Source organism: Hoplias malabaricus, chromosome 6, assembly GCF_029633855.1.
Source record: "Hoplias malabaricus isolate fHopMal1 chromosome 6, fHopMal1.hap1, whole genome shotgun sequence".
NCBI classification, from domain to species: Eukaryota; Metazoa; Chordata; class Actinopteri; order Characiformes; family Erythrinidae; genus Hoplias; species Hoplias malabaricus.
Window position 1 is genome coordinate 3063249 of NC_089805.1, and position 72089 is coordinate 3135337.

The 72089-nt window shown below is 38.5% G+C and overlaps 2 protein-coding genes across 3 annotated transcripts in view; both read left to right on the forward strand.

The window, feature by feature from the left end:
* slc25a17 (solute carrier family 25 member 17) overlaps window positions 1-3352 on the forward strand; it is an 8293-nt gene extending 4941 nt beyond the window's left edge. For both annotated transcript variants that reach the window (XM_066675179.1, XM_066675180.1), the window contains exon 9: window positions 1570-3352. In XM_066675179.1, the coding sequence (XP_066531276.1) occupies window positions 1570-1720 (151 nt within the window). In that variant the 3' untranslated portion in view covers window positions 1721-3352. The remainder of the gene's footprint in view (window positions 1-1569) is intronic.
* Window positions 3353-17198: 13846 nt separating this feature from the next.
* On the forward strand, window positions 17199-48634 carry mrtfaa (myocardin related transcription factor Aa). The gene is made up of 18 exons (XM_066674569.1): window positions 17199-17310; window positions 17739-17804; window positions 28845-28900; window positions 29080-29155; window positions 32756-32917; window positions 33702-33856; window positions 33973-34083; window positions 35805-36037; window positions 36856-37015; window positions 37492-37938; window positions 41286-41807; window positions 43775-43972; window positions 44071-44178; window positions 45147-45254; window positions 45771-45857; window positions 46602-46688; window positions 47405-47462; window positions 47544-48634. The coding sequence occupies exons 2-18, from the start codon at window positions 17798-17800 to the stop codon at window positions 48092-48094; spliced, it is 3126 nt and encodes a 1041-aa protein (XP_066530666.1). The 5' UTR covers window positions 17199-17310; window positions 17739-17797; the 3' UTR covers window positions 48095-48634.
* Window positions 48635-72089: the final 23455 nt, after the last annotated feature.

Here is a 72089-nt window from a genome sequence, read left to right on the forward strand (position 1 = left end):
GGGATGGGAAGAACCGTCAGCCTTCAGTAAGAACCTTCAGACATTCCTGCTAGAAATGGCATTGACTGTAATTTTTTAATTTAAGAGTCGACGATAAATTATCAAAAGTAGCATTCATTGTAATCCAAATGTAACGATCTCATATTTCAGTCTGTGGGCCAAATATGACTTTTTTTATTGCCCATTCAAAAGCAAAAGCTGAAGCAAATAGGAACTATCCATCCATTCATTATCTGTAACCCTTATCCAATTCAGGGTCGCGGTGGGTCCAGAGCCTACCTGGAATCACTGGGCGCAAGGCGGGAATACACCCTGGAGGGGGCGCCAGTCCTTCACAGGGCAACACAGACACACACACATTCACTCACACCTATGGTCGCCAATCCACCTACCAACGTGTGTTTTTGGACTGTGGGAGGAAACCGGAGCACCCGGAGGAAACCCACGCGGACACGGGGAGAACACACCCAAATAGGAACTAACAGACAATATTTTAGTTCTAGCACATGTTCCACCTGAATAAAGGATTAAACTCTAAATTTACAGACTCGTAAATTTACACAGAATTTTAATCCATTTGAACTGTCCAAACATGAAACTTGAAAAATTTCTAAAAACTCCACATTCAAGGACGCCAACTGTACAGCTTAATTTACCAGTTTCCATGGTCATAAATCACTTAATGACCACGCTGACAGTAAAGTAAATAAATGAAAAGAGGATTTCTGACTACTGTACATTAGAGTTGTAGCTACAGTCCAAAATGGAGGATCCATGTACTTTGTACTGTAAACATATCTTAAGGAAGGTAGGGACGTAAGGACATAAGGAAGATTAGGCCATATCTAACTCAACTTGCAACACAGCTCCTTGTTCAGACGTTAGTAAACTCCTGTCTAGACTATTGCAACGCCCTCCTGACAGGTCTTCCGGCCTGTGCTGTGAGACCGCTACAGATGATCCAGAATGCTGCAGCACGCCTGGTTTTCAACCAGCCTAAAAGAGCACATGTCACACCCCTATTAGTTGAGCTGCATTGGCTACCGTTAGCTGCTTGTATCAGATTTAAATCACTAATGATGGCCTTCAGAGTATTCACTGGTTCTGACTCTTAAAACCATGTTAGCGCCCGCCCTCTCCGTTCCTCAAAGGAGCGCCAACTAACACGACCAACCCCCTGTACAGGTCAGTCGAGGCTATTCTCATCTCTGGTACCACGCTGGTGGAACGAGCTTCCAAGCACCATCAGAGCAACAGAAACCCTCTCCGCATTCAAGAAATCATTGAAAACCCAGCTCTTCCGAGAGTATCTTTTGCACTGAATGTCTTTCTTTAATGCACTTATTACTTCCTGCATATTGCACTCAATGTAAGGTACTTTGTATAAATTGTGCTGTAGTTCGAATGTTAGATCCTCTTTTGTAAGTCGCTTTGGATAAAAGCATTTGCCAAATGCATAAATGTAATGTAAATCTTAACTGATCTAAATTTAGGTAAGAGGACAGTGGTATAAATGTGATTTTTTTATTATTATTAATAACATTCATTATTAAAATATGTGTATTACAGGAGGTCAGGTGTTTTGGGGCTGTTTAAAGGGCTAGAGGCTAAACTCCTTCAAACCGTCCTCACTGCTGCGCTCATGTTTCTGCTGTACGAGAAGATCGCTGCTGCCACCTTCAGGATAATGGGGGTCACACAGCCTGTGACAGCCCGCTGACCTCATAGACACAAGTTCACATGACGACGGCCTAGGCTGTGAACAAAATGGATCCTTTTCCGTATTTACTGCGTATACGTATACGTTTTAAAATGTGAACAAGAAACAGTGCACTATTTACTACCTCTTAACACCTCCCATTGTTAAAAAAAGTGACAAACAAACATTCTTGATAGCTGCTGAACATCTTACATCAAAACAAATTACTGAATGAAAAAAGACCGTAAAAATAGTTATAAAAACAGTTAAAAACAAATAACGTAATCTTTTTACTGCCTACTGCTCATCAGATAACAAATAATAAACTGAATGTAGACCACAATCATGGACCAAGAATTAAAGGTTTAAACTAGACATACTTGGGTGTGTTTTCCTGATCTTTCTAAGTTTTAAAAAGGTTATGTCAATGTTTTTGGGTCCAAATAAGTAGAATTAACACAGACATTAATACAGACATACAGACATTAATACACAGACATTAATATTTAATTGTATTATTATTTTTTTTTTACTCCTGGTTAATTCTCACTGAAGAATGTCTGAATTAATTTGTTTAATTTATTAATACATGTGTGTTGAACAATATTTACTAAGTTGCATAGTGCACATTACTAAGTAGAGAGTAAGGATCCATCGCCGTCACAGCCCTGTGTTGTAGCTTTTTGTTTTTAGTGTGATTTAAGCAAAATAATTGTATTTTTTAAAATAATTTCAGTTTAAAAAAAAAACGACTTTACAAATATAAACTCTGCAGGACAGAGTCGCATAAAACTGGTACAGAATATTCTCAGAAGGATGACATTTGTTTAGACACTGCTTCCTTTAATGGTAAATTTAAGTGATGTCACAGAAATATAGACTGACATCAGTGTGTTTATTTACCAGTGAAACTATCATTGACTGATAGATTGACTGTCATTTTTGTGTCAGTGCTGTTCCACACTGATCACAACGGTTTAGTGCATTCCTTTGTTTATTAAAATGTTACTAATAATGCTAAAACAGAATTACAATAGAGATCAAACATTTGCAATCATGCCACACTTTCTTTTATCCTATACTAAAAACCTCACACTCTAGGGAACGTTCAATCCAGTCCAAAACCATAAGAATTAATATAGTGTTCAGTGCTCCTTAGTCCTGTGGTGGGCTGCTTTACACTACTGATTTTATACCTGTGTGCATCTGCTCACTATGGAAATCTGTTTAATGCAGATCCAGATACACTGGTCCTGTGCTGATATACTTCCACTGCAGCCACACTTACCACAGACATGTGTTGCTCTTATTCTCCTGCTATAGGTGCAGAATATTTTGGATTAATTTTTCTCTCAAACAAAGCACAGATGATTTACTGTTTCTTCACAGCTACAGTATGAACACTGGATGTATGTGGGTTCATTTTCTGTGGACATCATGTGGCATTATTTTCCTGTAAGAAATTCACTGTGATATGAGATAAGGATTCCAACTTGAACTTGTAGCACTGTGTTTTTCCACTACTGTAGAACTGGGTGGAAGTGACTTTGTTGACCTTTATTAGGGGATCTTCATTGAAAATGTAGTAATGTCATTGTAATCCTATATTTAAAATCACATGTGCACTTTTGATCTTGAAATAAAAATAAAAATTCAAACATTCAGTCTGCATTTGACAAACTATTATTGAATGTTCACTTGCCTCCTGAAAACCTACTGTAGGCACGTAATTAAAAATTAACAAAATTGTCCATAGGTGTGAGTGTGTCACCCTACAATGGACTGGCGCCCCCTCCAGATTGTTCTCCTGTCCAGCACCCAGCAATTCCAGATAAACTCCAGACCCACCACAACCCTGAACTGAATTTGCTGTTACAGACAATGGATGAATGTAAAAAGCCTAAATAATCACTTATAGACATTAGCACTGGGGGAAGTGGTCTGTATATAACACAAAAAAACTATATACTATAGGAATATTAAATGTTATATTATAAATTCTTTTTTGGACTAAGAGATATCCGGATACACTTTGGGATTATAAACAATACCAATAAACAATCTTATATATACAGAATATAAGAACCACAAACACTTCAATAAACAATAATGATATTAAACCATAAACATTGTCTGCTTATCCAGTTCAGGGTCGCTGTGGGTCTGGAGCCTACCTGGAATTACTGGGCGCAAGACAGGAACACACCCTGGAGGGGGCACCAGTCCTTCACAGAGCAACACACACTCACACATTCACTCACCCCTATGGACACTTTTGAGTTGCCAGTCCACCTACCAGCGTGTGTTTTTGGACTGTGGGAGGAAGCCGGAACACCTGGAGGAAACCCATGCAGACACAGGGAGAACACACACACTCCTCACAGACAGTCACCCGGAGGAAACCCACGCAGACACAGGGAGAACACACACACTCCTCACAGACAGTCACCCGGAGGAAACCCACGCAGACACAGGGAGAACACACCACACACCACACTCCTCACAGACAGTCACCCAGAGCGGGAATCAAACCCACAACCTCCAGGTCCCTGGAGCTGTGTGACTGCGACACTACCTGCTGCGCCACCGAGCCGCCAATCATTTATATTTATTTATGTCCTGGTCAAAGGGTGTAACAAGACTTTAAGTTATTGGGTTTAATTCAAAACAGCATTGAGTGTACTCTCTATTTTTTTTTTTTAAACAAATTTCCACCCAGGGCTTTATTACTTCAGTGCTGTCTTTCTTGACTTAATCAAATGGTTACAAATTAAACAAGATAGCTATCTGTCCTATTATTATTATTATTGCTATGAATATAAAATATCCTTTGTTAAATTTTAAATATTGTTTTGAAATAATATATTATGAGCAGAAAAAATAAATTAAAATCATAAGTTAAAAATCAAGGCAGTTCATCATCGGACAAAATATAAAGATTCAGGAAATCTGGAGAAATGTGTGCAGGACAACGCCAGAGACCACTGTTGTGTGTGTGACCTTCAAGCTCTCAGAATACATCATGCATCTGTGATGAATATAGCCACAGGGCTCAGGACTGTATTACACAAGGAGAAAGGCTTACATCAATCCTATGCAGAAACACTACTGAGTTCCCTGGAATCAAGGTCATCTCAGAGTGTTTAAATGACTGTAGTCAGACTGTGGTCACACGAGTCCTTGTTTCAGCTTTTTTTCTGAAGAAACTTCACTGACGTGCCAGTGAGTCCAGATTACCCTCCTATGGTGCATCATTAAAAGAAGTTGAAGAGAAAATGGTAACTATAGATTTGAAAAATTCTGAAGTTATGTATCAAGCAAGAATGGGTAAAAATTCCACTAACAAAACTTCAACAATTAGTATCCTCGGTTCCCAAATGATTAAAAATTGTAATTGAATGGAAAGATGATATAGCATAGTAGAAACATGTCTTGGTCCTTATTGTTTTCTTTAGTTCTATGTTAGTCAAATTATTAATGGTCCAAGAGAATAAAAAAAATCACTGTGCAAATTTACAAAACTCCTCAACATATTATTTGCGTTATGTTAAATTATTAAACCTACACGTTGTGTAAAGTTACAAAGTTGATTTTATACTTAAATACAGCATGGGACTGAAGATAATTTACTGAGTTAAATACAGTTAAATGCATTTTGGATTTAATGAAATGCTAAACAGCTAAGGTGTGTGTGTGTGTGTATATAGTGCGACTGTGATGTAAGAAAGATGTTCTGTGTGTGTGTGTGTGGGTGGGTGTTTGTGTGTGAAACTGTAGATGCTGGAGGTATGATACTGTATTTAGTTCTACAGGCGAGCTGGAGCTGTTATTTAAAACTGTGTACACAGTACGAAGCCCAAACTTATTTTTATTTTATGTGTTTGAAAGAACATTTAACCAAATACAAATATGTTTATACATTTTTTACACTAACAAAACATAAAATAGTTGTTTTCTATTCTCTCTCTTATTTGAGAGACTCAGAGAGAGATTTTCTGTTTGTCTTGGAAATCAGTCAAGATATTTTTACACTTCCAAATTTCAGGCCTAATAGTTGGTTGCATTATCTGCTTCTCAAGCCAAGTAACGCCTACCACATTCAATAAAGTTAAACTCAAGGGTTCACAGTAATTTGTTCTATGATCATTCGCCGCATTTTTGTTATAATTTATTATTTATTTTTATGCAATTTTTTCTATTGGTTCTTTTCCTTTTCTCAGCTTCTTGAGAGTTTTACATCGTCTTCCCACAGATGAAGGATGGACAGAAGCATTCATTTATTCATTCATTGTCTGCGAGCTCTTATTAAGACCCCCAGGCAGGGTCCAGAGCCCACCTGGAATCACTAGACACAAAGCAGGAACACACCCTGGACAGGGCTGGCCAGAAACACCTGTGGATTTTCCACCCTCTATTTCAAGGATGAAATTTTTGTCCTTTTTTCTGGTGGCAGAAGTTTGCCACATTTTAGTGGTCACACAGCTCCAGGGACCTGGAGATTATGGGTTCGATTACTGCTCCGGGTGACTGTCTGTGAGGAGTGTGGTGTGTTCTCCCTGTGTCTGCATGGGTTTCCTCCGGGTGACTGTCTGTGAGGAGTGTGGTGTGTTCTCCCTGTGTCTGCGTGGGTTTCCTCCAGGTGACTGTCTGTGAGGAGTGTGGTGTGTTCTCCCTGTGTCTGCGTGGGCTTCGTCCGGGTGACTGTCTGTGAGGAGTGTGGTGTGTTCTCCCTGTGTCTGTGTGGGTTTCCTCCGAGTGCTCCGGTTTCCTTCCACAGTCCAAAAACACACATTGGTAGGTGGATTGGTGACTCAAAAGTGTCCGTAGGTGTGAGTGAATGTGTGAGTGTGTCTGTGTTGACCTGTGAAGGACTGGCGCCCCCTCCAGGGTGTATTCCTGCCTTGTGCCCAGTGATTCCAGGTAGGCTCTGGACCCAGATTATTTGGGTTACAGATAATGAATGAATGAATGAATGAATGAATGAATGAATGAATGAATAGGAGCTGTTACAGAATATATACCAATGTTCAGACTGTCAAGAAGAAGAGAAAGGGAAAAGCATGGTTCAAAACATGCATGTGACCTGAAACACAAGGGAAGTAAAAAAAAAAGACCAGAAAAAAATAACAAATCTTTATTATTTATTGATTTTTTGTTTGTTTGTAGTATATATTTAGCTTTGCTCATTTTATTACTAACTTGGGAATACATTTGAAATACACAATTAGTTCAGACGTTAAAAAACAACGTTAGTCTACACTCCCCTATGACCTGCAGTGGCTTAGTGCTCCTTGATCATAAAGGGTCCTGTGAGTATGTAGTTTAATTCTTGATATTGGTTTAAAAAAAAAAATCAAGGAAGCACTTCTTACTTTTGTTAACATTTAATGTATTTTTTTTTTGGCTTGAAGGTATGTTTTTCCCCTTACGACAGATTTCCTTAAGTTATGTATCATAATTCCCTTACCATGCATTTGCCTGCGTCAGAGATAACATTTAGGCCACTGCCTTGTTTCTACCCTGTGTCCTTTTTAATCAGCTTTATTTAACATAAGAGTTAAAGCTTTGTAATAATTAGAATTACAGTTATTACATGATTCTATTTGCTGCTCTGCATAACTTTAGCCCAATTTCACTGTGGTGTATGGTTTCTGTTTACCTCTGTAGTGCTCATCCTGGAACTGCTGTGAGGTTAACAAGGTTTTATAAATGTGGAAACAATCAGCAAACCCCCCAGTTCTTTAACACCACCCACCAGAACAACTCACTGGTTCTCATGCTGCTTTCAAGTGCAAGTCAGGTGGTAGTTTTATCTGAGGTCCAACTTGTTTCCCTTACTTAAAAAATAAACACGGATGCCGTCAAGCTGTTGGGTTTTCTTTTTAATGTTAATAAATTTTTTTTTATGTTAATTTTTAATGTTACTTTCGGTTCAGGGACTGAGAGTAAAATGATGTCTTACACAGTATCAGAAATTAAACTTGTTATCTCCTGTATCCTTTAAATATATTTTCATACTATTCAGTGCAGCACTATGCAGTTTGGGACATGGCCAGAGACTAACGTTAAACTGTTGCTTGTCCAAAGTGTTTTATCTAACACTCAAAACCCCCTCTGTTTACTGTGCAGTGTTTTAACAGGGTTCAGAACTGCGATATGCGATATTATTGCCCAAATTACTCAATTCAACCTGATTCTAGTGCTACACTCCTAATTGTCACATGAAACCGTCCTGAACCGTTCGTTTTGAGGCTGCTCCATGACGCGGTGCTGGAGGAGGCAGTTGGGCTTCGATAGCTTTATAATAGGTAGTTGGATGAGATCTCAAATTTCGTATTTCCCTGTTTCACAGCGATCTTTCTGGTGCTGGTTTTGCATATTATCTCGTCTGAATTGCCTGGCTCTCACTTTTCATTTGGTTGAAAGCTGAAATACTCCCAAACTGTTGAAATTGCATTTGGTTTTGTGACTAGGTTTGTTGCCATTGTGTCCATTTTTTAAAATGAAGACTCAACCGATGAAAACTTTCATTACAACAAGACAGCAGTGTAAAAACAAGAAAGCCCATGCAATGAGAGGGGAAAACATGTATATATTGCGGTGGTGACAGTTCTTGCGGTTGGCTGGTTAATAGATAGATAGATAGATAGATAGATAGACAGACAGACAGACAGACAGACAGATAGATAGATAGATACTTTATTGATCCCCAGGGGAAATTCAAGGTCTCAGAAGCTTACAGACTTACAGACATCACATACAACAATCACTAAACAGCAATGGACTAATAAAGTAAAAAAAAAAAACCCCTAAAACAAATATGAAAATATCAAAATCAAATACCCAAGAAGTTGACATAGTGTGCTGCGTGCAATATTATAAGTAATAGCGCGATATTACCGTATTGCAGTTATTGCGACAGCCCTACCGCTGTTACCTTAACAAGACGTTCTATACAATCTGCTTTGAACTGTAATTAGCCGCCATTGTTGTGTGTTGTGTTCTCGACTGTCCTCAAGTCTAGAGCTGGTAAAAACTTTGCAAACCCAGAATAACTGACCAGATGAATTGGAAGCCAGTGGAGCTGATGATTGGAGCCTTAACGAAGGCTGAAAGAAGACCCACATTTTCTGACTTGCTGCCGTTAATCTCAGTGGCACATTTTCAAAATAAAGTTTGCAAAAAAAAAGCATACTTTTTCTCTCCATGGTATAATTTTTGTTGGGGACACTTGCAGCTGTTTCCAATTTTGCAGGGGACACCTCCCACCCCCCATCCCCTGCGGTTCCTATGCCAATGCTCCCTGAAATTATTGGGATGTCTGTATTACATTATTATCTGATGTCTTACTGTTGGACTGTTCTGCCATTTTGAAAACAATGTCACAACTTGGCCTGTTTGTGTTGCACTGAAAATGTTGATGTATTCGACTTCAGCTTCTGACTTCAGACGTTGTTCATGTGGTGGGACATATGTTCTTCCAATAAAACCAACACCATTTGAATGCAGCATCAGTGTGGTTAGATAAACTGAACCACCAAACCTTGTTTATGTGGAAACTCTACTGGAAACTTGGCATTTTGCTCAGAACTATTTAGTGTCTCTGTGGAAAAGGGACGACTGAGTTCTAGTTCTGGTACCTGGGGTGGAGGGTTGGGGTTAGAAAGTTATCTACTTTAAAGAAGCAACCTTAAATATATTTTAGTGCACGTTAACACTTCGCACACATACACACAAATCATTATTTCACAGATACACAACTCTGGAGTGATTTGTGTGTGTATGTGGGTTTGGGGTGGGGAGTGGGGGGCTTAGATTTGAGATATGACAGCTGAGTGAGACAGCAGCTGCAGCAGATCTGATCACACACACTCACACTCACACCAATCACCTTCAGTCTCAGTGCTGCACCTCTTGCAACCAGTGCAGAAGCTCAGGACATAACCTGGCTTTTCTTTATATCATTTGCATATCTCCTATATCCTTCCATTTTCATCTTTATCAGCTACTTTTCTTCTTCTTTTCTGCTCTTGTTGGATTCTGAACACCTGCCAAGTTCATCATTCCTCTGTGCTGAGAGAGAGGATGCTAGGAGACGCTTAAGTCCAGTTATCAACCTGTAAATCCTTTTTCAAATACTTTGTTTTTTCAGGGTTTTGACCTCACTGTCTCACTGACTGGAGATTTTACGACTTTCCTGTCTCTGTATGGTTTGGTCTGATTGTGATTATTGTTTGGTTTGGTCTAATTTGTCAGTGAGCACAACAGTAAGTCATTGTTTTTTGTTTAGTTAAGTCTGGTTGGTAAGTTATTATGGATTGTTTTGTTTTTGCTGGTGTTTTGGTCTAGACTTCCAGTAAGTTATCACTGATCATCTTGTTTGGTCTGCTATGCCACTGTGCTGCAAAACAGAGATTCTGTAATATCAATGGAGGGGGCAGTCCTCTGAGGTTTGGCATTGGGGAAATGCGTAATGTTTGGCTTAACCAATCCAAACAGAGGTTGCGCAATGCAAGCTAATGTAAATCTTGTTGGATGGTGTCCAGCAACGTTCCCTCAGGGGACACGACAATCCTCAATGTGAAAAGTGTATGACGTATAGAAAGACCAGAGAGTCAGTGGTTGTAAAAGGAGCTTGGAAACTCTTTTATTTTCCTGTGTACACACATTGTGGATTGTTTATAAAACAGAAGTTTTATAATACATGTTAAGTGAGTATGTTAGGTCGTGATTTATATTCATAACACAATAGTTTGTTCAGCACAGTCTACTCAGTACAGTCTCTGGTTTCCCTGCTCTTATCCCATTACTCAATTTACACTGAGGATTACCATCTCCCATGGGAAGGGTCTTTGCTGCACAAAGCAAATCCTTATTTACTGCTAATGGTGTTAGGTTTAGGTTTGTGATTCCTGTTGTAGTAGAAAACACACCAGGTAATAGGTACCAAAATGCAAGTACAGCTGAGTAGAGTAAGTACCATGCAGTGGAAAAGCGCCATTTAATGGCATTGGCATTGTTTATTAGTAAGGTGTACCATAACTCAATTAAGAACACTTCACTTGGTCTTATTTTTTTCAGTGATCTGCACACCACATTCTTGTTAATGGCTTCATTTGGCCAGGTTTGATGGTTAGCAGTATAGTAAATCAGTACTGATCACTTAGCTTGGTCTGATTTTTTAAGTCTTTCATTGCACCGTTTGTTATGTTGAAATTTATTTGCAGATATTAAAAAACAAAAATCTTCAGAGGCCATGCTGGACACCAGCCCACACCTGCACATTGACTCGGCACCCTTCGGGTCTCCACCTATCAGAAGCAGCGTAAAGAAACAAGGCATCCGATTGGAGCTAGAGAGACGAGCCTGTCAGAATCTTAGAAAAGGTGGGAAGATACTGCAAATACACACCAATGCACACACACACACACAATTTATTTAAGTGTTTTTAAAGGAAGAGAAGTGCCCACAATGTGGGCATATAAACAGGATTTGGTCCCCTCTACTAGAAATCTTCCTGCACACAAACAAGAAGTGAAAATATAAAGTGTGTTTGAACAATAGATAATACAACTTTTATTGACTCCTTCTGTCTGTGTGTGTGTGTGTGTGTGTGTGTATCAAATGTCTTCATTTAATTTCCACATGCACGTTTGAGTGAATATATTTATACAATTAACTACCTACAATTTGTAGACACCTGCTTACCACTGTCCTGAAATTAATGTAAAGGGGTTTAAGTGGCAACAGGGGTGCTGTGAAAGCTATAGATAGTTGGCTGATATCTCTGAGGACATCATGGCATTTAGATACAATACTATTTGTGAGGTCAGGTACTGATGGAGGATCACAGTCTCGTCTATCTCATCCCGAAATATTGCATAGAGTTCCAGGACATTGGAGAACACTGTTGGACTGCTCCACAGCTCAAGGCTTCAGTGACTTTACAGCCCTCTAACCATGTCCTGGCCCTCGGCAAGTGACCTTAGGCTCATGTGCAACTGTCTTGGGGTGTTCTGTTTCATGTTGTGGCTTTGTACACTTTGTGGCTGTAACAAATGGCTGAAGTTAATAATTAGAGGTGCTTTCTACACAGATTTGGACCAGAACAAACTTCAACACCACGGAACGCCATTCTTAAGGGTTAGAAATGCTTTTTTGTGCACACCAGTCCACACAAAACTGTGGACTGCAAGCACATAGACATAGCACAAAGTTGTCTATTTTGCTAGTGTCATGAACTGTCACAGTCCTCAATATGGTAAAGTTCATATTAAAAGACAGTGTCATGTTTGTATTCGGTTTTATATGTACTGCACTAACAGTATGAGCTTTATTTAGTGGCTACACACACACACACACACACACAGAGTGAGAGAGAGTCAGAGTCAGAGTCTCAGGGTTCATATCTACCAGGCCAAGGTCTGTGGCACAGTAAAAGAATCAGTGCCTATTTAAGTTTGTCTGTCAGGGTGAAAGGGTCCATGTCCTGCCCACTGCTAAACTGTACATATGATACGCAGTTTGAGCCAGTAAAGAGAAAAACACACACACTGGGTGACTGTAAGTCTGCAAGGACCAGTGGGTAATTTCTGTGAAATAGTAATGAAAAATACATTTTTAGGTTATGTTTGCACCAATCAACAAAAAGGTTAAACCACAGACAGGTGATGTGTATAACATCAGTTATCCCCTTAAATGGCATCTATCAAGAGGGGGCATATATTACGAAGCAAGTGATAGGTCTGTTCTTGAAGGTGATGTAGATGGAAGACACTGACAAAGTGACATTGTCATTTTTGCTGCAGTGGCAGACTCTGTCTTTCCGTGATCGCAATTTCATTGCATTCAGCAGCAAGAGGGAGGTCAAGTGGAAATGTTGAATGATTGATTCTGAAGCACAAATGCCTCTTCAATTCATACCAATGTGAATGGTGCTTCATCACTTTAGAGAACCAAGTTCCACCATTACAGGTCTCCATGCTGAGGGCTTTATACCCTTCTAGCTAATTCTTGACATTGAGAATGATGACTATAGGCCCATGTGAAGGCTGTGGCCTGAAGGTTAGGGAACTGGGCTTTTAACCGGAAGGTTGCTGGTTTAATCCCCAGAGCCGGCAGGTCATGATGGAAGTGCCCTTGAGCAAGGCACCTAACCCCCAACTGGTCCCTGGGGTGCTGTGGCTAAGGCTGCCCACTGCTCCGGGCATGCTCACTGCCCTCTAGTGTTCAAGTACAGTTGCCAATAAAGTGATTCTAATTCTAATGTGAGGATGCTCCAGAGACTCATTCTATCCATGGGTTGCAGTCACATGATTTTTTGTTGTGGACGCCATATTGGGGTCTGGTTTCAGAGCGCAGTACTATTTAAAGAAATGGGGAAAAAAGATAGCTTTATCTCATACAGAGGTCCTTTCCCTGTGGTGGTGAGAGTCTTTGTATGTTTATGTGGTTAATTTTTATAGTAGTTATACAATGATTCATCCTGTTTAGGTCGTGGTAGGTCTAGAACCCACCTGGAATCATTCAGCACAAGGCAGTAATACAAACTGGAGCAGTGGTCAGTCCATTACTTATTTTAAGTACAATTATTTATTGAAGGTATTTATTAGGCACTGTCACATGAAATATTGCACAAAGCACAAAAGATATCACATTTTATGACATTTTTCAAAACACAGGATCTAAATTACTCTCGAGGACTCCTCATTATAAGATGCGTATTTGGGGCCAGAATGAATGACTACCCCATACCCCCATTATCAAAATATAAAGACACTTACGTCACAAAGGCTTTCTGGAAAAATTAGACTTTTCCTTGTGTTTTTAACACATTTTCTCAAAATATATCTCATTGTCAGTTTCACCCATTAGTTAGGTATTCCCTATCACATTATGCCCCATCAAGCTGTGAGGGTGAAGTCTAGCATATGTTTTATCTGAGATATTTAAAGCCAACTACGTCTTGTTTTCTAACTGCTGCTGACACAGTGCTATATACATGGAGAACATGACCTGTACAGATCTGTTATGCCAGGTAATAGACCTCCTCATTGGCTAGTATTATGCTGAGGGATGGGGAGGCATTAAACACACGCACAGTGAGAATCTGTGTGTATGTGAGAGAGGGATTGAGAGAGTGTGAGTGAGTCAGTTATTCTCTCTTGGATTTCAGGAGATAAAACTGCACACAGTATCTTTCACCTCCTGTAATATATCAGTCTCAGTTGAGCCTGTGCCGCTGGCAGACACTGAGGACAGGTTAAGAATCGTACTCTTGATTTTCAAGTGAGGTCTTGGCTTTTCTACAGATACAGACCAAACACTACTACTGTTTCAGCACATACAGCAGTGACATTTGGCATGTAAGATGTGCTGGGTTCTTCATGTGGGTTGGTGTGTATGTGGGTCTGTGGCTGATTAGAGCTGTTATTCAAGGTTGGTATGACCAATACTGAAAGTGTTCACACATTACACACTTCACACACATATGTCTTTCACATTTACACATCCATATATATACTGACTACACAGGAGCACTTTTTAGTTCTACAGTTACAGACTATACAACTGTACAAACGTTCTTATCCCCATTTCACTCTGCTCTTTAGTGGCCAGGACCCCCACAGTACCTCAAAAGAACAGGAGTGGACCAATGAGGTTGGGATGTCTGAATGTCAGAGTGGACAGGGAATGGATACAGTGTTTAAAAATTCTAGGCGCGATGCTGTGTCTGATCCACAAACACTAACACACCACCACCACATAAGTGTCACTGCAATTACAGTCTGTACTACTACAACTACAAGGTGTTCCTGTATGGTCAGGGTGGCTGATGAAACGGACAGTGAGTGTAAGGTAGGTGTTCCTAATGCTGTGATCGTATTCTGTCTATCTATCTGTTCAGGGATAGTTTCAGGAACAACAGGAGAACAAAGCTTTCAATGTGTTGACTTAACCACAGTTTAGCGTTCTGACAGGTGCCCTGATGAATTAATACCAGCTCATGATATAGCAACACAGCAGCTGCAGCTATGACCCAATGCCAAATCACAATTCGGTAACCTGACAAGTACCTAGTGACATCATTCTCTGACAAATTTAGTGTCAGAGCAGGTGCTGTAAGCTGTCTGTGGATAAATATAGATTCATATACAAGTTCAGCTCTCAGCAACATGGGCCAGGTCCAAAACATGGCAGCACTTCCTCCAGCTTTAGAAGTGTTAACAATGTTAGACTCTGTTTGTGTGTGTGTGTGTGTGTGTGTGTGTGTGTGTTATAAGGCCCCCTGACTATGTTTCTTGCCTGGTCAGGAATATTTCTTAAGTTCCTGTCAACAGGAATTTAAACTTGGTGGTGTGTTACTGTGTGTTCTGTTGGCACAAATGGATCAGACACAGCAGTGCTGCTAGAGTTTTTAAACATCTGTCACTGCTGGACAGAGAGTAGTCCAACAACCCAAAGTATCAAGCCAACAAGCTCTTATATGTAGTGTACAGTGACCCCTGATGAAAGACCAGATGATGACCAATTGTGCATCAACAGATGAGCTACTGTCTCTGACTTTTATTTAACCGTCAAACATTAAGAACAAGTTCTTATTTACAATGGCTAAAAGTGTCATAATGTGTGGACAGTCAGCGGGCAACATGAGGCTGATCCAAATAAACCAGCACAACACACACTTCACAACTTAAACCAGCAGGGTTTTGAAACATTTCACGTTCAAAACTACAGCTATTGGTCTCTTCAGTTCCTAAACCTTATGTTATATTCATCAAGTGATATTTTCTATCACTATTGGCAGAAAATTGTAGTTATTTTAAAATATCTTACAATGAGAAAACCATAATTTATAAATAAATACATTTACAGCAAGTGATTCATATCTGAAAAATTGTAAATAATATTGTAATATTCAAACAATAAGCTCAAAATGAGAAATATGAGCTAGATCAACTAGATTCAATTGAATTCTGCTTTGTAATCCACTGACATTTAAGACAATGATGACTGTGAACAGAGGCAGGTTTGAGAGCCACTTCTGAATCACGTTATTCATACTTTGCAGAAACATGCTCTGCTCTGTGGAAACTGGAGTTACACGAATATGAGAAGTGTCAAAATAGTACGACACTCAGATAGTGAAGGCCAAACTTGAGAACCACAGCACACACACACACACACAGCTCCTCTGACTAAAGCATCTTATAAAATTATTCACTTTTAGAAAAAGCAACCCATATATTAGGCAGTATTTGGGGGATGTGTGTTGCTTATATATATATATATATATATATATATATATATATATATATATATATAACATAATATTGAATCTTATAACAGATTCTACTCATATTGATGTTGGAAATGTTTTTAGAGAGTGGCTGATATATGATCATAATGCTAACAGTGAGTCACTATATGACATAATGTTTACAGACACATCTATGGGAGAATATGGCCATTTTAAGGTGTACTATAGTGGATAAAGATGTGTAATTCTTTGTAATGTTTATAGAAAACACATACATGGAAATAGGATACTCTGGAGCATGCTCATAAGTTTCTTGTCTATTTTTTGCCTTTATTTACTTTAGTTAACATTTATTCACTGTATACTGCAAACATTCTACTTGCCTGTTTTTGATCAGTGTGCTATATTCCCTACATCTGTCACTCACCAAGACAAATTCATTGTACGAGTAACATACTTGATTCTGAAGCTTATGTTCTTTGCATAGCTTATATCTTGAGGTCAGCTTGACTTGTATAGACTGTGCTGGATTTACAATGTTTGGAATAGGGATTGCTGCTGTCATATTTAGCATAAGTTAATTAAAAGCATCATATAATCATGTAAGCCTAATGAGCTTAGACACTGTCTGGACATTTACATGTTTCAAAAGTCTTTGGTGTTGCATTTAGTCATGGGTTGTGTATACCACTGGAGTGTGTGAAGATGGCCATAGGCCTTGTCTCATTACTCATGCTTGCAGCCTTGCTTCCTTTTTTTGCACATGTCTGCTAAGGGGTTTGTGGTTGCAAAGTGTCCTGTTACTTTCGTTTTCCCCAACAGTGTTGCTCATCAGCGCCCCCTGTGTACTTTACATGCACCTCCATTGTCACACGTTGCTGAAGGCTATTCACAATACACTGCAATGTTATGATGTTTTACACATGAATCAAACACACACAACATCTTCAGTAGAAAAGGATTAAGGGATATGTTTTATTTGATGAAAATGCTGAAGTCAGGAGGAAAAGAACTATTAATTTCACCATAATAATATTAGCTTATACATTTCTAAAATTAATATAATATTTGGAGACTGTAACTTGGAGCTGTTTGCTATGAAGCTGCTTCTAATGTAATGCGGAAACATCACTCTGTGGAACCCAACTGATGAAACATCTCACACACTCATTCCTGTTCTTAAAAAGAGGCAGAAGGAGGAAGAGGAAGTTTCTCTGTCTCTCTCTCTCTATGATATACATTCTCTCTGACTAGAAATGTTTAGAAGAGGGTCACAAGGCATGAGAGACCGTTGAAGCTACTAACCAGCTTGATGCATCTGAATGGAGTGTCTCCGTGTGCTCTGTTACAGGTAACTTTCTTGTCTAAAAAGACTGTTTTTTTCCTGGATGTCCTGAAATACTGTAATAATGTGTATAATAATAATGTGTAATGCTATCCTAATCGTTTTAAACTGAACAAATCAAACAGCAATGCTTTACTGGGTATATAAGTGTTGGAATAATTTTTTTAAAGCTGACATTATCTCTTTTTATTCATGTCTGGAAGTAACATCCAAATGACTGGCTTCTTTTGCAGATTAAGATGTATGATTAATATTTAATAGCTTTTTTTACCTTATGGCTGCACTATGATGGTAATTTGTATTTGAAAAACTGAATTGTATTTGGAAATGTGTTCTCATGTCATTTGGTTTTCATAATACTAAATATCAACTGTACACCTATATACATTTAGCTATTTAGCCTGTTGCTAATATTTTCTTGCTGTTTCTTGCAGTGCTCCAGCTGAAACTTCAGCAGAGACGCACTCGGGAGGAACTGGTCAGCCAGGGGATCATGCCACGTAAGTGGAGCTTCTAATTATATTTTGATAATATGATAAAGCAGACTGCCCCAAACTATCACAGTCCATATAACTCCATATAAATCACACCCCAAAAGCACTGCATCTTGTTCCTGTTTGTGCCATGCAGTGGCTTGATCTGTCATGAGCGCAAAGAATCGTAGTGCCTCAAGGGTCTATCCTAAGCCCTTAGCAAAGTCTGGTTTTTCATCTGTGTTTAGCTGAGGATTTTTACAATGGCAATTTTCAAATCAGACATATGCTGTAAATCTTCACTGAAGTTTTTTGAAGCTGTAACATTAAAAGCCATGTTCTTAACTGAAGTCAACGCTTGTATAATAGTAGTTCAAGTAAAATAGAGAGACTTTGAGGCTCATCCTGCCTCTTTGGTTTGTGGTTTAGGTACTGAACTTGTTATTGACACTGTATTTGGAAGAAAGGGTAAACTGTAATGAAAAGTGTATATGTGCAAAATAAATAAAATCTAAAAAAGGGAATGAAGAAGTTAGAAAATCATCTACTGCAGTCTAATTGTAGTGCAAGGAAATATAAGAGCCACAAGACCTTAACCAAATGTTTATCATAGTTTTGTTGAGAACCATCAAGTGTATCATATTAAATTTAATACTTCACTGAGAAAATGAATGCCTCAAGATTCTTTTCTAGGCCCTTTACACATCCTGGATTATTTTATCTTTGTTATTTTTGAAGACTTTTACAGATTTACAGTCTGCAATATGTGCAAATCCACAGTTTTTTCTTTGTAGATTACTGTGAAGCAGCAGTAAAAGCTACATCCTTATCTCTAAAGTGTTAGTGGTTAAAATGTCAGATTCAGACTTCGGTGCTCATCCTGCCACTCTGACACCGGTTTGGCTTGTAGATTGCAAGATTGAGTAAAGCTCATTTCCTTTGCTCTGTGGGTTGCTCTTCCGCTGTTTGGAGTAAATACCTGCCCATTCAAATCAAAACTACTAAACTGCAAACCACTTCACTTTAAACTAAAGTGTTACGTGTTTTGTTCTGCTGACTGAGGAAATCAATTAAGGGCAAATCAGGTCATTGCGTTTCTGTGGATGATTCCTCACAACAAACCTATATCACAGTACTTAGACAATACATAGGAAGATCTAGTCTTTAGGGAAAAACTAGACCTTACTCAGAGGATCCAGGATCATTTGAAGGCCTGAGGTTTTGTTTGGATAAATGGCCCTCTTTTTTCAAGCCACAGATCCACACTTTGTTCAGTGCACTGACATAACAAAAATAAACCAAACATTCACTTGGACTTTGAAAACAGTAATATATTTAGTTGATTAAAAAATACTGTAATTATTACTATTACTATTATTTCTACCTAAAAATCAGGTCAAATTAATTGATTTTTTATACAAAATCCTACTGATATAATTTTCTGCAGCTGAAAAAACTGAAATAATTTGTGTGAATGTTCGTTCATTCATTCATTCATTCATTAATCTTTAGTAACCCCTTAATCTTGATTATACTTGCAGTGGGTTTGAAACCTACCTGGAAAAACTGAGCGCAAGTGAGGAACATACACTGTACATGACGCAAGCCTATCACAAGGCACCTCACACTTACGAAGTCACTTACTCGTAGACAATTCAATCAGCCAATCCACCTACTAAATTGTGCTTATGGATTGTGGGATAAAGCCCCCACAGATATGAGGAGAACACATATGTTATACCATGATAATCATAATAATAGTACAGCCATACACCATGACAGAACTCAACCTTAACACAGCTATCAGACTGAAACTTGGGCCGATGTGGTGTATTTATGTGGCAGTAATATTCATATTTGAATTGAGTAAATTAACAAAATTTGCCCAAAAATTGCAGAAAATGTCTAATGTGTTAATGCTAATATTAACAGTGTATTTGTGTGCGTATGCCTAGGGCTAGCCAAGTGCTGGGGATATTAGTTTATGGGGGCGTTAGGATTTACAAATGTGAAATCACCTTAGTACTGAGGAGGCAGAGGGCTAGAGCTTGTCAACTTTGGTGTGAGTAGAGGTTCGAAATGCGTTGTTTGTACATTAGCCATCTAATCCACGTGGAGGCCATGCTGAACACATGCTGTACTCGAGGGCGCTATTAGCTTTGGCCTCTTTTACCCATTACGTAAGTGAAATATCTTAACACAACTTCAATATATATATATATAAATTCTGTTTTTGTTTAGAAATTATCAGCATAATATAATTTGACGAAGAGCACCAAAATGTCTGCTTATACGTGTTTGCACAGCTCTAATCCAATTCGTAATGAAAATACACATAGTTTACAGAGAACACACTTCTAGACATTTTTATTGCATTACTGTTTGTCTGCTGAAGTTAATATGTAAAGTAATGATACATTTTATTATTTATATAATACATTTCCAAAGCTTGCTGGCAATACTGTGAAAGCCATATATGAAAATGTATTTATGCAGGGTGTTACTTACATTCATTACACATTTAAACATATTTCTAGGTGGTTTATCGTCTTCTTTTTCCCTTAAGCAGCTTCATGATAGACCACCTAGGATTTAGCACTAAATATGTGCTACATATGTCCTACATTTTGTTGTGATACACACTGTGGACTATGTATGTGAAAACATGGCCACTGAATATTCCTATATTTACCTCTCATATTTAAAAGCAAGTTAAACGCTATATATATATATACATATTTGTGTGTGTGTGTGGGGGGGGGGGGGGGGGTGTTAGGTTCCTGTGTCAAAACTCAGTGACTGTGAAGTAAAAAGCAGAACTGTTGTCAAAAACACATTTTCATGTGTCTTAACTCTATATTACCTTGCAAGTACTCTACATTACATTTGATTTGTTCACCTGCCACATTAGCAGTCATTAACAACTAGGTGTAAACAATAATATCAGACTCTGGTACCAGCAGATTATGACAGTTGAAAAAATGTAAAGCATCTAACTGACGATAGCTTGACTGATGTATTTAAAACAGTATATGATGATGCTTTTATGACCATTCTTCTGAAATGATGGGTCAATTATCAACTTTTAGTTTTCCTCTTTGCTGAAATGCTTTCATTATTATATAAACATTACTGAAGTCAGGTACGGATAGGAGGCCGCTCCAGATCTTCTGATTTCATACTTTTATTTGGAGATAAAAGCTAAACATCTTATCATTTACACACTTTGAAAATAATGTTCCCACCAACCCTTAAGTGGGAAATCTGTTATTTTGATAAAGACAGGAAAAAATGTTGGAAAACCAGTTCGGACTGCTAATGTTTATTAGCACCGTAGCTCACTTGGACCTAGTTGGATCATATAGATAAAATAAGTTGTAAGTGCAGAGCATGAATTTGATTTTCGTAGAGTTATTTTTGTGTGTACAGGAAAGAAAATACATTCTTTACGTTTTAATCAGTAGAGTTGCCGTCTGAGTTTTTCAGGCTCCCGATGGCAGACGGTTCAAAGCACAACTATAATACATAGGAAGTGCAGCAGAAAGTGTTGATGAAAATCAAACTCAAGTCTATTTATACATTTCTCGCATAGATATTTTTAAAAACTAATTTGAGATATGAGAAGTGCCTCTAACACAATATACCTACACCCCTGGAAAATAATGCTTACTGCCCCACTTATATTTATATTTCGTAGCATTTGGTAGATAATTTTGCCCAGAGCATTTAACAATTCAAACCATGTTTCAGATGAAGGCAAAAGCAGTGTTAAGTGTCTTGTAAAAACACTCTTGTTGGTACAGAGTGGAGTGGTTACTCAGGCTAAGAATCGAACCCTAGTTATATAGAATGCAGCAAAGTTACTCACTATGCTAGACTGATCAAATACGATCTGTGGAAATGGCATTACATTTACAGAATCCAAATCATGTAACAGTTGTAAGTGCATGCACATCAGGATAGTGTGATGTGGTGTGGTTGCTTGGGAATTATGTCCCAGTCTGTATTATGGGGTCCAGGTTTGTACACAATATGCTACTCTATGCTAGCTTACAGATGGCTAGCTTCATACACGGCTAAGGGCATGCACACACACACAAACATACACAGAGGAAGTGTGACAGGCCGATCAGCACCGCTTTCTCCAAAGGTGTATTTATTAATTTCCTTACAAATTCAGATATCTATTATACTTATATCTGTAATATTAATATATATGTGTATGTTTACCCTTGTTTAATGTTGTGCATTTATTGCTAATTTATGTGGTTTAGTAATTGGGGTGGTTCATGTCACTTTTTATTACTAGTGTTTAGTGAAGGACTGTTCTAGAAGCTTGTGACTAGTGAAGCTTGGGTTAGGATGAGCACACACACACACACACACACACACACACACACATGCATACAGAGTGTGCTATATTAAGCTCGCTCACTCTTACTGGATATTTATAATTCTTCTGAAGATATACTATAGTCAACTGTATCTCTAAACTTAGCGCAGGTTTTGCTGAGTTTAAATAATAAGGAAATATTTTTTTAATTAACATATGAAACATTTAGCGCTTATGCTTGAAATTACTCTACCCCAACGCCTCACCCTGTATTTACGATGACAGTCGGCTGTGTTCAAGTGACATTTGGTAAAAGCAGCGCTTATAGTTTGATATCTTATTTCTTTTCATCATGAAACTGCAGAAAAGTGGAGGTCTGAATATCAAATTAATGTTGAATATTAAACTTTATCGCACCGTTACATCATTTACCATTAATCACATTGTCACTCACTCACACATGGTGCCTGTCTCCCACAGGCAGTAGTGTGAGGAGGGGAGTTTGACGTTCCAGGAGAATGCAGCATGGCATACGCATCACAAAAAAATTTAGGGCTTATATAATTAGACTATGAATTTATGTTTTTTTGGGATGGGATGAATAGCATTAGTATAAAATAGTAAAAAGTCAGAATTATTAGATGCCCCTATCCCCTATGGAGGGACAGTGCCCTTAGAATTCAACTATAATGCTGGACAGTTATATGCTACTGGCTAGCTCTGGTTCACACTTATGTGATATTCTATATGATGTTATTGGAACAGCTTTGTGAAAAGTTTGATGTTGAACGATGGACCTTCCAAAAAAAGTGCTGCAGTGTAAAGAAATTACTGTAAAATCTGTAGATAATTGCTGACATTTTACACTAAAGTACTGTGAATTTACAATATCGTTCTGTCATTTTAAACCACTAAAATCATCAAAGTGCTACCAGTGATTTCTATAAGAAAATGACACTCAGTTCATCCCAGTAACACTTACTCATCTTCAGCTTCACTCACATTATAGATACAATTGATACAGCTCCACACACAACACCAGCAACCTACTGATTCACTGACTCCGTCTAGATAAACACCATCAGAGACACACTCATCTACTTCATGATCACTGCCTTATATTTCTATTGTTTCTAATTTAATGCCATTTAAATTGCATTCAAAAATATGAATGTCAAATGGTTCAATGAAATAACATCATTTACATTTAGATCATTTGACAATGAGTACACGTTCCACATATTATTTCTCTGGATGTAGATAATTACATTTCTTGCAACACTTAGATGTAAAAAATGAAGTACATTCAAAGTGTAGTATTTTTGGTGTGTAGATAACATTTTCTTTATAAAATCCTGCATGTGTTGCTTTAATTTAAAGGGCCCTTGCTGTGAATTGTAGAGTAAACTACAGTATACTGATGACGGGCAACAAAGTGTGTGTTTTCACGAGGTACACTATGGTTTAGAAAAACTGCTGCTGTGGTCATATTGTCTAAAGGCTGTGCTGGTGTTTTTTCTTTTTGGTTTTTGTTTTTTATTTTTTTCTCTGTGTGTGTATGTGTGTAATCAAAATAGGTCGATGTGATAAGATTTGATCAGATAAGTTATATGACCTGTAAGCTGTAAGCTATACAGACTTCAGAGAAAAGTTCTGCAGTATCGTCTGAACCCCTTTAATTCATTTTTACTTTTGTTTTATATGTTTTTTATATTACTTCTGCTTTTGTACTTTGTTTTAAGAAGCAGTGTGTAACTGGAATACAGTGCCTTGCAAATGTGTGAATGATGCCATAGATGTTTTAAATTAAGAATGCTAAATTCACATCTTTGGCCTTCAATATGCACGGGAGCAGTAATTCAACATGTTAACTCGGGTTTTAATAATTATACATAAGCTGCATGGCAGGTGTATTCATTTAAAATTGAAAAACTAAACTGTGATATGTGCGACAGTTGTGTTGTCCACTATTGTAGCTATTTTAACTTTCTTAATTCAGATCAAAAAAGACTCACACAACCCTCGTTTTTATGAGAATAAAAATATGGTTTTCAATTTAAGCGCCCGTTTAGTGAGGTCAGGTAATGGAGGGTGCTCCCTCACTCCAGAAAACATAGTGCAAAGCTGTGGGAGCTTTATATCCTTCAAGTCAATAGTTAGCACTGGGCATGATGAACTTCAGTTGACCTCAAACAGAGCTTTGTCGGCAAAGCTATTAGTTACATGTATGACTTGTACATGAGCTGGTTGTACACCAAAAGTTGAAGATATTGTTCATAAAATCTTAAGCAATAAAAATATTTCTAGCCTAAGAGCAGAGTTTCACAGATGTCTTTGGCTTTGTGGGGTTGTGTTGACTAGCTCTTGCTTTACTTATTTTTCAGCAGTTGTCTTCAATGTCAACTTCAAGTCACTTCTTGACAAATGGTATGTTTGGGTGAATTTTACATGTTCACACTTAACATCACATTTCGTCATTGTTTCTATTAAAAGCCATTAAACATCAGTGAGGCTTTTGCTGCTACTGATTACGTGGTGGAACTTTGGTATGGGAGTGTGCTCATTCTAATAGAACTTCTTATATGAAGGCAGACGTTCAAACACTCAAGTCTTAAGAATTTAGAGGAAGTGAAAGAAGGAAGAAAGAGAAAGTGTGGCTTGAGGACTCTTGCTGAAGACACACACACTATTACTTAAATGTTCTTGTTTATAATGAATAAAAATAATAACATCATATATTGTAAAACATAAAAATATTCTCATGAAAGTAGTAACAATGCTAATAATAATAGGGTTTATCACGTAGGTTCCACTTTTACTTATTCAAAGCACCATATAATGTAAGGTCAATGCACTGTTCAGTTGTACAAAAACAGATTGTATAATCTCCAGTGCAAAAGCATGGAATGGAATTATATTCTCTGAAACAGCTGCAAACAACCTAAGGTCAACACATTAGCTTGTGGATTATTGGAACTTTGTGGATCATTGTGGATCTTCTAAAATGGTAGAGCACCACACTCATTACATTTGGGATGAGTTGATGTTTCAGTATTACATTTGACGGATGGACCTTAGTAAAGTGTTTTCTGTGCAGGCTTCTGTTTGTACATTTTGACTTAGATGTGTGAACTGTGGGGGTCAGAGGGTTCATATTGGCACATTTTGGCTACATTGGAAATAAATTTGCCAAACACACCATAGCTTTAGGAGTGATGGCATATTGTCCCATACTTATAGCACAAATAATAATAGAGAAATATGAATTGGCCCTCTGATCTCCTGCCAAATTGAAGCTGTAGGCTGTGTTTTGAGTTTGGCCTGGCCATGTTGTCCATAACTCACTCTTGTCAGTTCACAGCTTCCTTCTCTGACAGTACTGTCTATAAGTGCTGGTTCCACTGTGTGCAGTAAGGTCAGCTGTGACCTTAACTGGCTCTTTTACAGGCTCTGAGTAATACTGACCTCAAGCAACATTGTACTGCTCTTAGGAAATAGCAAAACTATTTTCACCGTTGACCACATAGAGAGTTCTAAAAATGATGTAATGAAAGTTAATGGTGTGTAGAACCATATAAAATGTTCAGTTGATGATGTAATGAAAGCAATCAGCCTTTAGAATCACATAGAGGGTTCTACGGATGATGTAATGACAGCTAAATCTCTGTAGAACCACATAGAGGGTTCTAATGAGGATGTAAAGAAAACTATCAGTCTGTATAACCATATAAAGTGTTCTACTGATTATCTAGTAAAAGCTAACAGCCTGTAGATCCAGAGGGTTATGAGGATGATGTAAAGAAAGCTAACAATCTGCAAAATTATATAGTGTTCTACTGAAGATGTAATGAAGTGTAACAGTCTTTAGAACCAGCACCAGTCCTTCACAGGGCACCACATATTTTTATATAGATTAAATTACTGATGTAAAATTTACCAAATTACCAAATTACTAATGGCTAAAAGAGAGTAGCACAAAAAATAATGACAACTCAACTATTCATAAAGCAATAGCACACACACAGACTTTAATAATGCTATAACGGAAGCTAAGGAGGCTTCAAAGAATGGTGTTATAAAAGATGGTTGGTGTGGTACAGTGTTCACACCACTGGCTCACATGTGAGAGACATGTGTTTAATTCCAGGTCTGGTCAACCAGTCTGTGCTACACAAAAAAGAGTCTTTGGGCAAGACTCCTAACACTGCCATATACCTTAAATTCATTCTTTCATTCATTATCTGTAAGCGCTTATCCAGTTCAGGGTCGCGGTGATTCCAGAGTCTACCTGGAATGATTTGGCGCAAGGCAAAGAACACTAAATACCTTAAATGTAAAAGATAATAGATCACCACACTCTTATAATCTATAACTTAATCTGTATGTATGTTGAAAGTGTGTGGTAAACAAAGAGCTGTACTGATCATGTAGCATTGTCTAACTCATTGCATCCTGCCTCGCTTTAGAGATGAATTAAATTTGAAAATATAACAAAGGCTACAGAGTAGAAGTGATGCATTATTGGAAGCTAAGTCATATTAGAACCACACGAGAGCTCAAATAATTATTATTAAAGTTTGAACCACATATTTTTATTTGGACTAAACTGTTGATCACAGAAAGGTCTACAGAAACACTGTGAGAGCTCAACTGATGACAAAGCAAAAGCTAATATGTTGCAGAACCACACAGACGTTTACTGATAATAGATTGTACAACCACAAAAAAGGCCTACTGATAATATAAGACAATGTTAGATTGCAGAAACAGTAATTTAACAAAAAGTTTAAAATATTAATTGCAGAACCATGCAGAAGCTCTAGATCTCTCTGTTTAGTATAATTACGTTTTGGAAATTTTAAAAGACTATGTGTCATCCATTTTTATTCATATGAACCTTTACTCACAAGGAAAAACACACACACACCATAACATTAGCATTGCTTGAACTAGCCACAAGTTTTTTTTTTTCTTCTTCTTCTTCCTTGAATACAGTGGACAGATGTCTGTATATGGACACACACACACACAGTACACACACGCACAGTTCTTCTCATATGATCATGATATGAATTTTGAAATGGCTATTCTGCCAGTTCCTGTTTGTAATTTTCATTTGGACAGAAGGGGGCGATAAAGACCATTGACTTTTCATACTTCATGCTGAACTTAAATAAATAAACAAATACATTAATAAATAAACTTACAATTAATTCAAACGTCTGCTGCAAGACTGCAATAAAAAACCTATTTTGAAGACTTTACATTGACTCCCTGTTAGTTTTCATATATAGATTAAAAATAATTTTATAATTTTATATATAAGGCACTACATGACCTTGCACCAGACTACATTTGATGATATTTCTGGTTTATGAACAAGGAAGATCTCTCAGATCCTCCTGTGCCTCTATTTAGTTGTTCCTCAAAGCAGGATAAAAACAATTGTTGATGCTGCTTTCAGCCATTACGCTCCAAACTGCTAGAGCATTTATTCAGTTTCTTGTTATAGCTGTATTTCATTATGTAGCAATTTTACTCAGATGCCATTTTATTTGAGTAAAAATGTATGTTTTGAATACTTTTTCCTAGATGAGACATTTTCCGTTACTGACGCACTGACCCCTCATGTTGAAACATGCAAGCACAAGTAGGAACGTTGTTTCACCTTCTGCTGTTAGCTCAGCCATATTTCACAAGGTGGTGCTACTATACCATCTGTTGTCACTGTGTTTTCCACCAACAAGTTCATGAACTAAATTTGGAACAGTTTGATGCATTTCCACCGACATAAACTGGTTCGTGAACCAGAAAATTTAGTTCCCATCTGGAACGAAAGAAGAATATGTTCTTCAGCATGAACTGTGGCTTCGTCCGTGGAAGTGGCGAAATTCAGTAACTCAAGAAAAAGCTCAGAGCCTCACATACAGCGTTATAGCCCAATGGAGCTGAATGGGGTCATTTACACTATTTCATATAAATAGATAATAGGAAATAAAGCAGGAACATGCTCGGTTTGTGTGTGTTTCTGGGGCTGTGTTTGGCTCTGGGTAGTTTTGTTTCTCCACTGTTCACAATCTCAGGAGGATGGCTGGGAACTCGACAACATTTACACACATATTATTTCTCACAGAGAGGAGGGCTGCTGAATTTGTCTTATTTCATGTGAATTTGCCTGAAAGAAGTGGTGGGGAGACATTTTGTGGTGTTACTGTGTTTATAAACCTATATACCAATATAGCTGCGCATAGCCACATTAAACTTCACATGCTTTAACCTGTTACACAGAATTAATAAGTAATTGTAATTCTTAAAATCAACACAATGTTCTTGGTCTTTGTTCTTTGGTGGTAGATCATCTAGTGTTTTTTTTTTTTTTAATTAAATGAATAAGAAAAACACTGATGACTGTGTTATATTTTATGAACAAACTTTGTGCTCCTTTATTAATTTCGGCATTTATTACTCCTGCCCTCCATATTTTCTGTACAATCACACAATAAAACCATATGTAAACAAAGACATTGATATGAAGCACCAAAACTTTTCCAGAACTTCTCAGATAGCATGTAATTGTTTCTGTTAATAATGGATTTAAGTGATGCATATTATAAAATATCGAAAGGATGAATCTCACTCCTTCCGTTTCTCTCATTTTCTCTCTCTCTCTCTCTCTCTCTCTCTCTCTCTCTCTCTCTCTCTTGCTCTGTCTCTCTTTTTTTTCTGTCTCCTAGCATTGAAGAGCCCTCCTGCCTTCCATGAACAGAGACGGAGTTTAGAGAGAGCTAGGGTCAGTGACCTTCTCATTTAAATCTTCAGTGGCCTTCTTCATTTTGCCATTTTTGTTAAATTAATCTACAATGAATGTAACATCCCGCTCTCTCTCTCTCTCTCTCGCTCTCTCTCTCTCTCTCTCTCTCTCTCTCTCTCTCTCTCTCTCTCTCTCTCTCTCTCTCTGTATGTTTTTAGACAGAGGACTATCTGAAGCGTAAGATTCACAGTCGTCCCGCTCGTTCAGACCTAGTGAGGATGCACATTCTAGAGGGTGAGTTTCTCAGTCACTGTGACACTAAGACACTAGTTCTGATTAGAAGTCCAGCAGATTAATGGGTAATTTTCTCATGGGTAATGTCATGTGTTTCCAAAATGGCATAAAATTAAAGTTTCCTGCTACATTTCACATGACCCTGCTTAACAAATATAGCCTGAAACTATAGACTGTAGATTTCAATTCATGGGGAAAAAAATACAGTTATTTGAAGAGGTTATTCATACCATGTTCTGTTGTGGTTTATGATGGTTAATTGTTGAACATGGTCAATAATTTATTATAAATATTTTTCACAGAGAACATGACGTGAACAGCAAACAATCCACAGAAATGTTAGATTCATAAGTTTTCTAATCAATTTGACAGATTCAGTGAATAGAATTGGGTCAAAAGAACAGTTAATTCATTAAGCAAGCATTAGTGATTAGTGATCGGTATTCTAAACACATGCTTCCCAAAAAGAAATGCATTCGATACAGCTGTTTTCTTGGATTTTCTGTCTCAGTATTTTTTATTAAGATTCATGTCTTAAAGAGGCGGCACAGTGGCACAGCAGGTAGGTGTCGCAGTCACACAGCACCAGGGACCTGGAGGTTGTGGGTTCGATTCCCGCTCCGGGTGACTGTCTGTGAGGAGTGTGGTGTGTTCTCTCTGTGTTTGTGTGGGTTTCCTCCGGGGGCTCTGGTTTCCTCCCACAGTCCAAAAACACACGTTAGTAGGTGGATTGGTGACTCAAAAGTGTCCGTAGGTGTGAGTGTGTGTGTTGCCCTGTGAAGGACTGGCGCCCCCTCCAGGGTGTGTTCCCGCCTTGCGCCCAATGATTCCAGGTAGGCTCTGGACCCACCGCGACCCTGAACTGGATAAGGGTTACAGATAATGGATGGATGAATGTCTTAAAGAAACACTATGCAATATTTGTACCTTAGAATTACAGCTTCAAAATCATTGTGATGCTCCACTGTTCTGCAATAGGGAGAATAGCGCCTCTGTCTTTGTTACTCCAGGTTCAGCACTGCAGAAACTGCACCATGTTACTTTTGGAGGAGGGAAGTAAATGAGCAAGAAATGCAAATCTTACCCAGCATTCCTTTAAGACAAGGATTTGTTGGTCAAACAAAAAACCTGCAGTGGGAAAAACAATCTTGTGAAGTGAGAGAGGTGTGGAGCTGAAGGAAGGCTGCTAACGTAAATGATCTAATGTTGTAAGATTTATTACATCCACATGAAACCTACCGCAGTTTCTGATGTTCGCCCAGTGTTTAATATCACACAGGGTGGGAAATATGTTAAAAAGCGGTTTGCTTGCTTAGCTACTGAAAGTCATATTCCACACACACACCTGTCCACACACATTATATCTGGATAAGCAGGTATGTAGAAAGAGCTCAGGCAGCTGCTGACACCACTTGCATTTGTGTGTGTGTGGTGTGTGTGTGTTTTTGTGTATATGTGTGTGTGAGACACTCACGGTGTCATTTCCCTGAGGATAGAATGAAGACATGATTTAGACTAATTCCAGCACTTTATAATCTCTCTCTCTCTCTCTCTCGATCTCTCACTCACACTAAGCTCATGAACTCTTGGGAAAGCATTGAGCTGTATACCCTGTAGCTCAGCATTCTCAGCTTGTAGATGGAGAAGACCACACACTAAAGCCACAGCTTCTAAATACATAAGAATGTACATTAAACCCCAGACTGCTAAACCTGCAGCTCTACCATCTGATAGAGAAATCCTGCATGTCCTGCTGACCACTAGATCACATTCATTAACTGTTGTATAATGCTCATTGAAAGTTCAAGGATATGTAGCGTTACATTTTATGATCACTTTTATTCTATTAAATAAATATATATTTATTTTTCACAACCTCCAGCATTTTTTCAGGCCAGATCATCATTGGAAGTTCCATAAACTACTTTAATCACTTAGAAGAGGGGTTCGGAAACTTTTTAGACCAAGTACCACCCATTATCAAACCAAAACCTCCAAACACAAGCACACACACAACTGTAGGCATAAATACACATCAACTATTTTAGTGAAAGGGCTGAGCGTAGCCTGGCAGTGGAAGGGACCAGATCATTAATTCATTCACTGTCTGTAACCGCTTATTCAATTCAGGGTCGCAGTGGGTCCAGAGCCTACCTGGAATCACTCAGCACAAAGCAGGAACACACTCACACATTCACTCAGACAATCACACCTATGGGCACTTTTGAGTAGCCATTTCACATACCAACGTGTGTTTTTGGGCCATGGGAGGAAACTCACGCAGACACAGGGAGAACACAACACACTCCTCACAGACAGTCACCCGGAGGAAACCCACGCAGACACAGGGAGAACACACCACACTCCTCACAGACAGTCACCCGGAGGAAACCCACGCAAACACAGGGAGAACACTCCACACTCCTCACAGACAGTCACCCGGAGGAAACCCACTCAGACACAGAGAGAACACACCACACTCCTCACAGACAGTCACCCGGAGGAAACCCACGCAGACACAGGGAGAACACACCACACTCCTCACAGACAGTCACCTGGAGCAGGTCTCGAACCCACAACCTCCAGGTCCCTGGAGCTGTGTGAGAGTGACACTACCTTTAAACACAGATCTGGCTCAGCATCCATTTTCTTATGCTGCTTGGTCTTGGCCATCTCTTTGGCAAGTGGTAAACAAATCGTTCATCAATTTTGAATAGCTTACCTGCTCTTGCAATCCTCAAGCCAGCATTGTAAGATGTTATTTGAGACGTGAAAATTGGGGTGGGAGTATTCTTAATTGTGCATGTGTATTGTTCTGTATCGGTATGTAAAAGACAAATTGATTTTATTTACACAGAATTCTACATACCACAGTTTACAAACCACTGATTTAGAGAAAACCTGGAAATTTATGGTTTTTAACCTGCAGTTGCTTTCTGCACACCATCATGCGTTAACAATGTATTCTGCTATATTTAATAAAATGTGGCATATGCTCCTTCTCCACAAGCTAACACAGTTCTGGGGTCTTAATGTAAATTCTGTGACATACCCTGGTCAGAATACCACAAGGATTAAACAACACAGCACCATTCTCACAATAAGGATATATATACACATAGGAGAGCAATGAATGTTTGGCCCAAATGTGGCCCACACCTGCAGTTCTCTTACTGAAAGTGACTCAAGGTTCGTAAAACGGATTTATGGGATTAGTTCTGGAATCCCAAAGGTAATGGAGGGTGCTTCATTGCCCCTGTGCCTGATGCTATACCTATACTTTCTATACACCTCTTACTGACACTTGACACTGGGCAATCTTGTTTTTGCCCCATTCAGGTCAGTGGTTTCCTATAGGGGTTATATAAAAAGCCGATGTAAACAAAAGGGCCACTCTGACACAGCGAACATGACACTGCAAGATGTGTCTACAGACTTTTGAACATAGAATGTATGTATCGGTGCTCTAGTGTATTTCTGTGTTTGCACTGATGTCCGATCTTGCTCTGTGGTGATGTGTGTAATGTTAACAGGAGTGTGTGTGTTTTATTTCACTGTATTTTAAGTGTGCTTCTCGTGTGTGTGTGTGTTTGTGTGCAGAGACGTGTGCAGAGGCATCCCTGCAGGCAAAGCAGCTGATGCTGAAGAAAGCCCGTCTGGCTGATGATCTGAATGATAAACTGTCGCAGAGACCCGGGCCTATGGAGCTGATAGAGAAAAACATCATACCAGTGCACAGCAGTATCAGACAAGCCATTCTAGGTACAGTATTATGCACAGACACACATGTATTTACTCACACACACTCCGCCGCTTTCTCTCACTCTGCCTCTTTTCCTTTTCAAAAAGCCTCATAGACATACCCACTCCCCTTGGCATCATTATCACCACATACACACTCGTTTTCACACTTGTTTTCCTGTATATATTAATGTGCGGAGACTTGAGGCACTGTGTGTGTGTGTGTGTGTGTGTGTGTATGCGTGTGTGTGCTAATTAATTAGAGAGCTTAATTTGGACGCATACATCAAACGCAGACTTAAAGAAAAACACTATAGACAGGAGTCTATACTTGTGCACAGGCGTGTGTGTGTGTGTTTGTGTGTATGTGTTTGTGTGTGCTGACCCTGAACCTATGTCACAGACACACACCACTTCATATGAACATTTGTGTGAATATTTCATCATGAATGAATCAACACACATCTAAAATGCCTCCAAATAAAAGTGGATCAGAGTGATTTTATTCAGTGCCGATGAGTGAGTTGATTTCTGCCCATGCTACAGGCAATCACATGATTTCTCTTCATCCTTTCTCTTTATCCTCTTTCATCCTGTCTCTTCCTTCTCCTTTCTTTTCTTCTCTCACCCTTCTCGCATTTCTTTCTCATTCTTTCTTTTTTGTCTTTATTTTCTGTTATGTCCCTGTCTCTCTCCCTCTTCTTCCTTTCTCCTGTTTTTTTGTTTCTTTATCTCTTTTTCTCATTCTATTTTTCTCCTTCTGCCCTATTTTCTTTCTCTGTCTCTTTCTCTTTCTCTCTCTCAGATGCAGCAAAGTCTTCAGGTGATGATGACAGCGGTGATGCGTTATCTCCTGATCATGCTGTCAGTCAGGAATCAACCAATCAGACGTCTCCCCCAGACCCCGCCCTCCCTTCAGCTTCCCCTGATGCACCTGCCAGTGAGCCCGCACCTGAACAGGTAAAAACAACACACACACACACACACACACACACACACCAGTGTCTTTATGAGACTCTCCACATAAACATAAACATAAAAAATTTAACACAATCTTTAATTTTTTTGCCCACTAGGCTCCACCCCCTCCCCCACCCCCTCCACTACCAGTGCCCAACGCAGCTGCTCCTCAGCAGGAACTGACCAATGGGACAGCAACCCAGAAACCTGCAGCTGGACAGTTAAAGGTGAAAAATTTGTCCCCAGCTGGAAGCAAAGAACAGTAGGTTCTTCAGCGTGAACTGTGGCTGAATAATAGGAAAATAAAACAGGAATATGCTCAGTTTGTGTGTGTTTCTGGGGCTATGTTTGGTGCGACACCATACACGTTAGCAAGAGCCTCAGTTCGGCCTTGGTTAATTCACAAGCTCAGCAGGACGGCTCGGAACTCGCCACATTTACACACATGTTATATCTTACAGAGAGAGGACTGCTGAATTATTTTTATTTTTTGCGTGAGTGTGAGATATTTTGTGGTGTTAGTGTGTTTATAAAACTGCATATAGGTGCGCACAGCCACGTTAAACATGCTTTACTCTAACCTGTTAAATTGGATAAATAAGTAATTGTAATTCTTAAAATCAAAAAAATGTTCTTGGCCTTCTTTGTTCTTTGGCGGTAGATCATCTAGTGTTTATATATTATGAACAAAACTTTGTGTTACTTTATTAATTTCTGCATTTATTAGTCCTACCCTCCATATTTTCTGTACAACACACCAACATAATAAAATCCACATGTAAACAAAGACATAGATATGAAGCACCAAAGGGACCTGGAGGTTGTTGGTTTAAATCCCGCTCTGGGTGACTCTCTGTGAGGAGTGTGGTGTGTTCTCTCTGTGTCTGCGTGGGTTTTCTCCGGGTGACTCTCTGTGAGGAGTGTGGTGTGTTCTCTCTGTGTCTGCGTGGGTTTCCTCCGGGTGACTGTCTGTGAGGAGTGTGGTGTGTTCTCCCTGGGTCTGCATGGGTTTCCTCCGGGTGACTGTCTGTGAGGAGTGTGGTGTGTTCTTCCTGTGTCTGCGTGGGTTTCCTCTGGGTGACTGTCTGTGAGGAGTGTGGTGTGTTCTCCCTGTGTCTGCGTGGGTTTCCTCTGGGTGACTATCTGTGAGGAGTGTGGTGTGTTCTCCCTGTGTCTGTGTGGGTTTCCTCCGGGTGACTGTCTGTGAGGAATGTGGTGTGTTCTCCCTGTGTCTGCGTGAGTTTCCTCCGGGTGACTGTCTTTGAGGAGTTTGGTGTGTTCTCCCTGTGTCCACGTAGGTTTTTTTTCCGGGTGCTTTCGTTTCCCCCACAGTACAAAAACACACCTTTATATTTGGATTGGTGACCTAGGTGTCCCTAGGTGTGAGTATATATATATATATGTGTGTGTGTGTTGCCCTGTGCAGGACTGGCTCCTCCTTCAGGGTGTGTTCCTGCCTTGTGCCCAATGATTCTGGGTAGGCTCCAGACCCACCGCGACCGATATACAGATTATAAATGAATGAATAATGACACTTTCAGGTTCTACAGGACAAAAAAATCAAAGCTGTTACAAAATCATTGTACAGAATTGCTCCACATCTCAGAAAATTCACACGTTCAGAGTGTCAGATAAAGCCCACACCTCTGTAACAGAAACAGCTCAATGTGATAATAAGGATTGACTTTCTTTCTCTTTTCTCATCTATATCTGTCTTTCTCCCTATCTGTCAACTTTTATGTATTCTTCCTGTTCTCACTGTTCTCACTTCCCGACCCCACATCCTTCACTGTGTCTCTCACACTATTTGCCTCTCTTTTTCGATCATTATTTCTTTCTCTAAATTTGTCAATGACTTTCTTCTCTCTCTCTCTCTCTCTCTGTCTCTCTCTCTCTCTCTCTCTCTCTCTCTCTCTCTCTCTCTCTCTCTTCTCTCTCTCTCTCTCAGGGCAGTAAAGCTGTTTCAGACCGCAGCAGGAAGCAGAAGGACAGCAAGCCCAAGGTGAGGAAGCTGAAATATCATCAGTACATTCCTCCGGATCAGAAAACCGAGAAAGAGTCTCTGCCACCTTTAGACTCCACCTACTCCAAACTGCTCCACCAACAGCAGCTATTCCTACAGCTGCAAATCATGAGCCAGCATCATTCAAACTATCCCACCATTCTTCCAGCTCCACCCAGGTATACTCTATGTTTTGGTAGTATGTGTGTGTTTTTTTTTTAAAGCACTAACAAGTGTGTTTTAATACTTATTGACTTAACTACTGTCCACAAAAGCAGCTCAGTGGAACATCACAGTCATTTATAAGCTGTAATCTTAGGGTAGAAATACTACATAGTGTTCCTTTAAAATACAATATGAAATATTATTGCACTTCATTCGCTAACATCAAAATCACCAAATTTATCAAATCAAAACTCACACATGCATTTGGATACGATATTATCCCCAAGGACAGAACTAATCAATGCACATGATTTTGCCTTGAAGGAACTCATAACAAACGCAGTGACAAATTACTTTATTAATACTAGGCATTGCAATTTTGAATTACAATTACATGTTACCAAAATGCTTGGTACAAAAATTGCATGTTACTAAATGATGCCAGGGCGGCACAGTGGCGCAGCAGGTAGTGTCGCAGTCACACAGCTCTGGGGACCTGGAGGTTGTGGGTTCAAGTCCCACTCCGGGTGACTGCGAAATTTTTGGTGTGTTCTCTCCGTATCTGCGTAGGTTTCCTCCCACAGTCCAAAAAACACGTTGTTAGCTGGATTGGCGACTCAAAAGTTCCATAGGTGTGAATGTGTGAGTGTGTGTCGCCCTGTGAGGGACTGGTGCCCCCTCCAGGGTGTGTTCCTGCCTTGCGCCCAATGATTCCAGGTAGGCTCCGGACCCACCGCGACCCTGAACTGTATACGCGGTTACAGACAATGAATATGCATGAATAAATGATGCCTATAAAGTCAGCTCATTAGGCACTTTGATATTCACTCAGGCCTCCAGGGGAACAGCAAGCTTCTTCAACCAGCAGGTCATCATCAACAAAAAAAGCTTCACCTCCTCAACCACCATCCACCGATTTGAATGGGTCAAGTCACCATGCCATCATAGAGGTTAATCTCCCACCTCTGCCCCCCAACCTGGAGGAGCTAAAGGTTAGCCATGCCCCTTTTTATCCACTCAACACAGCTCTACTCACTTGGTACCCGGTTGATTTTCCACTATAAAGCCCCCACCCCGGTATCCCCTGATACAAGAATTTATACTAGATACTGGAGCATAGATGTGAGGATTTGATGACATTCAACTGCAACATAACTGCTGATGATGGGATGATTAGTTCAAGATCTCCATCACTGTACAGAATACAGTTTACTTGCTACAGAGCCAAATGCTTAGGAAGCTTCATATCCCTCTAGCCAATGTTGGTAGATACATGTACCTTAGGTACATGTGCCATTGTATTTAATGCTTTTCTGTGGAGATTATACAAGCCGTGTATGCACAACTCAATGTCTGTTCACAATGAGGTCATCATAAAGTAGCACAAATCTAAATCTAAGGACTGTCTGTGTAGATTTGGTCATTGAATGAATCACTCGGTGTTTGTACGTCTCTTGTTCTCCTGTAGGTTGCAGAGCTGAAACATGAACTCAAAATCCGTGCTCTCACTGTCTCTGGGACCAAAAACAACCTTATAGAGCGTCTAAAAAGCTTCCATAAACAGCATGGTGACAGTGATTCCTCCAGTACTCCAGGGGCCACTAGTGTTCCTGTAAATTCTAACACCAACACTTCCCAGCCACAACTGCAGCAGAACCAGCAGCAGCAGATTGTCCAATCCCCTGCATCCACCCACGTCCTCCAGCCATCGGGAAACAGCAGCATGGTGGTGGCCGCTCTCCCATTAGTCGCCACTGTGGGAGGAGGTGGGACTCCACCTGCCGTTCAGCCCCAGATGATGCAGTTTGGGAGTTGTAGCTCTTCACCTCCTCTATCGCCCACGCAGTCCGAGCAGTCATTAACTGAAATGAGCCCAGATGACCACGTCAGTAATGGAGACACTTTTGGGGAAATGGTATGTTCACTTTTTAACTGAAATGATTTTGAACCTGAAATCTACCCTTGATAAACTTCTAAATATTTGCCAGGTGTCGTACTCAAGTCCTTGCAGGCCACAGAACTGCAGGCTTCATCTATTATAGTAGGAAAGTCCAAACTTTTTAACCGAGTGGTCAGATTTGTCCATATCCAAGGACTTATTGGTCTTAAACAAAACAATAGAAAATAAAGCGGTTAAACTGTTATGATTATCATCATTTGTGATCATTCATTCAAACAACTATCAGTTGATGATCACATGAAAATAATACGTCTGTCGAGCATGCAGACATATTTATATGTCCATTTTGTCAGCTCCATGGACCATACAACAGAACTTTGTAGTTCTACAGTTACAGACTGGACAGTGAGTGGAGACAGTGTTTAAAAACTCCAGCAGCTCTGCTTTATCTGATCTATTTATATCAGTCCAACACACACTAACACATCACCACCACATCAGCCTCACTTGCAGCACCAAGGATGTTCCATCATCTATTTCATCCCTGCTCTGTGGTGGTCCTATGGGGATCCTGACCATTGAAGAGCAGGGTAAAACGGGGATGTAGAGAAACAGCTGGACTACAGTCTGTAATTGGAGAACTGCAAAGTGCTCCTGTGTTTTCACTATTTCAAAGCTGATAAAATGGACAGCGAGTGTAGATAAAGGTAGGTGTTCCTAATCCTGTGATTGTTCAGTGTAAAAACTGCAGTATGTTTTGGCTGGACCTTGGATTGTATTTTAACTTTTATCAGCTAATTACAAAAGCCTTCAGATCGCTACCTGAGGGGAAAACACAGCAGAGTTGTGGCCCGGAACTAACCCAGTTTGACGTGTCTGATCTAGGGCATGTCCTCATTGGTTGGTGGAAATTGTAAGATGTTCATGTCTTGATAAGCTGTTGATTCATCCTGATTATATACTATGATAAGTGTCTGTTAATGATGAGTGATACCAGTAATACCACAGTTGATGTGTGTATCCTGTAATTGGAAGGTCACAAGTTAGATCCAGTTTGCTGTCATTTGTCTGTTGTGATAATGGTAACACCGAATTATCAATGTTAAAGATTATACAACATTTGTTAAGGCATAAAAGATATTCTATAAGAACTTATATAGAGAATTTTAACTAGTATGGCTCTCTTTTACAGGAGTGTTCTATTAACTTTTAAGGAGTCTGCTGCATCAGCAGCTCAATCAGGCGAGAATAATCATTATTCAGATACAAGTACATGATACAAAGCTGCTGGCCTGTGGTAATAAAGACCTACACAAAATAGCAAGCTAGTGAGCAGTCGTGTAAAGATTCACAAAATCCATGGTTCAGACCAGATCATGGGTTTTGAGTCACAGATGGAAACGTTTTTCAGGTCACCAAGAAAGAAAAATAGTGAGAAAAATATAAAATAGTAATTCTAGTTTTCAGTTTGAAAATGTTATAGCAAGTGACAAAGAAGAGGTGGGAAAAGTCCTAACACCATGCTGAGAACTGGGGAAACCTCACTCACCAACACATACATCACACACCTACACTTACAGACAAACTAAGCTAACAAGCTGCGTTGTCAAGCTAAGTGCACTCAGATTCCCTAACGTTACAACGAGCATGCTTCTAAACAGTCCCAAACAAACCTGAACAGGGAAGGAGTGGAGCCATGCAAATACAGCAACTTCCCTGAGTTCCAATTGGGCCCCCCAGGACCCCCAGGGGAGTATTTCACAAAGCAGGATCTCTCACATAGCCAGCTTACTTAAAGGGAACATCTACAATTTTGGGAAAATGCAGTTCTCTCTGGTTTGTTTACATTCAGAAGCTTTGCATCTTTTACGTTGAAATTGTATGTTTTAGGAGAAAAGTGAATATTCTTTGTATGTGGATGAAGTTTAACTTCTCTGTAAGTGTTTATTAATTGTTTGAATTACTCCAGAACTTTATTTGTAACTCGAGTTGTTTAGATTTGTAGTTTGGTCTGTGTTTACTTTCATGTAGTTTGCACTCTACTGAATTTAGAGTAAATTCCTACCTAAATAATCCAAAAACAAAATAAGTCAATGTTACCAGCCTATTGAGCAGGTATAAAGCGATATTCATATCTCTTTTTGTGTTTTTCAATGTTTGGAGGGCTTTTTGCTGTTTCTATTCTGTGAGCCGAGAGAGAGGAAGCCTAGCATGTCTGACCAAGCCACTTTGTTTTTGTTTTTTGTTTTTTTTTATTACAATTGTGAATGTTGCATTTAAGCCCACAGTGGAGGACTGTTCAAAAGCAGTGTCCCTCAGATCTGTTCCTATTGGCCAGGTTTGACTTTGGGATTATGTTATCTGGTTAAACTGAAAAATCCTGGTTTGTGGAATATCCCCCCAAAGCTGCGGTTGTGCTTGTTGTACGGCTGGCTCTTGTGGCACAATGTTTACAAACTGTATTATCCACACACTCTGTTCACATGACAGCTGCTCAGTCTGTATATGTTTTCATTGCAGCTCTGGGTTGAGACTTAGGGAATTTTTAACCTAAAAATGAACTGCAGCAGTAAAACTGTATTCCACACTGTTATGGTTACATTTGGTGATTAATCCACGGTTCATGTGCATCCTGAATCATGAAGGGCAACCTGTACTAAGCATGGATTATCCGTAAACCGTTACACCATATATGTGCAGTATTTATGTTTATGTATTGATAATAGTCACAGTTATGCGTTGGGACAATTGGTGTGGACAGAGCTAAACCAATTTTAAATAATCAAATAATTCATGATCTGTTGTCATTTGTTACTGTTACACTACAGTTAAATGGTGTTTGTACAACTGTTGTATGAAAGCAGAGTCAGGCTTTTATACATAGGCGTTATACCTATGGTTGGGTCCTGGACCTGTGGTCCCTTATCTATGTTCGAATTGCAGCAGTGATGATATCCAATGTAACAAGCCCTCCCCCTCATGTCAGAACAGAATAGAATAGCTTTATTTTCCTTCTTATCAAAATTTTATTTGGCCCTGCTAGATACAACAGACGTAATTCCAATACAACTTACAAAAAATAATAATAATTCTTTAGTAACAGTGATGTTGGAGTTGCTGCTCATTTTATCTGGACATAGTCTTTTTAGAGAGAAGTGATGTTTTTTCCCACAGCATATTGAGCTAATTTCTCTCCTCATTGCTTGCTAGCAGCTCCACATTTTAAATAAAAGGCTTCTACCATAGTGCCTTCATCTTTATAGTAACCCAATCAGTTAACACTGTTTGGAATCAAAAACCTGTCAATTCTAATGTATGACTTATGATCTCTCTCTCTCTCTCTCTCTCTCTCTCTCTACCAGGTGACATCTCCTCTCACTCAGCTCTCTCTCCAGCCCTCATCCCCTACCCTGCCCACCGTCCACATTATAGATGACTCCCCTCCAGTCATTCCCCTAGTTAACTGTGGCCCCACCCTCCTGCCCCTGACCAAAAGACATCCTGCAGATAAGGACCAGATGCTGCAGGAGAAAGACAGACGCATTGCAGAGCTGACCCGCATGCTGCAACAGAAACAGCAGCTAGTGGAGAGACTGCGCTCACAGCTGCACGGCCAACACACAGGGGGTGGGGCCATCAAGCCACACCCAACAATTATAGTGAAGGAGGAACCTCAGGACATCCCCATGGAGGAAGTGGAGGAGATACAGGTCCAGCAACAGCAGCAGAAGCAGAACAAATTAGAGCAAATCATCCTGCAGCAAAAGCAGCTTACCCTCTGCAAACAAACACAAAACAAACACAAGAAAACCCACAAAGAGCAACCCAGCCCAACACTCACCAAACAACAACAGCAACAACAGCTGCAGCCGGTCTCTCAGCAGGTCAGCTTCCTTTCAGTGAGAACGTGGGGAATACATTTTGTGGATGTTATTTAGCTTACAAATAGAGCTGGACAATTCGGTCAAAATTTATATCACAATATTTTTTTTATTTTGGTTGATACGATATAATTCCGATATCGATATGAATGGTATAAAATCCATTAAAAAGCTTCCAAGAACAAACAAGAAACATGACATCACCATCAAACATAAACCTCGTGGTTTTGTCAATATTTATATTTTTAAACTAAATTATAAACTGAGTGCGATGAACTGAGGACAGTGGCCTGTAACGACATCAATCAGTGGCATATGTTGTAATGTACATTGAAATATTGAAAATGTGTTTAAAAATCATATAGTTGTCATTGAAACTTTTTATATTGCGATTTTAAACTATATCAATTATTGATTATTGTCCAGCCCTAAATACAAACTTAAAAATGATCATTCTTTGAGGTTTGTTTAGTAATGATAATTTTTCTGTATAGAAACTTGGACACTTTAAGAAACTTTTGCTTTATTTAAATGGTCTTTGCATCATAAAGGAGTCCTTCAGATTGATAGAGAATGTGCTATAGATGGTTCTAAATAGCACCTTCCAGAAAAGGGTTCTATATGGAACCAAAAAAAGTGTTCGTCTATTTTTACAATGTCAAGATTGTTACAATAGAAGAACCTCTCAGTAATTGGACCTCCATCTCAAGCTAAGACACAAAATGTGGCCAACAGTTTGTGGACACCATTTCTAATGAAATGAAATATAATCATATGTAATGTGTCTCTCTTTTGTACTTTTCTGGAAGGATTTGAATTTGAAGCAGAGAATGTATATAGCACTAGAGTATATTAGAGTAGCTGAATTCACTAGTTTAAATGCATGTTTGCAAATATATTGGACATATACTCTGATGCCCTGTTTAAAGAAAAACTGTGTTGACTTTCAAACTATGAATCAAAGAGTGATCAAAACATCATTTGAGTGATTTATTGGAGCATTCTGGCATAAATCTACAGTGTAATATGACATTTTATTGGTATTCCGCATCATGACATTGTGTTTCTTAATCTTGTTTGTTTACCAGAATTCTAATTTAAACTCAAAACTTAAATCCTTAACTTAAAACTTAAATATATTCATTCATTAAATTTGTAGAATAACCAGCATGCATTATTCCAATTTGTTATTCATTGACTGAGAATCCCTGTGGTGTCAACAAATGCTCACTGCTTAGCCACTGATCTACAGGAAATAAATACCACCAAGCTTGAATAAGTATAACTAATAACAAAAAAAAAAAATTATTCTTTAGTAACGGTGATGTTATTTAGTTGGAGTTGCTGCTCATTTTATCTAGACATAGTCTTTTTAGAGAGAAGTGATGTTTTTTTCCCCACAGCAAATTGAGCTCATATCTCCTCATTGCTTGCTAGCAGCCCCACATTTTAAATAAAAGAATTCTACTATAGTGCCTTCAGAAACAGACCATCTTTATAGTAACCCAATCAGTTAGCACTCTTATACTACTAATACCTTAGATATTTAACAAAATTATCAAGATAACAAAGATGGGGCCATAGAAAAAAGCCAAAAAAGCCACAAATTATTGGGATAACAAAATAACTACCTTAGCTACCTAAAGTTAGCTTTAGCTTGTGTCTTCCTTATTTAGCCTTCTTGATACTTGAATAATTAATTCTAAAGTTATAGACATCGTTAAATATGGCTACACAGCTACAGGATATGAATAAACAGTTGTAATGATGAAGTAATGTTGAAATCTGGTTCTGAATGTTTCTTTAAATTTAAGATTTGCATGATAAATATTTCGGTCTAGTAATGTTGAAAAGTCATACAGCGCAAAGAATGCTCTTTGAAATGGTATAAAATTAATAGTTGAAAAGGAAATGAAGTTGTGTTTATGAAATTAATTATATTTGTTTCATTTCATAATGTCTTCTTACAGGGGACTAAGGGGTTAATCAACCAGCAGTCATATCACCTCACCCCCTTTCAAGTGGATGGCCTTAAATCTAACTCCAAGCAATCTCTGCTGATGGACAAAAATGGAAACCACTTCCTGCCAAAGCTGATCAATCACAACATGTATAACCAAGCCAGCAAAAACCCTCAAAATAAAGTGACCAATCGGGTCAACCCACAGGTACCAGCCAGGGGTTGAATTTACTGTGGCTTGGGTAAATACCATTTGTTTTCTTTTTATTCATGCAGTGATATTTCTGTACATTTATTCATTTCCAGAGACAGAAGTCCACACCCACCAAGTTACCCAGGCAATCAGCACTTGAGATGCCAGACAGTGATGTCCAGTCAATACAGCAGACAATTTGCAAACAACCACTCAAAAAGGTTAGAGCTGGGTCATGATTATTTTATCTAAAATAGCGTTTCATATGATTTTTACATTTAGGGTGATTGGCAGACACTCATATCTAGAGCAATTTACAAATTTAAACATGCTATATATATACATAGTTTCTCTAAATTTTATTAATCAAAAAGTAACCTAATTATTAGATTGAAAACTATCACTAAAATAGATTGAATGACAGTAATTTATTTGCCACTGCATTCATTATGAGTTCCATCAAAGAAAAAGTGCTGCAAAAGCATGATTTTTAATTTGCTGAACCCCCTGTTGGATAGATGAATACAATAAAAGGGTGGAGGTGGGAGCAAGTTTGTCCAACACGGAAATGATGTGAGTTCACAGGGTATATTTATGGCTAAGAGAAGGAGTTCCTGCATGGTCCTGCTTCAATGAATGGAATATATTTTCAAATTCATAGAGTACATCCCTTAAAAATCAGGGTTTGGGGCACATTGATAAAAATGCTACTCTGTGTAGTGTACATTTAGAGCATATGTAGCACGTGTGTTATTTATTAAGATTAGTATGTTCATTAGCGTCATGAGAGGTAATCCTGTGTGACTGATAAAAAACAATATTGTCAGTTTTGCGGTCAGCACACTCTTTCCAGATTTTTGTCAAATGAATATGGGGAAAATCTTGGTTAATGAGGGGGAAAGTTGTCCTGAGTCACAGCCACAGAAATGAATGATGTAAATGATACCACATTAAACATCATTGATAGGCAATTGAGAATTGTAATGGGGCTTATAATTGTGCTAATTAAATGGATAATATGCTTCATCATTGTGGGCAGTGCCAAAACGAGACTTCACCCCATTGGCTTATTAGTGTTGAAGTAGCTAATGGGGTGAGCACACTCAAACTGTTGACTTATTAGCATAGAGCTATTAGCATGGCATGCTAATAGCATAGATAATTGAGATTGATGCTTTTACTTTCCCAGGCATTGAAACCAGAGAAACACAGCTCAACAAATCACATCAAAGCTCGCTCTTTGTTGTTTACAACAGCAAATTCCACAAATGAACATCTGCATTCTCCAAATCATATGGTAAGAATGAAGAATTATTTGCGGGGTGTGTATATATATGTGCTAGCTAATACTGATGAGTTAAACCATGTGTGTAACTATGTTTCTGTGGATTGTAGCTGATGATGTTGTTGTTGGTGATTATTATTATTATTATTATTATAGTCATTGTATATTATGTTTACGATATTCAATCAATTAAACTGAAAAAAAAAATTAAATAAGCCTGCAATTTAAAAGATATTTGGCACAGCTGTTGTGAGTGCTACACTGTGCTCCCTCTTCTGGCCACAAGCTGTCAAAGCACAGATAATTGCTGAATTAGTAATCTAATAATTTATTAGGGTCCCTGTAATTCATCGACCCTTAGAATAGTCCTAACATTACGTCCTAATTTTGAGACGGTAACACAGTTATGTTTAGGAGCTAGACTTTTTATTCTGTTAGTCATATGTAGGCAATAATGATTAAATATGCCTGTCCTTCTTCTACATTTAGCCATATATGATAGTCAGTACTCCCCTTTCTCTCCATCAGGAGGAGATATGTTTGGATGTAGATCAGCAAATCTTGTTCAGTCCACCCTCCCCTAAACTGAACTCAGTTTCACCTAGATGCAGAAGGGTAAACACTACCTCTCTCTCTCTGTGTATGTGTGTATGTGTGTGTGTGTGTCTTATTCCTTCCTGTTTCCTCTAATTAACTAAAGATTTTCTACCCTCTTCCTCACAGAACATAGTCAATGACCAATTTACAAGAATATTATGAATATACAGTTTTTTTCCCACATTTTCTATATTTTATCTTTACAAGGTCAGCATGGGCAGTGCACTTTCATTTAGACCAAAGTCAGAGGTTTAACTGACCAAACAAATGAATTAATGAATAATGGAATATATCATACGTTTTGAAAATATACCCATTGAAACTTCTGCTGGCTTTCAGATTGTTGCCCTTTGCACCTATAGTTCTTCTTTTGGAGGGGAGGGGTGGGGGTGTTGGGGAAGTAAAGTAGAGACATATTTGCATATATAGTTTATATTAAGCCCACTTTAGCTGACCATTTAGAATTTTTAGGCTAGAAATAGACTCTAATGTGACTTTCAGGATGCTTTTTAAACTAGGGTTACTTAGGGTTAGCCTGGAAACTGAGACAGAAACACAGTCGTGGTCAGGAGCTGGATGGTTCATTCTTTTTGATAGCTACAGGCGATCAGATGCTCAAAAAGGCTTTGTCTGTTGCTGAAAGTTCAAACTCTTTATAGAATCAGTCACTTGAGTATTCTACAATTCTGTTCATTTTTTTCTGTCCTTTTTCTCCATTTCTCTATCTCTATGGTAACATTTCTTCCTTTTTCTCTCCATCAGGATGAGATGTGTTTGGGTGTAGATCAGCACATTCTGTTTACTCCACCCTCACCTAAAGTGAACTCAACTCCAACTTCTCGCAGAAGGGTAACACCTCCCTTTAAAACCATTTTGGGAAACAATGAGTAACACCGGGAGTTTTGCAACATCTGACATACCATTTGAGGAACATTCTGAGCATTGTTCATGCTGTATATGCATCCCAGTGGTTCAGATGTGTCATAGAGTTCTCAAAATAAAATATTTCATGAAAAGATAATTTTGTATTTAGCTACTGCTAATTGGAATCATTTAATCGTCAGCTGTTTACAATCTTTCCGTGTTTACAGGGTTTAATATTGCCATAAACACTAACCTGATGTGAAAATAACTTTACATTAAGCTATAATTAAGCATGACATATAATTAATGTATGTGTTTGTAGCTGATATATCATATGATGCTCACATGGAACTGGAGGCACTGAGCATGCATTAACGGTGCCAGTTGGGCTTGGTACAGACCTCACCGTTGAGCATTCCAGACGTGTTGTGGGCTTAATTCAATGAAACACTGATGAAGTGAGATTAGAAGAGCTTGTAATGTTGTGGTTGCTGGTAGGAAAAGACTGGCATGGGCTCTCTGTGAAGTTTTAATGGACCGGCATATGATATTTTACATTTATCTTGTGTATATTAACAATTATGTGATGGCATTCAATACAGCAACATATTACTTGACAATTAGACTTCTCTTTCTGTTTTGATATTTAATAGTTAGCTATAGTTTTTTAATTTTTTCATTACATCTGTGTGTGTTTACAGAAAAATGGACGCACTCAGAAGATCGACAATCTGTTTGACATTCTGGTTCAAAGTGGGGGTAAGTTTCAAGCAATGCTTTTGTTTTTGTATATTGCTATCTACATATTTATAAATGTATTTTATTGATTCATTTTTACAGAAATCTCAGGGAATTTCAAGCCAACTCCAGATCCTGCACTGTCTCACATTTGCACAAACAGCCCGCCCATTTCACCAAGCCCCTCCCCTCTCCATATGTCTCCACCTACTCTATCCATCCCTGACACATCCCATGGAGTTTCATCAGTAAGGTCCCCGATTCGAGAGGCAGTCAGTAACAGTAGCATTATAAACGGGCGCCTGGAGGACTTCCTAGAAAGCACCACTGGGAAACCCCTTTTTGGGGTGGAGCCTGGAGGTCATGTGACTTTGATTGATGAACTTCACAGTCAATTACTGAGTACACCCAGCATTCTAGATCACCCCTCTTCACCAATGGACACATACGAATTTGGACTGACATCCAGCCGCACTGGGCTGGAGCTGGCCGAGTCTGCAATGGACAGCATGGATTGGCTAGACCTGGGCATTGGTGGGTCGGTAGGAGATGGGCCAAGTATGGTGGGCCTGAATGGACATGCACCCACCAGTGTTTTTTCAACAGACTTTTTGGACAGTTCAGACCTTCATTTGCACTGGGACTGTTTATAGCCAGTGAAGACACACACACACACAGACACACACACACACACACACACACACACACACACACACAACAACAGTTTGGACAAAACTAAGAAAGTTAAAGAGGTTTATGTACATTTCTTTAAAAACATCACATTTATACAGTCTTTCACTTAAAATATAATCAATATGCCATAACATATTTAGTGTCTGTTTGAAGTTCGCTTCTTTAGTTTTGCACTGGAGCTACTAGGCTAATGTTTCTATTTTAAATAAGTTGTCCACCAAAACTAACTGCAATCCACAGATTTTAAAGAAGGCCAAAATTAAAATATATAAATATGTAGATGAAAGATTGCAATCCATGTTTGCAAATTTTCCAGGAAAAAGAAAATCTTCATTGCTTCGTAGCAGGGCATTCAAAAAATCGATGTTCAGCACCTGCTCTAAACTCCTAGGCTGTACTTTTTTTCTGCAGTTCACAAGCTCAGCACGAAGACTCAAAATTCAGAAAGATTTACACACGTATCATATCTCACTCTGATCTGAATCTGCTGTAAACCAAAAATAAACAATGTCTCTGTCATGACTCTGTTTATTTACTTCGCTGGCTCTGGAGCTGAATTCAGCAACTTGGACAACCTTACAGTGCCCCCAATAATGACGTATCCTTGTTTCCCATCAAAACTTGTGGAAACTGGGGCCTGTTCACTGGAGAGAACAAAGGTTCTAAGAATCCAGAATGGAACTGGTTCAAGAACCAGAGTTCTTATGGTGGAAAAGGGCTATGCATGCTTCACTTGCTAGCATGACTCGCTAACCTGTGCACACAGTTGGTTAACAGTGTGTGCAGGAGTTAACCAGAAGGTGGTATAGTATTAGGTACAAAGCTGACACAGTGACCTGTGGTGACACGCTTGGTTGTATCTGGGCTGTTAAGTGTTTAAGCTTCATTTGTACAAAGGCTTTTATGCTAGTAAACCATGAATATGGATGGGGTTCTGTCAGCAGAGTGCTGGTAATAGTATGTGAATCAAAGCAATAACATTGTATCTTTCAAACATTTTAAATAATTCTAGTTTCCCCATAATCTTTTTTTATGACTTTGTTCTGGCTCTAAAACATCTCCTGAGCTTTGTTTACATCCCCTTACACCAGTAAGTTGGGAAAAACATTGTAAACTAGTATTATTACATTTAGTACCTATTACAAGATTTTGATATCACGTTTTACTCTGAAATACATTATGATAATTTAAAAAAGAATGGTTACCACTTTTGATTTACACTGACTTCAAAATCTCAATATGGTTTATGCTAATTTACTAAATGATCTACATGATTCACTAATGCTTCATTAGCTTAATAGCTATAACTAGAGAAGAAACTTCTGTCAAAAAACATGGATTGATTCAGTCAACCATTTTAAGAGGTGTTAACACTGTATTGTAGGAAGATTAATTGTATGTGACACTGTGTTCGTTTCAAATATATAACCCGAACTCTATTTGACCTCAGTAAGAGTGGTTCATTCTGGATATCAGTGTACTTAGACAGGGGTATGTGTGTGTGTGTGTGTGTTTGCAATAGGATTAGCTCTAAGAACCAGTCTCAGATCATTAAGCACAGGTGGATGTGCATGCATACACAAACACACACACTTTTCTCTGCCATTGTATCCATGCTGTTCAATGTTTCGTTCACATATAGGGGTTGGGAATGTGACAGCAATGTAACATCACAATTCATTACAGTATTTAGTGTTTCTGTGTTCGGATTAGTGTTAGGTTCCTCAATTTAAATAAATACTAATCAATAATGAATATTAATAAAATGGTTTTTCAAGCTTTACATACACACTGCATTCACTCAAATTAACAGCTAATCCATGTTTTAAGTATCAACAATATACATTACATTGACAGAAAATCTGTTTGGAATCAATTAATTACAACTCACATACAAAATAATTTCCGCTCCGGGTGACTGTCTGTGAGGAGTTGGTGTGTTCTCCCTGTGTCTGCGTGGGTTTCCTCCAGGTGACTGTCTGTGAGGAGTGTGGTGTGTTCTCCCCGTGTCCGCGTGGGTTTCCTCCGGGTGACTGTCTGTGAGGAGTGTGATGTGTTCTCCCTGTGTCTGTATGGGTTTTCTCCGGGTGACTGTCTGTGAGGAGTGTGGTGTGTTCTCCCCGTGTCCGCGTGGGTTTCCTCCGGGTGCTCCGGTTTCCGTCCAAAAACACACGTTGGTAGGTTGATTGGCGACTCAAAAAAGTCTTTCTTTACAGATCTGTATAAAATTTTAAAATCTACATTCATAATAGAATAATGTATAATTTTGTTCCCTTACTAAAGGTGCTGAACATGAATGTTTGAGGGTATTAACACAGTGACAGCAAAAGATACCACCACAGACCGTTTTTCTGACAGTGTATCTATCTATGTGTATAAGCATAAGTCAGAGTTTCTAAGTCTACGTTTCTTCTCACTTGATATATTTGTACTTTTAATGTTGGGCTGGGGGCTCCATGTAGTGAAAAAAATCCTTTGAATGGGATTTATTCTGCCTTTACATGCTTGTCAGACCCTGTTTTACACCTGCCGTGTCATAATTATAAAGTCTTTGTAGTGTCTTACAGTTAGAATCATGCTAGAGAACAGGCTTGATCTGTTTTGATGTCTTGCCATCTTTGTACAAATGCACAACCAGTGGCTATCACTTTTAATCGTTTTCGTAATCAAGTTAGTTACAGATTATGATGATCAAGTTATCAGTGTTTTTATTAGCAATAAGTTAGGGGATATTACTCCACAATACAGCTAAGCAACACACACATTCATCCAAATTTCCTTCTGATGTAAATGGAATTAATAGGGAGTTTGCCCCCCTTCTATTTTTTAAGGAGAATTTAACACGAAATATTATATTTTTGCTGTGAGGATTTGATTACATTCAACAACACAAATAGTGAAGTCATGTCCTTGAAGTGAGTGATTATATATGGATCATTAACACCAGTGCAAATTATCCCAAAGATACTGGATTGAACTCCATCCCTGAAGAGAATGTGGTTCCACTACTACCCAGTCCACAGGGTTTGTAACCACTTGGCCATTTCCTAGCAAATCAGTTCTGGCCCTGGTTTGTTCCACTTCCTACATTTTCATTGCGTACTTGCTACATTGAATAATGACACTTTACAAGTTCCAATCCTGCTTTCCATCAGGGCCAAATAAATAACAAATTAGGTCCACATGTCAGCCACAAATCACTTTTTGGGCCACTTATGACTTGTTTGACAGTTTACAAGTGCCAGCGTAACTAGATCTTTTTTTTTGTGACGTGGTTCAAATTAGTAGTTTTAAAGTGTGGACTATTTTTGGTTTCATTCCCAGTTTGCAGTACTGATATTATGTTTGTCAGAAGTGGCCAGCATTTAATGCTGTCTGGCTTTGCATTAGCCATGGTAACCTTATGGTGCTTTTTCACCATTAGGCAAATTTGGTACCTGGTATTGGGTACTTTTCTTGTATCTAAGTAACAGTGGCGGATGCTGGTCTTTCAAGGAGGGGAAGCTCAGTTTCGGCCTACATCATAAAATGTCGGTTTATTTATACGTAAATTCTACCCTCCGTTCCTTTTCAAGAAAATGATCTGTGACCCTGTCGTACCAACAAGGCGTCTTTTCCAGGGACTTGACTAGTGTCCTCTCAATGGCCATCAGAGCTAGGCTGCTTAAACGGCCTTGGCCCATGTGAAGTGTGTCCGCCTGTGCTCCCACGGATCTTTACACCAAAGGATCGCTGATTCGCTCATTTCGCTGTCAATCAAAAAGGGATTCAGCCTCAGACAGATCATCCAATCATCATGCAGAAGCTGAGCGTCCGATGGGCGAGACAAAGCCCAGCATTTATCTAATGGCTCGTCTCATTTCGCTGCACTTCGCTGCTTCACTATTGAACTCTGTGGACGCTCAGCGTCCTCACTGTTTAAAGCACTGTGAAGCTGCGCGAATGATTGAGAGGAAAGCTGCATCTTTACCAGTGATAAGAAGCTGTTTCTGAACAAAAGTTCAGTGTGTTGTAGTGCATATTTATTCAATGACATGTACACACAACAGTATATATTTGATCACTTATTTTTTGACATTTTAGGGGAAGCTGAGCTTCCCTTGCAGTCTTAGAGCAATCGCTGCTGCTAAGTAGGGACTAAAACTAGTGGTTAAAGGATAATTCAGAAAAAGAAGAAGTTTTAAAATGCAAACCCTTGTGTATTGTTTTTCAGTAAAGAGGTCAAGCAACATGAAAACAATGTAATATCGGTTTTGCTTTTAATTTTGGCACATATTCATGTTATTTTGGAAAAGCTATGATGTGTTTGGGTTGCATTTCACATTGTCCTATTGCAGTGGTTGCTTTTTAATTTGGCACTAATTCCTCTCCATACCAGTAGGCTGGATGTTTACCGTGGCACGGTGAGCGAGAGATTACCGACTTAGAGCTTTACCGACGTTTTAGTAGCTTTTCACCTGTGCAGCTCCCCTCCTGAGACGGAAAGAGACTTTTAAGACAAAACCTGAAATTACCTTGACACAAGGAATGCGACAGTTGTAGCCCATGTCCTGGATACATCTGTGTGTGGTGGCTCTTGAAGCACTGACTCCAGCAGCAGTCCACTGCTTATGACTTTCAACCGAATTTTTGAATGGTCTTTTCATGACAATCCTTACAAGGCTGCCGATCCCTGTTGCTTTTTCTACAACACTTTTTCTTTCCACTCAACTTTCCATTAATATGCTTGTATACAGCATGACAGTGTCAATGACTGCCTTCTGGACATCTGTCTAGTTAGCGGTCTTGCCCATGATTGTGTAACCTACTGAACCAGACTAAGGGACCATTTTAAAGGCTTAGTTTTGTGTTTTGTGTTGACTATTCTAATTTTCTGAAAAAATGACTTTTGGGTTTTCATTTGCTGTAAGCCTTAAACATTAAAATTAAAAGAAATAAATGCTTGAAATAGATCACTCTGTTTGTAATGCATCTATGTAATATGAGTTTCATATTTTGAATTGAAGGGTGGCACAGAGGCGCAGCAGGTTGTTATGTGCTGTTTTGTGTTCTGTTTTGTTTTTGTTCCCTGTGACTGTTTCCTGCTTGTTCCCTGGTCATGTGATACCTTTCCCTTGTGTTTCTAGTGTCATGTGTCTTAATTAGTACCCAGGTGTTTCTTGTTGGTGTTGTCTTTATATAGTCCTTGTCAGGGTTTCTTGTTGGTGGGTCATTCTGTAATAAGAGTGGGGTGTAGGCGTAAAGAATGGAGCGAGCGAGGTAAGTGCAGGAGATTTTAATAATAATAATAACTTAACGGAAACTAGACAGAGGGACACTAAACACAAGGGCTAAACTACAAAACACTAAACAAGGACTATACAGAAGTAAGAGACTAAATGCTAAACACTAAACAAGAAATCTAAACATAAAACACAAGAGTTAAACAAGAAGACTAAACACAAAGCAAGGCTAAACACAGATCATTAAAAATAGAACAAGGCTAAGGACCATAAACAACCACCAAACATACATACAATGACCCACCAACAAGAAACACTGACAAGGACTATATAAAGACAACACCAACAAGAAACACCTGGGTACTAATTAAGACACATGACACTAGAAACAAGGGAAGGGTATCACATGACCAGGGAACAAGCAGGAAGCAGACGCAAGACAGGGGGAGCACAAACAAGGAACAGAAAACAGAACAGAACACAAAACAGCATGTTACACAGGTAGTGTCACGGTCACAAAGCTTCAGGGATTACATTTTTGATGATACTGTAATTTACTGAGATGCATGTGTATATGGTTTAGCATAATATTTATGGGAAAGCCGTCCCCTTTCCTCTCTCTGATATAATGTGCTCTTGCCATACATAGACCCCGTTTGTTTTTATAGGAAATGAATTGCCTCCCTTTTTTTTTTTTTTTTTTTTTTTTTTTTGGCAGAACTGCTTATGAATGTTTTATAAATGGGTCAAAATACTCTTAATTTACAAACGAGTTTAAGCACTACATTAGGTATGAAGTGTTTCTGGAAATGCTTGTAAATTTAAGAGTGAGAGGAAACGTACTTGGAGTTATGAATGTAATCTGGGAAACCCACCCCAGGTTCATAGGCATGCAACATGAATGTGAATTGTCAGACCGGATTTCATACATCTTTTTGCCTTCACGCATGTACCTAGGGATTTCATCTCAGCCAGCACAACAGAAATGTGACAGTGTGAACAACGGAATATCTGCGCATGATGTGTGCAGTAGCTGAGATCACTAATTATACAATCTGTTACACATTTGGTATTCAAACTTTTCATAATAGTTTGGGAAAGATAACTGTTAAAATATTATTTAGGCAAAATATAAGATAAGTAGGGTGGCACAGCAGGTAGTGCACCCGCTCCGGTTGACTGTCTGTGAGGAGTTTGACCCTGAACTGGATAAGCAGTTACAGACAATGAATAAACGTATGAACAAGATGTGTTTCGTGAATAAATGTACCTACACTGTCAAAACCGTCAATGTTGTGGTAACTTTTTCTGTCGCTGTACATTTCTGTACAGGATTGTACCTTATTCTATATTAATGGTAGATTTTAAAATTGTGTTGATTTATTAGGCGCAATTTCGTCTCCAAGATTTATATTTTGTTGTTCTATTTTACAGTTATATAATGAAAAGTTATAAATATTCACATCCTTCAGAATGTAATGTACGTTTAGGAAACAAAACTGGATTTACACCACTGCTGTACCTTTTTTAAAAAGTACATTTACACTGTTTAGTGACCAACAATGTACCTCTACAGTACCTTTTTTCTGAGAGTGTAGAAAACAATAAAGCAGTGAAAATGCATTATTGCCGAGAAAACAGAAAACATCATGTCCCCAAATTTTTCCCCAGACAGTGTATATTAAATCTGGATTATTGAACTCCATGCATTGATGATAATAGTACTAATTTGTTATAATTAGTTTGACAAAACCTTGTGTTGGATAACATTAGGCCCCAGTAGCTTTGTTAAATGATGTAGAACGGCACTTCTCTCATAGGTTAATGGTGTGGTGTACAGTGACCTTCTCGCTGGTCACACTGTGGGCTCATTATTAATGAGTGATGCGGTCAGGCGTTTCCTAAGTGACCTTCAAAAGCTCTACTCTTGTAGCTCATAGCCCACGCCCATCACAGTGTGTGATGTGGAGGCTTGGTGGAAGTATGGAGTTGTGATGTAAATTCACTTTGGGAATGTAGTGAATTACACAGCAGTAGTTACAATGTGAAAGTACTAGACCAGATCTGCTTAGTTGATCAAAGCTTAATAGTTATTAAACCACATTTATATAACAAAACGTTGACTCACTCAACTATTTTTCTTCTACAGTCAATGGTATCAATAGGTTTTTGTCCCCTTTTTTACAGCGTCGATACGTATAGGAACTTTTACACTAAATTTTGGAACATTTCTGGAAGGAATTTGATGGCATTGTGTCACATCACTGGTGAGTTGATGTACTGTTGGATGATTAGCTTTGGATAACATTAACAAAGCTCAACAAACAACAAAACAATGCAGCGTTTCCTAAAATAAAAAAAATCGATGCTCCTCAGATCAATAACAAACTCAGGGTTATATTATAAATAATGGTAACCCAAAGCTTTGTCAACAAGGAAGACATTAGTCTAATGAGTAACAGACTGGTGTTCCCTAGCAAACTACACCCCAACATTGGTCAAAAAAAACAGTTCAGCATTTTCCAAAACCCCAACATTCTCCAGCCACTTCATAGAAAGCTGCAACAAATTCAGAAAACTATTTACTCACTATTAACCATCACATATCAACAACCCCATATTCCATGAGGGTACTTCTTTTTTTTGGCAAAGAAGTACACTGTAACGAGGCCAAATACTAAAGGAGACAAACTGAAACTCAGAATCTTGAAGAACATGAACATCTTTTTTGCATCTCTGTGCATACTTCTGTCAACCCAGTGTCTTTGTCCACAAGCCCCTTTAAAAAAAAAAAAAAAAAAAGCAATAATGTAATATCGCTACGAAAAACTTACAAAAAATAAGATATCAGACACAAAGGGATTGTTTTCCTCAACAAATAATAGCCCAAATCTGCTTGAAAATGAGCATAAATAAAATAGCCTCTAAGAAATAACAATAAACCAATATTCTGAAGGAAATTACAACAGTCTCACCAGTCAAAATACAAATAACAATCCGGCAGTAGGTTCAAATCTTCTTCCAAAATATTAGAAACAACCCACTGTTCTCAGCCATTTTCACTGTTGTTGTGTTGATCTGAATGAGACAGAATCCTCTTATGGCTGCTGACGGCATGTGAATGAAGAAGCTGGAATGTCCACATCTATCAGCTATAATGGCTTGCCAAGCCATCCACTATGCAGACACACACTCACACACACATGCACGCTTGCTTTTAACAGCCTGAATTCATTAAGCAATGTGCCGAGGTAAGAGGGTTTTCAGGGCTGTAATGTTATTGTCTGTTGTTGAAGCATCAGTGGTGATTTATTCAGTGCGAGGAAAAGCTGAGGCCTCCAGAAGCTGCAATTTTCTGCTGGGTTCAACTGCTTTATTCAAGCCACTGCTTCAGATGCTATTGTTCCACTTTCATCCACCAGGGGTTGCTGCTTTCAGTGTCTGTGATAATTCAATAAAAATCCATAAGTGTGTTTACACCCTATAGTTAAGTATTCTGCTTTAATATGCACCCATTGTGGACATGTTCTTCCATACTCTGCTGCATAAGGCCATCAAGCTTGCTGCCATATTTTGGATAGAGTAACCATTGGGCTGTGGAACAGTAGAACTGTGTTCTCTGGAGTGATGGAAAACTATTCAGTAACTTCAGTAAGCCAGATCTACAAACACCATGTGCTATATATATATATATATATATATATATATATATATATATATATATATATATATATATATATATATATATATATATATATATATATATATATATTAAACACTATTTAAAGTCGTCTACAACTGTGGGGAAACTCTATTCTCTGGTTTCTTTATGTTCAGAAGCAATGCTTTTTTAGGGTGGAACAGTATATTGTACCCACCCATGTAGCAGGAATAGCACTATCTTCATTGTGGTTTATTCTTTCCAACATTTGAAGTTCTATCCATCTAAAAACCCCCATAATGCTATTTTTCTGCCATGAGCAGAGAGAGAAAACCTAGCATAGTAGACAGACAGTTTTTATTTTATTTTTTAACCTATTTACAGACACTGGGGCATGCAGACAGACCGGAGAGCAGCGAATGGTGAGGAAACCTGTCGGATGTCAATGTTGCCTTTAATTAAAAACAGCAAAAATGCAATATTTTAAAGGTTGAAACTGAGAAATGTAGTTTTTTGATAAATATACTCATTTTAAATTTGATCCAAGTAATATGTTCCACAAATTTGGAACAAGGCACCCAAGGACTTGTGTATGTACTTTGTGTTTTTGCTACAAAAGGAAGTTAGTTCAATTGGCAGCAGGTGAGTGACATGACTGTACTTGACCAGTACTTTCAGAAATAAAGATGGGCAAATTCAGCATATAATGTTAGTAACAGATACAGATCTCAGGGCCAAGTGGAAAGTGTCCTGTGGTCTAATGAACCAAAATAAGTAATAAGCAATCACTATATTGATTTTTTTTTTATCAATATTTTTTCTTGTAAAGATTCATTTTTCCAAAAAATCAAATGAACTATATTTATGATATTGTAGAAGAAGTAGGGTTTGACTGAAGACTGTGTCCACTCTACATCTCTCTCTAACTCATAATACAGTTTCTCTTTTTGTCCTCTCTTGCCCACCCCCAAATTCTTTCTTTCTCTCTCTCTGTTTTTGTCCATCTGCTGCAAACAGAACCAGTGAAAAGATTGATGGAGCTGTAACTGGCCCCATGTGTTTGTGTAAAATATTGAATCTGTGTGTGACACACTGTAAAAACCCCACTGCAGCAGCGTTTGCTCATTGCCCACTGCACATTTCTCAAAGTGTTTGTGTCTGTGTGTGAGAGAGACCGTGTGTGTGCGTATGTTTGTTAAACAGCTGTAAATGATGTCTGTGAGAGTGTGTGCATCTCTCCAAAATTCACTTCAACCTGCTTTTGTCAAATGCACTGTTTCTGCCAAATATTTTCGAGAGGCTTAATGTCCAGACCTTGTCATGCCAAAATAATGACGAAAAAATGAAGATCCATCTTTTTTATGTGTTTATTTATTTATGCATCAGTTGGAAAAACTAAAATATTGCAAATGGTGTAAATATAGAATGCAGCTCAAATAACATGCCTAAGTAATAACATGCCTAAGGGTCAAGAGTAAACCACATTCCACTAGGTTGTGTCTTCACACTGATTGAATTATTATTTGGTTTTGACATTGATTTAATTTACTGTGGTTTTCCCTGCCATACACCAGTTATACTCATCCTTTATGTGCATCTGATGATGCAGAAGTTTTGGGCTGTCATTGAGTCCAGGCTGGATTAAATTATTTTTACATTTTATAATTTACAAGCCCATTTAGGTGTCTCTCCTGTTGAAGTGTGTCTTTATTGCTGTCAATAAGCTTCAGTTTTTTATCCATGTTGCCTCCTTCCCCTGGTTTCAGCCAAATTGTGCTGGATGTCTAGCCAATAAAGACACTGCTGTAGTTTGGCTCCATGCTAAATACAGTATATGTCCAAACCTCTGTGGACACATACTCATCCAGCATTTCCTTTTAAATCAAGGGTATGGATACATAGAAAATTCTAGAGAACTACTCTTTAGACAGCAAAACATACTCCCATCTCCTATTTGTGTTCATTATATAGCTCCACAACGTTGTAGCTTGTTCATGAGTTTAGTTTATCACTTTCATTCTGTGTTTACTTTCATGCAGTTAGCACTCTCCTGAAATAAGAGTAGGTTCCTACCTAAATTATTTGAAACAGCAGAGTTAAGTCAATATTACCCAAGAGAGGAATCCTAGCATATATGACAGAGCCACTTTGTTTATTTTATTTTACTCACTTACTAACACCAGGGTTTCATAAACACATTAGACATGTTCCCAGCATGCAAACAGACTGGAGAGCTAGCAAATGATGAGGAAACACTCCCCACCCCTTAAACATCGTAGGAGAAAGAAGATCCAGGTGTCGCACTTGTTTCTGTGACAAGACTCATAGGTAGTATTTGTATGTTTTGGTTTGAAGACGTTTGCTACTTAATCTAAAAAGTTTGAGGAGCACTGGCGTAGACTATCTTGTTGCAGTGCCATCTGTCAAGAGGTGGGATGTATCAGCAGTTCTTAAAGTTGATGTTGGAGGCAGGAACAATTATCGTCCAGTGAACTGTTTGATCAGGTGCAAGCGGGATGAAGGATGACTGCTGAGGAAATGAAGAGGAAATGAGGCGAATGAAACAGCAGTGAGAAATCCCAGCTAATCCCAGGTAATCCCCACCTAATCACTGCAGGTGTAGCAGGCAATGGCCTGAGGACGGCTGTGGATTAAATGTGGAGCAAAGCACAACTCCAGAGACATGTGCCTGGAGTTCACTTATCCGCATATCACAATCCACCAAATGTATAAATTATACACTACATTTCCCAAATGTAGCTAGACGCCTCTTCTAATGAGTAACTTTTACTGCTTAAGGTTCACCCTTTGCTGATATAGATGTGCACAGCTTGTATAATCTCCATAGAGAATCATGAAATGAAAAATGAAGCTGTTGGAGCATCACATGTGGTAAAGTCACTTTGCCCAATATCAGATATGGGCTAGAGGGGTATAAACTCCTTATATTTGGGCTGTGGAACAATGATAACCTTTATTTGAGGTGATGCAGTACTAATACATTTCTAATCATCACCCTCAATGTTTTCATGGCTGAATGCAATCAAAACCTCACAAACATGTCCCAGCACATAGTCTTAAAGTCTCCTGAGACCCATGGAATCATATAAACTGTCTCTTTATTAAGCTACATTATACTGATAAAAGAATTCACTCACCCGTCTAAAAAATTGAATCCAGGTGTTCCAATCACTTCCATGGCCACAGTGGTAACCAAGCACCTAGGCATGCAGACTGCTTCTACAAACATTTGTGAAAAAATAGGTCCTTCTCATGTACAGTGATTGGATGCCACCTGTGTACTGTGTCCAGTTGTGAAATTTCCTCACTACTTAATATTCAACTGTCAGTTATAACAAAGTGGAAGCAACTGGGAACGACAGTAACTCAGCCACAAAGTGGCTATGTAACAATGACTGAGTGGGGTCAGCAAATGCTGAGGTAAGCAACTTCTTGCAGAGTCAATCGCTACAGATCCCCAAACTTCATGTGGCCTTCAGTTTAGCTCAAGAACAGTTTGTAAGGAGCTTCATGAAATGGGTTTCATGCTGCATCCAAGCCGTGCAATGCAAAGCTTCGGATGCAGTGGTGTAAAGCAAGCCGCCACATACCAAGAGATTTTGCACAATTTCATGCTCCCGACATGATAAATCAAGGTCCATAAAGACATGGATGATGTAGAAGAATTTGACTGGCCTGCACAGAGTCCTGACCTCAACTCGAACAACTAGAACACCTTTGGGATGTATTAGAGTAAAGACTGTGAGCCAGACCTTCCCATCCAACATCAGTGTCTGACCTCACAAATGTGCTTCTGTAAGAATAATGGTCAAAGACTCTCATTAACACACAACTAAACCCTGCGGAAAGCCTTCCCAGAAGAGTTGAAGCTGATACAGCAAAAGTTAGGCTGACATTATATTAAACTCTGTGGATTAAGAATAGGATGTCACTCAAGTTCATATGTGTGCAAAGGCAGTCAAGCAAATACCTTTCTCAATGTATTTTATTAACTTTTGGTCCCCAGAATTATGTGGATGCTTTAAGCTTTTAAGCAGGGGGTAAAACCTAATGTAATTGTTTAGGTGACTTCACAAAATGATGTTATAGTGGTGTGGATGAATATTTACTGAAGGCATCATGAACTCAGAGGTGCACACATGCATTTTGGACAAAAACCTGCAGAAATCTGCCAAAAAACTGCCCAAGCATCCAGCAGCTAAAATTCTTTGCCAAAGGGACAACAACAAATATTGGAATTATCTATTTAACCTCTTTCTGCAGGGATGGGAATCTTGGCATAATTCATTTTCACCTGGTTTAAATCTGCTGATGTTCAGGTCACTGCATGGACACATTCACACTTTTTTTAAGTAAACAAAAGGGTTATTCAGAGTATAATTTGGACTGATGAGTTTATCAGTGTATTTTTTTAATCTGAATAACCTTTTGTACTTAAAAATCCAAATATTCTCCTGACTTCTTTTTATTGTAACTGTTGTCTGGGTTTAAAAAGACAATAGTTGTCTTATTCAAACAAAAAATAACCTGTAGTTTTAAAATGGCAAGTGAGAATAGTTTATTTGTATATATTTATATTTATTTATTAATAGATAGTGCCATCAAGGAACAAGCACTGCAAAAGCGTGTGTATTCATTTGTTCTGCTCTGGGGACAATATTGTATCAGAACAGACAACGAATGTATGAATGTATGAATAAACTGACAATCGTTATTTTTAACAAAATTACCATAAAATGAATAAGAGCAGGAGAATGTTTAATGTTTGTATTGCAGATGCAATATACTGCCAGGGATGGGTTAAAAACAGACAAGGACTTTTCGTATTGTATTGCAAAGATGAAAAGAAGCATACACACAAATTCACACAATGAACTAGGGGCAGAGAGCACACACCTGGATCAGCAGCCATCCCAGCACCCACAGAGCAGTTGGGGTTTAGGTGCCTTGCTGAAGGGCTAATTAACTATGGATGTTGAGGTAGGAGATTCACCCTTGTTGAGTTGGCCAACTTCTGCTTCTCTAACCTTTCGGCCATGACTGCCCCAAGCCTTTTCACCGAGGGGCTATAGTTGTAGTAGCAATATAAATGCCTCATTGCTCCATTAAACTCTAAACTAAGCAGTTTTCTTGGAGTTTGACACTTCTCGGCTAAGCTGATGTCAGTGACATGGTAAGATAGTTTGACTGTTGGTGAAATTTGACTGCACAGCTGCTGAGTCGAAGTGTGTGACTCTTCTCTGCTGTTGTCCCATTCCTCTGCCCTCAGGGAAGGACTGTGAGTGACCGCTAAGAGCTAACAGAGTGCTAACAGATGTGACACAGTCAGATTTGTCCCCACAGTGTGTGTAAGTCATGCTGTCTGATCAGCTGTCTGACTCATGAGGAGGTTATTATTGGACAGCTGAACCCAATAACGCTCCTCACCTCTGTCCAAGGCGACCCACACTGAGGCTGCAAGTGTGTCCTTGTAAAACAATAGCAGAAATTGACACTTTAAAAAAAAAAAAAAACAGACAGATGCTCCACCATGCTGATATTCAACTAGAGACCCTAACTAATCAGGGGTCTTGTTATTAGAAAATGTCTTGTGAGGCCAGTGACTGGAAATATTATGTGGGTGATGAGTGTACATTCTCAGAAAAGAGGTACATTATTGTCACTAAAGGTACAAACAGTGTAAATGTACCTTTAAAGGTACAGAGGTTTTAAAGTCCAGTTGTGTTCCTTAAAGGTACATTTCATTCTCTTCTTTAGAAGAAGTGGTGACTATTTGTAATCTTTCATTGTAGAATTGTGTAAAATAAAACTTAAGACGAAATGGAGATGAAATGGGGCGTATGAAATCAATACAATTCTAACAGAATTACGTTAACTAAAGGTACAGAATATGTACCACCACTAAGACATTATTTTGATTGTGAAGTGTGCCCTTTCAAGGAGTTTCAAGGAGTATATAGCCCTCCCCCTCGGCCCTATCACTGTTTCCTAACAAGAACTAGGACACCCTACACCTAGGCAAAATGTAGGTTTAGGGCTAAGTGGTGAAACGGGATTCATCCTATGCAAGTAAATGTAGAAAATGTGATGGCTTGTGTGTGTGTGTGTGTGATCTTGTGAGTCTGGCCAGTGTTTAACCTGTAATGGTGCTGAAAGTCCTGTAGCATCATAATGAGTGTGTCTGTGACTCAGTGTCTGGGCTTCTGCCCTTTGTAACACTCACTACATGTAGTCCAGCACTTTCACTCAGGTCAGCCAAGATGCTATCAAAGCGGATTTTTTTTGTCCAGTAGGTTGCACTTTGGAATCTTTTTTTTCCCAACAAATATACAACATTCTCTAAAATGATTGGCACCCAGCACTGAGTTAACAGTTTAATAGCTACTACCCTGGACCAAAGAAGAATCCCTTGGGTCACTACTTTAACTTAAAATTGTGTTGAATCCATATGGAGATTTCATCTCCAGGACTCAGGCTATTTTTGTTACATGGTCTTTAAATAAATTACAAATATTCACCTCTTCTGAAGAAGAGAATGTAATGTACCTTTATAGAACACAACTGGACATCAACACCACTGATGTACTTTTAAAGACACAATTACACTGTACCTTTAGTGACCAATATTGTACTTCTACCATAACTTTTTTTTTCAGGGAGTGTAGGTTTGATTTGGAACTTTTGCTACAGGGCTTCTCCTAAATGTAATTTATTTTTACAACACTGTGGGTGGTTTCCTCCCTCCTCCAAAAGGTGTCTAGTGCATTTTCAGCAGTGCTGAGCCAAGAGTAGCAACAACAGAGGTTCTGTTCTCTCCCATTCTTGCTTGATGTACAACTTCAGTTGCTCAACAGTCCAGCGTCTCTGTTGTTGTGTTTTGCACTTCATAATGCACCACACATTTTTTTATGGGAGACAGGTCTTGACTGCAGGCAGGCCAGTCTAGTACCCGCCCTCTTTTACTATGAAGCCATGCTGTTGTAACACGTATAGAATGTGGCTTGGCAGGAACATCCTTGAAAAAGACGTTGCCTGGATGGTAGCATATGTTGCTCCAAAACCGGTACTTACATTTCAGCATTAATGGTGCCTTTACTGATGTGCAAGTTACCCATGCTATGAGCACCAACACACCCCCACACCATCAGAGATGCTGGCTTTTGAACTTGATAAAAACCCAGACAGTCCTTTTCCTCTTTGGCCTGGAGGACACGGTAGGAAATCGCTTACTTGCAGAGATTTCTCCAGATTCTCTGAATCTTTTGATGATATTATGGGCTGTAGATGATGAAATCCCTAAATTCCTTGCAGATGTACATTAAGAAACGTTCTTAAACTGTTGGACAATTTGCTCACACAGTTGTTCACAAAGTGGTGAACCTCGCCCCATCCTTGCTTGTGAACGACTGAGCCCTTTTGGGATGCTCCCTTTTTACCCAATTATGACATTAACGTGTTTCCAATTAATCTGTTCACTTGTGGAAACAAGACTCTTTTGAGCATTCCACCAACTTTGTCTTTGGGAACGTGTTGCAGGCCTCAAATTCAAAATAAGTGAATCTTTGCAAAAAAAAGTTTATCAGTTTGAACATTAAATATCGTGTCTTTGTAGTGTATTTAACTTAATTTAATATATAGGTTGAAAAGGATTTGAAAATCATCGTATTACACAACGTCCCAGCTTCCCGATATATATATCCCCAAGTTGGGACGTTGTGTAATATAATCTATATATATATATATATATATATATTTATATATATGGACATGTCCAGAGACCAGCATAAGCTTGCTGCATGCTTAGAGTGCCTTCTCACAATCTATAAAAAGCTATTATTAACGTTCACTAATGTAATATGTCATTGTTATCTGTTGTGCTCTTGTTACTGACCTCAAGCCCAGAGCAGGTAAATACTAACATTATAAACCAGAGTCTGATGGTGAATTGTAAAAGTAAGTAACTAACTAACAACAACATATTTAACATCATAGATTCCTGTGCTGAATCTTGTAGTAACTGGCAAGTGTTTGGCTAATGGGAAACACAAATCCTTGTACATAGCCCTAACATCTGGATCAAAATATTCCAGGCTTTACAGAGTGGCTTATTAGAGCACCATAATTAATTAGCAAAACATAGTGATACACATTGCAGCTCTAAACAAAGACCAAGGTAGAAAAAATATTCTGGCCCTGGGCAAGCCTACTTCCCCGTTTTCATGGCCCACCTGCCACATGGAATGATGCCACTTGAATCGACAGCTCCCACTTGCCACATGATGGCATATTAACACCAAATTAGGACCACATGTAATTAGAAATCGCTTTATCACTTTTGGGCCACTTGTTTACATCCAGTTTGTCACAGCCAACATAGCCATGTTTTTGCCAATATTGGACTAAATCTGTTTGGTGATACATGGGCCAAATAAGCAGTACTCACACTTGGCCCAGCTGCAGTTGTCCCCACTCCCCACAGGCCTGTACTATCCACCATAGCAGAGAATCAGAGTGATCCCTTTATCACTGTTTGTTTGCAATGAATGTCGCATCATTGACATCACGTTCAATTGTTGTGCTCACTTGCGGTTAATGATCACATTAATCAAACATATTGGATTTTGGGAGTCAAAAATGCCTGGAAATGGTATTGGTTGCTTAGTGTGTGTACACCTTTAATTTAGCTTTAATTGAGCTCTGTAAATTTGACACAAGGGCGGCACGGTGGCACAGCATGTAGTGTCGCAGTCACACAGCTCCAGGGGACTGGAGGTTGTGAGTTCGATTCCCGCTCTGGGTGACTGTCTGTGAGGAGTGTGGTGTGTTCTCTCTGTGTCTGCGTGGGTTTCCTCTGGGTGACTGTCTGTGAGGAGTGTGGTGTGTTCTCTCTGTGTCTGCGTGGGTTTCCTCTGGGTGACTGTCTGTGAGGAGTGTGGTGTGTTCTCTCTGTGTCTCCGTGGGTTTCCTCCGGGTGCTCCGGTTTCCTCCCACAGTCCAAAAACACACGTTGGTAGGTGGATTGGCGACTCAAAAGTGTCCTTGTGAATGCGTGTGTCTGTGTTGCCCTGTGAAGGACTGGCGCCCCCTCCAGGGTGTATTCCTGCCTTGTGCCCAATGATTCCAGGTAGGCTCTGGACCCACTGCGACCCTGAATTGGATAAGGGTTACAGATAATGAATAATTTGACCCAGATATTTTCCAAAGCTGTTTGAACATGTCAAATCTGATTTTCTTTATTTTTATTTTTTTGTCTTTTTTGCATGTACGCATGTGCACCGGCAGCAAGAGCAATAGAGAAGAGTCTTGATCTGTGTCCCAACTAGTGTCATACTCCCTACATAGTGCACTTCACATGTTATAAAACTAAAACTACTACACTTAGACAGGGCACCAGTTCAACAGTGAGATGTTACCCTCAAACATGAATAATAAATACATATAAAACAGGTTTTTGTAATTTGATGTACAAGGCAGTAGGTGAGTGTAGAATCTTTATTTTATGACCTACGTAGAAATAAAAGCCCAATTGTCCTTATCATTCATAATTGTCAAGGTGTTTGCTTTTTTTTTTGTTTTTTTGTTTGTTTTTTTTAAATTCCTGTTTAAATACAAGGCGTCATCTCACAAATGTTTTGGTGAAGGAGGTGACGTGAATAAATGTATCAATGTGCTCATGAATTCCATTTCAGTGACAGATTTGTTCACATTATATACAGAGAACTTACATTTATGAATGTGAATGGTTATGAGCGAAAAAAATCTGAATTAATTAATGAGGCTTGTCAGGTGAAAATAGCCCCTTTTGGTTTACTTGCACGCCAACAGTAAAATTTCCAGTAAAAAAACAGTAAAGAAAAAGCATCAATAAACACACAGTTTAACACAGCATGGTTTCTCTTATGGTTTTAATTTTGTAACAAGTTTATACAAAGACCATTTAGTAAGGTTGTATCTATAAATAGATGCTTAAAAAGCCATACAGCGAGTCGAGCCCAGAAACGGTGATAGCTTAGTAAAAACTTCAACACCATCATGGTCAGTAACAAGAAGAGTTCTTTCATATGTTCAGTAATTTTCAGCTACTAAGGACAGGGTTAACTTCTGTTTGGTTCTACTGAGGGGTTTATAGATCTGATCAGGGATGACATCATCAGGAAGACATCATCCTGCAACTGGAATGGGAGTTGTAGTTTTCCCCTGTCAGCAGGAAGGCATAATTAAAAAAAGAAAAATCCATACAAAGCAGTTATGTACCCAGACTATTACAGACAAAAACATAGAATTACAGCCCTGACTTATTCTCAGACTATAACTCAATAGCTCACTTGATTGTTTTTTTGCATGGATCTGATATCATGAGATCATGTAGGCTACACAACGCTAACAGTCCACGTTTGGTCACCCTTGTTTACATTACTGATGCGCCCAGACTGAAGTACATAGAAGTAAATGTGTTTTCTATAATGTGCGCTTTGATTAATCCTTTCTTTCTGCAGTGTTGTGAATGTATGTCAAAAAGAAAAAAAAAGAAAATGTGGGGGAAAGAAGGAGAAATAGATAGAAATATGGGAAAAGCAGGTATAGATGTGAGAGATGGGAGAAAAACAAAGCACTATATGAAAGGGAGATGCACAAGAACGACAGACTGATTAAATTAGAGGAGGCAGAATTAAGTTAAAGGCAGAAAGTAAGGATGGATGAGGAAAATATGATAGAAAGACAGCACATCGCAATGTGCTCCCTCTCTCTCAGATGGACATATTCCAATTTCTGGGAGGCCAAATGAACTTGGACATCAGTGACAGCTGGACCTCACACATGCAGCCACCCTCAGGATAGAGAGGGGGTATGAGGGAGAGGGGGAGAGAGAGCGAGAGAAAGAGAGCAGGCCTGCAGCTGTGGGGCTAACATGGGATTGTGAGTAGAGCTGGTGTGTGATCCTGCAGGCTGTCTCTCTGTTTGGACGGAGAGCTACACTCGGATCATACGCTCTTATAGTTCTAATGGTCTTTGAGCAAAAGGAAAGCAGTGGGGAATTTGCTTCTTTAGTTACTGGAGTTGTGAGGTAATGGAAGGCCACGAAATGTGGCTAATGCTAATGTTTTTAGCTATGCCATGTGCTGTTGTCTTTAGATATCATTGTTACACACAGTGCCACTAACCACATTAGCAACTGTTGCATTGTATTAAAAATGGCAATTTTCATTTTTTTATTAATAACATATTTTATTTTTAACTAAAGCAACTAAAAATTAAGTATTTTGTTCTTACATTAACAATCACGCTTTCAAAGTTAACGCTAACATGACAACTGTCATTTTCAATACTACAAAACAGTTACTGTAAAATGACAAAAGAACAGGACAATGTTTGAATTCTGAATTAAAATGATATGTTACACAAAAAAGGCTTTAAATCTAATTTGCACATCTAATATTTTTAAATATAAGAACACTCATTTTGAACAAATAGTGGAATTTTGATTTACAGAAGACGGAATGAATTTTGTAAAATCATGAAAGCCTCCCCCAGTAAACAAGGAACGTCCCTGGACGTTCAAAATAGGTCTAAAAGTAGTCTGTCCGTCAATGACATATTTTAAACGTCAATGGACGTCCAAAATCCATCTTAGTTAAGTGGTGACCAATCGATAACGTCAGTGGACGTCCAAAACGCGTTTTATACAAGGAATTTATTTCGAGACCAATTAATAACGTCAATGGACGTCCAAAATACGTCTAATAGTCATCTTTTCAAAGTCTGTGTTTGGACGTCTTTTCAACTTTCACTTTCAACCTTAAGAGAACGTTGATTAGACTGCAGTCATTACGTTATTTCAACGTTGAATCAACGGCTAATTGTTTACTGGGCCTGGAAGTTCTACACGTGCTACTGATGGCGAGTATAATCTATAAATTAAGCAGGGTTACTGTCAGTTAGGAATATAGAAAATATTTGTGGAAGCTATGTTTCAGAGTTCTAGTGTAGTCAATTTGTTGCTCTGCACACTTTGTTTCCCCCTTTTCACCATGTCTTTCCATTGTCAAGATCTAGTATGAGCAAAAATAGCTTGTTGAAAACTGATGTTAGTTTAATACTAACATCATATTGGAATTCCATAGTTGTGCTTGCAGAAACTGGGAGTATGTGTTTGTGGGATATAGCCTTCCATTGTTAACTACATTAGCGTCATAGCTACAGTGAAAACTAAAGAAGCAAATTTGGATTCTGATTGTTTGCATTTAAGGGAAAGAGACAAGTGTTAATAAGTTTTTCACATTATTTTAAAGTGTTCTTAGTACCCTTGTGTGTGTGTGAATTATAAAAAATGCAAATGAATTATTCACTTTCTATAAATCCATTTTTTTACCACATTATAATCAAATATTCAATTGTTTTTGCTCTATTTCTTTTAACTCTGATCTATGCATAAATAGAAGAGTTCTACAAAAATAAAACACATGTAAACAAAGCAAAACAACTCCTGGTGTCATCATTAAAAAAATAAGAAACGTGTAAAATTAATCAGGTGAGTTTAATTAGCCATCTTCTGAGATTTATAAAGAATTCACAGGGGGCTGTTAATAAGCTTTGACCTGTTTAGAGTTATTGGCTTGAGATTTCCTTTGCTGGTAGGTTCTGTCTCTTCACAGACTTCTGAGTGTTTTTGTAGTGGCTTAGATACCTCAATCTTGACTTAATGTTATACACTTTTTTTTTTTTCCAGAAGTTGGTAAACACCCCTTTTAAAAAGCAAGTTCAGCTCATTTAAAGTGCATCCATTGCAGACACAGATATTCAAAAGAATATTATCGCACACAAGCCCAAGATCACTAAACTGAAGCGTAGGCTAGACAAAGTTGGAGATGAAGTGGTGTTGTGATCCAGAATCAACCATCCCACACAGTACTTGACCTCAGGCTTGTGGCTGAATGCAATCAGACCCTACAGCAATGTTGTAAAAGCTAGTGGAAAGACTTTCCAGAAGAGCAAAAAGCTGTTACTGCAGCAAAACATTAATTCGATTCTAACTTCCTATTAACATCCTTCAGTTGTGAGAGGTGTTTTACAAAATTTTGGCCATACTTTCACTTTGCAAACTTTCCTATGTTTGTTGTAGGTTTTTATTTTCCTGCTTTTCAAATTAAAGATTCTTTTTAAATATATATATTTTTGCACAATTTAATAGTTGTAATGGAAACAAAGTCATTCCAACTTCTTGGGCATCACATTTCATTAGAGAACTACAACATTTTACAGCAGTAATAAGAGAACCAGGAGTCACAATTATTAATCTATTTATTTATTGGTAATTATAATTATATGATATAATTATAAAATATGAATTAAATTGATAAAAGAGATTTCTGAGTGGAATATTTTGTTTAACAACGCCTTTTATGTACCACTCCATAATCAATGGATTTTAAAATACATTTAGGCTAAAGGTTACATATGAAACCTAAAATAAAACAATTTTGCAGAGGGTAAATTTTAACATTTTTATATTTCAAATTCCTATGAGGTAGCTTTTTAAAGGCAAACAAAAAAAAGTAAACTTTGAACACCTGGTTCCTATCACCACCACTGTGAACATTTTAGACTCAGCTTCTCTAGAATGGAGCATTTCACATCAAACCACTCTAAAGGACTGTTTCCATGGGAACTACTTCATTATGCAGAAATTTAGAAAAATTGGTGGAGTTCCACTTCATCAATCCCAAAAACAGGACTCTTCACTAGCTGTCTCTCTGATCCTGAACAAAGAGGAGATGGACGAGGTGATATGGACATTGCAATGTATTTGCAGGCAGATGTGAACAACAGGAAATTGAAGTAAGAATTAAAAACATGCCATTTGGAAAACATTAGAAGGGAAATACAATTTTGATTTTGGTCTTATACATAAATGTGGTGCTTAATACAGGGACTCAAATGGAACAAATATGCTTGAGCAGGTGTTGAACTTGTGGGTTTGAATTGGGTTGTAATACTGATTTATATTCTAAATATTTTTTATTTGGAATTAGTAATTTAAATTGATGCTTTATATGTTTTTAAAGATTCTGTTTTAGTAACTCCTTATTTTGACATCACAAATATAAATAAAAATAAAATAAACAAAAAATACTGTATTATTTACACATACAAAATCAATCAAACAAAAATAAAATAATTGTACTTAAAGGTGCACTAGGTGATTTGTTTTTGCATTTTCTAACTAGTACTAATAAACTATTTATGTAGAAAATGGTTTTAAACTTTATTTTCAGCAATGGCATCAGCACAAATGCATTTTGTGTTTGAGAAAACCTGTTTGGAAAACTGAAATGACTGTCTTTGTTGTTGTGGTTCACCTGCTTGACTAATGGAGGTCACCTTAACTGAAACACTACTACACTGGTCAGGATTCAGGATGGGTGGGTAGGTAAACTACGATACCACAGACAATCACTCAAAGAAAATCACCTAGAACATCTTTCGGTAGACGGAAATAAATTGAGTTTGTTTCTAGTCACCTCTAGCTGCAGGTTTATGTAGTCATTTAGGCTGCATTCAATCAAACCAAATTCAGTTCTACATTCTAATAGAAGGTTGTATTATTCCCTGACTTCTACAAAAGAAAAAAAAAAAGATATATATATTTTCACTTCACTTTTGGAACACAATTAAGTGTCCTTCCACATAGATGGCCATGTAAACAATGGTTTGCCTTTTGATTGGTTCAAATTTGGTCCCATAGATAAAGAATATAAAAAAAAAAAAAAACACTAATTTAATTTGCACGCTCCAGTCTGGATCTGAACGTAGCCTGCAAGCAAAAGCTTGACTAGATGTGTTTGGACACACACTTGGCATCTCCTCCAAGCCTGTAAGTAAACATGGCTTTCTACTGTGTCTTTGATCTCAAGTCAAGTCATTGATTGTAATCTCCTTGGTTAAAGTCAAGATTCTTTCAGGAGAATCTGGAACTATTTCAGCACTTCAACGCAGCCTCTGTGTAATATGATCTCTTAATTAAGAAGCCCTTATATAAACGAGTACTGAAAA

Coding starts and splice junctions, on each gene's coding strand:
- mrtfaa (XM_066674569.1), top strand. Junction 34,084..35,804: donor CTGCAGCTGGACAGTTAAAG/GTGAAAAATTTG, acceptor TCTCTCTCTCAG/GGCAGTAAAGCTGTTTCAGA. Junction 44,179..45,146: donor GCAAACAACCACTCAAAAAG/GTTAGAGCTGGG, acceptor TTACTTTCCCAG/GCATTGAAACCAGAGAAACA.